Below are 65420 nucleotides of genomic sequence, written 5' to 3' on the forward strand. Positions count from 1 at the left end.
GTCCTTCCACGATCTCTGTCTAGGTCCGTGGTAAATTCCTCTTAGGACAATCTTTCAGACGATGGTCCATAGCCCCACATCTATAACAGGCTCTAGTAAATCCCCTGCATTCACCTTTATGCCACTTGTTATGATGGCCACATTTTCTTGCTAGTCTTGGTGCACTCACTACTAATATCTCTAGTTGACCTCTTCTGGGTATAGGCCTGGGTCTAGGTCTCCTACTTTGATCAGATGTCTGACTTAACTATTCTCTCAGCCTCTTATTACTAGACTATCCAAATTTCCTCTTTTGCTGATCACCACTCCTCTTCTATTCCTCTTCATGAACACAGCTAATATATTTCTTTCTCTACTCTATCAGAAAGATTTTTCAAGTTACGTCGGCTAGTGGCACTACCTTGGTTACGACATCCCACCATTGATATGTAGCTTCTTGTAGCAATGAAACTGCACACTCCAAACTCTGTTCTGGTGTGTAATGGAGCTGTTGCAGGACTCTTTCAGTCCTTTCTAACTAATACTCAGCCACTGAAGAATTGTCATCCTTTCTACCAATGAAATCTACAGCTCCATACTTCCTAATTTTTCCTAAAGGTGATTTTCACTGAGGCGGTGGTGGAATAACCCCAGTCATCTGTCGAAAGAATTCAGTCATCTGCTCAAACAAGGCCTGTTGGGGTTGTACAGGCACCTCTTGCACTGGTGGAGCAGGATCTTCTCGATTTTCAACTTCACTCCCAGTCGGGATACGGCTTATTACTTCTTTCTCTACTGCCCTCTGCGATTCTGAGTCCATACCATAACCTAAAATAACCAAAGAAAATAGATCTGCATTAGTATCACCTCGACTCATATAAATGTAATGCATGTTATGCACACTATCTCATTCTATCTTTCGATGCCTAGGAACGCCTAAACCGTGCTCTGATACCATTAAATGTGACACCCCTTACCTGTCTACAGTGTAGCCGAGTAAGGCGAGCTACATTCGGTGCCGGAGCACCCTAACTTATCATACTTTATTTCTTTAATAATTTTGAACTAGTTATATTTTAATATTAATTATTTTTCTATGGAGAAACCAGCGGAGATTCCCCTATTTTATTACCAGCTGACATATTTTACTATTCACCTGCTTGAAATTTTCAATAATAATTTACTATGAATATATCATTCATACTCATCATAGTCATCTCACATTCAATTCTTGCAATTCACATACTCATTTGTACAAATCCATTTATTTCCATACATATTCATTAATGCACGATTTATATATATAAATTCTCATATTTTTCATTAATTTACATAATATACAATTTAATTTCAGATGAAAGAGCTAATCATTAATTTATATCCCATACATATTAAATACAATTTCTTCGATTGTATTACAACATATGAAATAATTGTAATACACAAAATACATAATATGACTAATGTGAGCCCTATCTACATGTATTGCTGAGCAGGTGACAACCATATAGACTTCTAACACTTCTGCAGATCCGGACTCCAAAATCCCAGTCTAATATCCACTAGGCTTTGTCTTCAGTACCTGCGCGAAGGAAACAAATCCATCGCGCTAAGCATTTCTGCTTAGTGCTGCAATAATATAATAAAGAAAATAATATACAAATGAAGAAAGCAATAGATTATACTTTGGATACTCTGGAATTTAATCTAATTTAATATAATACTTCTAGTATCAACTATCTTTCGTTCTAATTTATTCCTCTTAAGAAGTAATTTATTCCTAATTTCACAGTAGTAATATGCAATCCTTGAAAGTTCTAAGAATATTATTATTCTTAACTTTATATTATTATAAAAAAAAATACATTTGTAATGCTTATTTAAGTTATATCTCTATTGCAAATCTTTTTATCATTTCATTCAATGCTTTCTAGGTTATCGCAAATTATTTCAAAATAATTAAAATTCTCAACTTATTTCATAATAAGTGAATCTTAATATCAGTTCAGTTTATTTTAATTCTTTCTACTAAATAACTATTCTAATTTATTTTAGGTCATCTTACTCATTTATTTAATTTCTAGTATTTTTAATTACTAATATTCTTAACTTATTTCAATAAATTTCACTGCTCAAGTAACCTATGACAGACTGACTAAACTGGATAACGGGTCGTTGGCACTGGACACCAAGGTGCCTCGGGCTGTCAAACCATGGGACGCGGAACGTTAACCACATATGCAGTCCGTATGGCTAAAAAGCCATGATAACATATAATCGGGCATAAAGCCATGAGTGCGGGCATAAAGCCTTACGCAGTACTGCTAAAATAATATCCTATTGGCATGTCAATCTATCCAATCTGACACACGTATCTAGGCAATACATGAGCACATAGTACCATTAAGTGTTACTATATTTTGTTTTATTATTTCATTATTTCATTACAAGTTCCAATTATAACTTATAATATTTTAATTTTTATTTCTAACAGAAATATAAATTTCTAAAATATAATTCTACATAATTCATGCATTCATCATAATTTATACATTCATTTTGATCATTCATATGATCGCAATTCACATCAATTTTTCTTATGTCCCATTGTACTCAAAGTATATTTCATTTCTCCAATAATGAGAATTACTATCTCATTCGTACATTAATATAATTCATTTATATAGTTCACTATTTATCAATCTCACTATCTATTTATCACTTACAATTTCTTATCTAATTTATTACACCAATTTACATACACCTAGATTCAAGCAAATTTCATTTATATGTACCTAGATTCAAACATATTCATTTGTATTCATAAAAGGAACCTAAGTCTTAAATATTATTTGTACATCATTTACACTTTAATATTTCATTTATAGTAATTTATAAATCACATTTCAAATTATATTAATAATGTCTCATAAGTTCTATTTGTGATGAGAATAGAAATCCCATCTACCTATTCTCATAATTTAGGTATACATTAAATCCTTTAAGTGGGGTACCATTAACTCCATTAGCAACTTATGTAACACCCCTAAGTTCGGTAGTGCGTTCTACTGCTCCGGTGACCAGTGCTGTCCGGACAGCTAGGATGCCTAGAACTACACTTCAATATGAGTGAAGAGACATAAAATAATGAAATACAAAAAAAGAAAATACAAGAAAAACAAAGAAAAAATAATAGTAAAGAAATGTGATCAAGTTAAGCGAGCCGGGAAACCTAACGATGGGTGACCGCACTGGGAAGTCACGGCGTTGACCGTTGACTAGCCCTGGATCATGGAACCACGGAAAACATTTTAGGACTTAAATAGAACCTTATTGAAGAATAAATATCATTAGAAAGATCAAAGAAAAATTAAATAATTAGTACAAAGAAAAGTGAGAAATCGAAAAGCAGACAAAACCAGTATCTGAAAAATCGGAATGCCACCCGAGCAGGGCATTATGGTCATTTGACATCCCGAATTGTCTTTTGACCTAAATGTCCATTAAAAATAATTAATATTACACTTGGAAAATAAAATGAAAAATTAGTTTAGTGGTACCTAATACAAATAACTAAAATCAAGGGCTTAATGTGGGATTAAGTGAAAGTTTACCTTAAAATATGATTTAATTTGTTTAGTGGTCCACTAAGAACATTAAAATGGTTAAATATATTCATTAGTGGGCAGATTCTTCCCACTCAAAAGGGTCATCTTCTTCATTCCATAACCCATGCCGTGAATGAAGATGAAAAAAAATCCACCATTGATGTTTTGCATGAGCTTGATTTCCTCTCTCCATTTCAACTCCAACCTCTTAGGTTTCTTCATTAAACTTTGTCTACACATCACAAGGAAGATATTGATACCAATTTTGAGAAGTTTGGTGAAGGTTTAGCAAGTTACAATTAAAGGTAAGTTTGCATTTTTGAGAATTTCCTTGTTAAACTTTATGTTTATGTTATGGGTGTTAGTTTTGTGAAGGAAATTTTGAAGTTTAAATAGTTATTGAGATAGCCATTTTTGGACAGCCATGGGGTCACACATTTGATGATTTATTATGCATATAATTGATGAGAAATAATGTTGATCATGGTAAATTAATATCCTAATGAATTGTTTCACATATACATGGTGATTTTGGCACTTGGATGAGAATTGATGGATTGTAGGGCAATGTGATGTTGAAGGACAAATTTTGGCAGCCTTTGGGACACTTGAATAAATGTGTATATTCATGGGAGTGTTGGCAGAATTGTGGCATTAAGGAATGAAGGATATGTGTATGAAATTATTGTGTAAAGTGTATGTGAGAATTAATGGTGTTTAGGTGTGTATGTAATGGTATTGAGATATTGTAAATGTGAATTATATTTGGTGTGTTGAGGGTAATGGTAATCTGCCCAAAATAATGTTAATGTAAAGTAGATTATACTGTGGTTAATGTACCAAAACAGATTGGTAGGGAAGTGAACCAAATTGCAAGGTATATGTGTGTTTGAAGTGGGGTGTGAAATGCATATTGAGGGCAGTGTACATTTTAGCCTATAACCTTAAATGTGTAACCTCAATTGGTATGAGACCAATTTGAGGTGAAACTAGGCACAAAATGTGCCAACTTTCATTGAGAAACCATGCCAAAATTCTGCTTGCAAGGTGACCTAAAAAAATGACCAATTCGGATTAGGTGCAATTAGGACCTGAAAAATGACCAATTGGGCAGCAGTGAGTGTTTAGGCCATAACTCACTCAAAACAGGTCCAATTGACCTGAAATTTTAACCATGGATAGTTAAGACCCATACCTACAAGTCTTATGAAGACACCAAAACCCAGAAATGACCAGAAGCAAGTCAAAAAGCTTGCACAAGTTCGGGTCCAAAAACTGGCCGAACCAGAATTGACCAATTTTACATAAAAATGACCTAATTTGATACCAATTGACCAGCAATAGTGTAATGACCATAACTTGGTCTACTTAACTCGGATTGACCTGAAATTTTGCACCGCGTGCAATAAGACCTAGATCTACAAGTTTGTAGTTTCGACCGAGACCGAAAACCGAGGAACTAGATCGTCCGGTTAGGTCAAACCAGTGTTCGAATCCGAGAATTTGCATTAAAATGCACTAAGCGAGAAATGACTTTGGTAAAACATACCAAACCTAAAACCCTATCGAGTGTGACATATTAACGACACTAAAACCTAATTTACCTAAAAGCGCATCGAGGGTCGGTATATTAGGTGATTAAGCGAATAATTGAGTTCGATGCATTATTTACCAAACCCCATCGATAGAGACGGTTTAATTTGATGCTGAAACACTTCAAATTGTGTTTCTCGATTAACAAGGACTCGGAAAAGGAAAGAAATACGAGTCAAGACCGGAGACAAATATCGAGGTGCATGCACAACAACTGTTTCTTTTGAATTATTTTCAATGGAAATAAATATTGATTATTTGTATATCATTATTTTAAATTGTGGAAATGTGTTTGAGGAATATTTATTGATTGAAAAATATTGTGAATAGTTTGAAACTGTGAAAAATGGTTTGAATGACATTGATGGATACTTATTGATTTAAAAAGCATTAGAAATGGTTTGAAACCACAGCTATCATGTATATTGATTGTATTCCTCTCTAGCTTGTCTAGTGGGATGAATTGAATTCCCTCTCTGGCTGAAGTGTTGAGGTGTGTGCCTGTTGAGGACGAATAGAATGAGTACTCATATTTTTGCTAGCTAGCCATGTTATTCCTCATTAGTCATCGACTTTTGGGATGAATTGAATACCTCATTAGCCATCGGCTTTTGGGATGAATTGAATTATGGATCATGATTAAGCTGTGTGTGATTTATTGATATGTATTGTGAGATTGTGAAATGGATTTAAACTCTCATTGACATATACTGTCTTTTGAATTCAAACCTGATCTGACTTATGGAAAATTATTGTGATATTGAGAAATGGAGTTTAAATTCTTGTTGACAATTATTGTCTTGAATTTAATTATGATTTTAAGTATCCACTATTTACATGATTTATGAATTGTGATTTAAATTGGATTTGGTTAATGTTGTGCACCACTGAGACATTGTCTCGTGATAGCTTTATTCTTTATCGCGGTAGAGAGATAGACAGGCGGCAGACTAGGCTGCATATACATCCAAATGAGGATTACAGTATATTGAGTATACCGCTTTTGCTTTTATCTTGTAATGTATGACCTTTGTATGTACATATTGTTTTGGTTTTGAGCAGTTGTAAATTAAATTGTACCTTGAAGTTGTAAATTAATTATGAGTGTTTTGGATTGTAAAAGTTGTATTATATTTCCTTATCTCAGACTTTGAAAAATTTCTATGGAATTGTGTTGATAAATGGTTGTGTTGAGAAATGTATTGGAGTTGAGATTTGGAAAAAATTATTGAAGTGCTTTTTCTGAGGTTTTACAAGAAGCTGTTTTGTCCAAAATACGGATGGCACTTTGCCAAAATTTTCTGAAATTCCAAATAAACCAAATGAGTTAGTTATTTCACTTGATTCACCAAGTCTTTAACACTGTAAATAGTGCTCACCACTGTAAAAGAAGTAAGAAAAGTTTTTAAAATCCCTTGTAGTGTATTTAATGGGTTATCGATGAAGCGGAGTTGGTAATTCTTTAGGTATACTACGGGATCATGTTATGCCTTACAGAGGGGTAGGGTGTGACATGTTTTAGTGGTATCAGAGCAAAGTTTTTAAATTCTGTTTTCACCTGTTATTTGAATGTTCTTTCTGCATAGTACAACTGCTCAATATCATTGTTTGATACATACAGTACATTACAGTATAAATATGCACTAACGAGAGTGAATATTCTTGTGTTATTGTTCAGGAAAGCTAAGATCCTCGCATTGAATATGGAAGGGTAATCGTTGATCGATCGATCTATTGAGGTGAGGTGCAGGATGCCCAGTGTACAAAATGTCGGTGGTTCAAGACACCGACCCCTGCGATCTGTGATTTCTGCTCGATTCGCTCGTGAGATGGCTGCAATATTCCAACAAATGGCTAGTAATGCACCTACTCAAGTCCCAATTCAGACACCCGTGGTACAACCACAGTCTCCTACGAGACAGTATGATAAATTGATGAAGTATGGGGCTACAGAGTTTAAGGGACGATAGATCCTCTAGAAGGTGAGCAGTGGTTAGAGAGGATGGATAGGGTGTTCAAGAAACTTCATAGTATAGAGGAGCTCAGACTTGAATAATCAGTATCATTTATACAAGGTGATGCTTATGGTGGTGGAAAACCATTCCCCACGATGCAGTAGAACCTGCAGATCTTGACTGGAATGACTTCCTCGGGAATTGAGACAAATACATCCACGATGCTTATGTAGACCGAAGCTACAAGAATTCTTAAGTTTGAAAGCAGAGGCGGATCGGTGGTGAGTATGAAAGAGAATTTTCCGCCTTAGCCATTATGCGGTGAGCCTACTCTCGACCAGCCGGGAGAGATGCAATAGGTTTGAAACTGGCGTGAAGCCCAGTATCAGAGTACAAGTGCTCGGCTTCAAACATACTAACTTCTCTGAACTTGTTTCTCAAGAGCTAGAGTTGGAAAGAGTTGAGTTTGAGGCGCTCTCACGAGAAGAAGAGGTCGGAGAAGGCAGAGAAAGAGGAAAATCGGTAGATCGAGTTCCGGTGGTCATCTTGGAAGAGGAAGAACTATGGGGACATGGCGGAGGTGGCAAGAAATCTGGTAGGGAAGACATTCGGGCAGAGACCTCCCTATCAGTCGTGAGTACAGAAGTTCCTATCCTCCCGCCAATGTGAAACTTGTGGAAAGAATCATGGTGGAATCTGTTACAAGGCTATTGGAGCTGTTATAAGCGTGGAGGCACGGACACTTGCCAAGGCGCACCGATGGTCGCGAGTTGGACCACCTCCTACTACTGCGGAAGGGTCGATTCGAGCCACACACGAAGCTCACAACCACCTAGCGAGGTAGAGGCGGGGGTAGAGGTAACCCAAACAGCCAAGGCACGATAAAACAATCGAGCAAGGCGATTGCTCCACTCGAGTCTATGCCATGAGACAGAGAGAAGAGGCGAGACATCGATGTTGTGGTAGTACCTTCTCAACTTTTAACGAATGTATTTGTGCTATTTGATCCGGTTCTACCCATTCTTATGTGAGTGCTAGCATCATTGATTGCATTCTTTGTTCCATGTACAAAAATGGACTTTGAGGTGCTAGTAACAAGTCCGCTAGGACAGAGGTCGAGTTAATAGAATGTATAGAGATTGTCCTTTGGTGATCCAAGGACACACTTTCTGTCGATCTCATTGAAATGCCCTTCAGAGATTATGATATCATATTGGGCATGGATTGGTTAGCTAGGCATCATGCCATGATTGACTGTATACTGAAGACAGTCACTTTTGGTCTCCTCGATGCAGTGATGTGGTGATACATGGGAGAGCGATTATTGCCATCCAACATCATTTCGGTGCACTAGCGGAAAAATGATCAGAAAAGGGTGTGAAGCATACTTGGCACATGTGGTAGACACCCAAGTGGGGAGTCCAGCATTGAAGGACATCCCTACAGTACATGACTTTCCAGACGTGTTTCCTGATGAATTGCCGTGATTACCTCGGAAGAGAAGTGCGATTTGAAATTAATGTTACTGGTGTGGATCCAATCTCCATAACGACATATAGTATGGCACCAACAGAGTTGATGGAGATGAAGATACAGTTACAAGAATTACTTGAAAAGGGCTTCATACGCCCTAGTGTTACACCTTGGGTAGCAGCAGTGTTGTTTGTTAAGAAGAAGGATGGTACTCTCGCTTATGTATAGACTACGAGCGGTTGAATAGGGTGACAATAAAGCAGATATCCATTGCCTCGCATTGATGATCTGTTCGATCAGTTGAAGGGTGCAGCAGTATTCTCCAAAATTGATTTGCGATCTGGTTATCATCAGTTGAAGGTGCAAGAGCAGAGTATTCCAAAAACTGCTTTCAGAACTCGATATGGCCACTATGAGTTTCTAGTAATGCCATTCGGGTTGACAAATGCTCCACCGCTTTTATGGATCGATGAACACTATCTTGGACCATATCTTGATCAATTTGTGGTGGTGTTTATTGATGACATTTTGATATACTCGAGGAGTGCAGAGGAGCATGATAGACATCTGCGGGTATGCTGAGACTTTAAAGGAGAAACAATCATGCGCCAAATTGTCGAACTGTGAATTTTGGCTGAAGGAAATCTTCTTTTTGGGACATGTTGTGTCAGCTGAAGGGATCAAGGTAGATTCCAGTAAGGTAGAAGCTATCCTTAATTGGAAACGGCCCAGGAACATCACAGAAATTCGCAGTTTTCTAGGCTTAGCTGGATATTACCGTCGGTTTGAGAAGGGATTTTCTATTTTATCTTCTACAATGAACAAGATTCTTAGGAAAGATTTAAAATTTCGGTGGGTGATAAATGTCAGTGAGTTTTGATGAGTTGAAGAGGTGCTTAAGCGAAGCTCAGTTCTCACTTTACCTACTCGGGTAAAGAATACACGATTTATAGTGATGCTTCTCACAATGGGTTAGGCTGTCTTGATGCAAGATCGAATGTCATTGCTTATGCATCACGCCCGGTGAAACCGCATGAGAGGAACTACCCAACACATGATGCAGGTTAGCAGCTATTGTTTTTGCTCTGAAGATCTGGAGACACTATCTGTATGGAGAGAAATGCTACATCTTCACAGATCACAAGAGCTTGAAGTACTTAGGTACCCAGAAGGAATTGAATTTGAGGCAGAGGAGATGGTTGGAACTCATTAAAGATTATGATTGCTTAATAGACTATCAGCCAGGGAAAGCAAATGTGGTGGCTGACGCCTTAAGTCGCAAGACTATGGCAAGTCTCGAGTTTCTCCTTTGTCCATGGTATATGAATTGAAAGCCTGACATGCGGTTTAGAGGTTGATGATGAGGATGACGGTAGTTGCATGGCATGTACGGCCGGTGTTGATTGATCGGATCGAGAATGGTGCACGCAGTGATGAAAAATATCGAAGCTCTTGAAAGAAGTCGGCGGGGCAAGAAACCTGAATTCTCTGTGAGAGATGATGGTTTATTGCTACATCAGGGTAGAATGTGCGTTCCTAGTGATGTGGAATTGAGACAGGTCATTTTGAAGGAAGCACATGAGTCTCCATTTGCTATGCACCTTGGTGGAACTAAAATGTCTGAGAGTGAAAGAGCATTCTTGGTGGATGGGCATGAAAAGAGATATAGCTGAATTCGTTTCCAAATGCCTAACTTGTCGCAAGTAAAGCGAGAACATCAAGTTCAGTGGTTTGTTACATCCTTTGTCGATGCAGTGGAAATGGGAGCGGATAACTATGGATTTTGTTACAGGACTTCCAAGGACACGAGTAGTCATGATGCGGTATGGGTTATAGTTGATGATTGACTAAGTCTGCTCACTTTTTGCGATTCGGATGGACTATAGCACGGAAAGATTGGCGGATTGTACATATATGAGATTGTAAAAGCGCATGGAGTGCGGTAGCAATTGTGTCGACAGAGATCCTAGGTTCACTTCTAGATTAGGGTAGTCTTGAGAGAGCCCTAGGAACTAGGCGAACTTCAAGACCTGACATTCCACCCAGACATGATGGCGATCCGAGAGGGTTATTCGGATATTGGAGGATATGCTACGGGCTTGTGTGATTGAATTTGAAGGTAGTTGGGATACACACTTGCCTTTGATTGAGTTTGCTTATAACAACGGCTACCAATCAAGCATTGGGATGCCTCCATATGAAGCTTTGTATGGCGGAAAATGCAGAACTCCCTATGTTGGGATGAAGTTGGTGAAAGAAAGATGATTGGGTGAGAAATTGTTCGTGAGACATAGGAAAAGATCAAATTGATCGAGAGATAGACTCAAGGCTGCATCGGACCGTCGGAAGTCCTATGTTGATCTCAAGAGAAGAGATATTGAGTATGCGATGGTGATAAGGTATTCCTCAAAGTTTCTCCTTGGAAGAGGATTATGAGATTTGGCGAGAAAGAGAAGCGAGTCCTCATTTCATCGGACCATATGAAGTTACGGAAAGAGTGGGTCCTTTGGCATATCGGTTAGCATTACCTCTAGAGCTAGCAAGGATACACAGCGTCTTCCATGTGTCCATGTTAAGGAGGTGCAGATCCAGACCCATCTCATGTACTATCGGTTGAAGAGATTGAAGTAAATCAGACCTCTCATATGAGGAAGAACAGTAAAAATTAAACTTATGAGGTGAAGCGGTGAGAAACAAGCAGATACACACAGTTAAAGTCTTTGTGGAACCATCATTCAGTCGAGGAAGCTACTTGGGAACGTGAAGAGGATATGAGAGACAGCAACCAAAGCTGTTCAGAGACTAATGTCGAGTAAAATTTGAGGACGAAATTTATTTAAGGGGAGAATTGTAACACCCTAAGTTCGGTGAGTGCGTTCTCTTTGCTCGGTGACCGATCTTTGTCAGGACAGCTAGGATGCCTAGAACTACACTTCAATATGAGTGAAGAGACATAAAATAATGAAATACAAAAAAGAAAATACAAGAAAAACAAAGAAAAATAATAGTAAAGAAATGTGATCAAGTTAAGCGTAGGAAACCTAACGATGGGTGATCGCCTTTGGGAAGTCACGGCGTTGACCGTTGACTAGCTCGATTTGCGGGGAACCACGGAAAACATTTTTAGGACTTAAATAGAACCTTATTGAAGAATAAATATCATTAGAAAGATCAAAGAAAAATTAAATAATTAGTACAAAGAAAAGTGAGAAATCGAAAAAGCAGACAAAACCGTGTATCTGAAAAATCGGAATGCCACCCGAGCAGGGCATTATGGTCATTTGACATCCCGAATTGTCTTTTGACCTAAATGTCCATTAAAAATAATTAATATTACACTTGGAAAATAAAATGAAAAATTAGTTTAGTGGTACCTAATACAAATAACTAAAATCAAGGGCTTAATGTGGGATTAAGTGAAAGTTTACCTTAAAATATGATTTAATTTGTTTAGTGGTCCACTAAGAACATTAAAATGGTTAAATATATTCATTAGTGGGCAGATTCTTCCCACTCAAAAGGGTCATCTTCTTCATTCCATAACCCATGCCGTGAATGAAGATGAAAAAAAATCCACCATTGATGTTTTACATGAGCTTGATTTCCTCTCTCCATTTCAACTCCAACCTCTTAGGTTTCTTCATTAAACTTTGTCTACACATCACAAGGAAGATATTGATACCAATTTTGAGAAGTTTGGTGAAGGTTTAGCAAGTTACAATTAAAGGTAAGTTTGCATTTTTGAGAATTTCCTTGTTAAACTTTATGTTTATGTTATGGGTGTTAGTTTTGTGAAGGAAATTTTGAAGTTTAAATAGTTATTGAGATAGCCATTTTTGGACAGCCATGGGGTCACACATTTGATGATTTATTATGCATATAATTGATGAGAAATAATGTTGATCATGGTAAATTAATATCCTAATGAATTGTTTCACATATACATGGTGATTTTGGCACTTGGATGAGAATTGATGGATTGTAGGGCAATGTGATGTTGAAGGACAAATTTTGGCAGCCTTTGGGACACTTGAATAAATGTGTATATTCATGGGAGTGTTGGCAGAATTGTGGCATTAAGGAATGAAGGATATGTGTATGAAATTATTGTGTAAAGTGTATGTGAGAATTAATGGTGTTTAGGTGTGTATGTAATGGTATTGAGATATTGTAAATGTGAATTATATTTGGTGTGTTGAGGGTAATGGTAATCTGCCCAAAATAATGTTAATGTAAAGTAGATTATACTGTGGTTAATGTACCAAAACAGATTGGTAGGGAAGTGAACCAAATTGCAAGGTATATGTGTGTTTGAAGTGGGGTGTGAAATGCATATTGAGGGCAGTGTACATTTTAGCCTATAACCTTAAATGTGTAACCTCAATTGGTATGAGACCAATTTGAGGTGAAACTAGGCACAAAATGTGCCAACTTTCATTGAGAAACCATGCCAAAATTCTGCTTGCAAGGTGACCTAAAAAAATGACCAATTCGGATTAGGTGCAATTAGGACCTGAAAAATGACCAATTGGGCAGCAGTGAGTGTTTAGGCCATAACTCACTCAAAACAGGTCCAATTGACCTGAAATTTTAACCATGGATAGTTAAGACCCATACCTACAAGTCTTATGAAGACACCAAAACCCAGAAATGACCAAAAGCAAGTCAAAAAGCTTGCACAAGTTCGGGTCCAAAAACTGGCCGAACCAGAATTGACCAATTTTACATAAAAATGACCTAATTTGATACCAATTGACCAGCAATAGTGTAATGACCATAACTTGGTCTACTTAACTCGGATTGACCTGAAATTTTGCACCGCGTGCAATAAGACCTAGATCTACAAGTTTGTAGTTTCGACCGAGACCCGAAAACCGAGGGAACTAGATCGTCCGGTTAGGTCAAACCAGTGTTCGAATCGACAATTTGCATTAAAATGCACTAAGCGAGGAAATGACTTTGGTAAAACATACCAAACCTAAAACCCTATCGAGTGTGACATATTAACGACACTAAAACCTAATTTACCTAAAACGCATCGAGGGTCGGTATATTAGGTGATTAAGCGAATAATTGAGTTCAGTGCATTATTTACCAAACCCCATCGATAGAGACAGTTTAATTTGGTACTGAAACACTTCAAATTGTGTTTCTCGATTAACAAGGACTCGGAAAAGGGAAAGAAATACTGAGTCAAGACCAGAGACAAATATCGAGGTGCATGCACAACAAGCTGTTTCTTTTGAATTTTTTTAAATGGAAATAATTATTGATTATTTGTATATCATTATTTTAAATTGTGGATATGTGTTTGAGGATTATTTATTGATTGATAAATATTGTGAATAGTTTGAAAGCTGTGAAAAATGGTTTGAATGACATTGATGGATACTTATTGATTAAAAGCATTAGAAATGGTTTGAAACCACGGCTATCATGTATATTGATTGTATTCCTCTCTTGCTTGTCTAGTGGGATGAATTGAATTCCCTCTCTGGCTGTAGTGTTGAGGTGTGTGCCTGTTGAGGTCGAATAGAATGAGTACTCATATTTTTGCTAGCTAGCCATGTTATTCCTCATTAGTCATGGACTTTTGGGATGAATTGAATACCTCAATAGCCATCGGCTTATGGGATGAATTGAATTATGGATCATGATTAAGTCGTGTGTGATTTATTGATATGTATTGTGAGATTGTGAAATGGATTTAAACTCTCATTGACATATCATCTTTTGAATTCAAACTGATCGACTTATGGAAAATTATTGTGATATTGAGAAATGGAGTTTAAATTCTTGTTGACAATTATTGTCTTGAATTTAATTATGATTTTAAGTATCCACTATTTACATGATTTATGAATTGTGATTTAAATTGGATTTGGTTAATGTTGTGCACCACTGAGACATTGTCTCAGCGATAGCTTTATTCTTTGTCGCGGTAGAGAGATAAACAGGCGAGACTAGGCTGCATATACATCCAATGAGGATTACAGTATATTGAGTTTACCGATTTTGCTTTTTGTACTGTAATGTATGACTCTGTATGTACATATTGTTTTGGTTTTGAGCAGTTGTAAATTAAATTGTACCTTGAAGTTGTAAATTAATTATGAGTGTTTTGGATTGTAAAAGTTGTATTATATTTCCTTATCTCAGACTTTGAAAAATTTCTATGGAATTGTGTTGATAAATGGTTGTGTTGAGAAATGTATTGGAGTTGAGATTTGGAAAAAATTATTGAAGTGCTTTTTCTGAGTTTTACAGAAGCTGCTTTGTCCAAAATACGGATGGCACTTTGCCAAAATTTTCTGAAATTCCAAATAAACCAAATGAGTTAGTTATTTCACTTGATTCACCAAGTCTTTAACACTGTAAATAGTGCTCACCACTGTAAAAGAAGTAAGAAAAGTTTTTTAAAATCCCTTGTAGTGTATTTAATGGGTTATCAGTAGACGGAGTTGGTAATTCATTAGGTATACTACGGGATCATGTTATGCCTTACAGAGGGGTAGGGTGTGACAACTTAAGTTTTTGATAGTTACTATTCACTTGACCATTTCCCTTCAAATGTTGACTTTTTAATTCATAATACGTACACAAATGTTTGATACATATTTATATCATATTTTGGGTTCTAAGTTTGTTGGCATTGATTGCCAATTGCAATCCAAAGCCTCCTAAAAGTATTTTCAAAAATTCAGTTTTTGTGTCCTATGTTTATTGTTCTATTGGTCTAAGCTACAGTGAGAATTTGGCAAACTTTTCTTTATCAAAGTTGTTCTTTTATGTGTCTTTTTTAATTTTCTTTTTGAATCACTCTATTTGGAGTTTTTTAGCTCAAGTTATGATCAATTTACCATAACTGGCCGGATTGGTCCTTACCCAGATTTTCTGGGCAAGTTTGGTTCTGCCAGATTTGGTGTCCTAAATTGGACTAGCAATTTCAATTAGTTAGATTCTGAATTTGAGTTTGTATTCCTCATGAAAGTTGTTCTAAATTGTCCAATCTTTCCATTGATATAAAATTCAGGTCATTTGGATATTTCTACACTGAGTTATGGACAAATGAACAAATACTATTCATTTGGTCAATTTTCCAGAGCAGTATGTATGTTACCTAGATTAGGTCAATTTTTAGGGTAACTTAGATTGGTTTTCTGGGCATGGTTTTTGCACCAAAATGTGGCTTAAGGTCTTAAATTTCATCTCCAATTCGCCTCACACCAATTAGAGCTATCTAGCTCTACTTATGTTCATTTAAACACACTGAACTCATAGGTCCAGAATTCCCTACACAAAAACAACACTTCCAATACCACCTTCCCACACTGCTACAATCCACAAATCACATTCCATGCACTTCAATTAGTCCATAATTGGTCTCAACATCAACAATTTATCCACATATCATTAAATTCCCAATTTTTATATCAAACCCTAGCTCCAATTCAAGATTTACACAACACATATCATATTAGGCATACTAATCAATTTCTAATTAAAGTCTACAAATCAAACACCATTTTTAAACCATTCAAATCCATCAAAACCCTCAAACTCTCACTCCCATAATGCTATCCAAAATTTCATGAAACCTAAGCATGCATATTTACTTCATTTCTCATCAATTTCTAACCTAACTTAACTTGAATTCATGCTTAAAAGGGAAATAAAGGCAAGAAATGTGGCACTAACCTCTTTGTGAGCAATTCTTAACTTCCAAAACTTCTTGATTTCCAATTCTTTTTACTGTCCAAGTCTTACTCTAGTGGTAAGGGTCAATTTTTGTGAAGACAAGATGAGGTTTTATGGTGGTTTAGTGGGTAAATTGAAGTGGGAAATGAAGCTTGGTTAAAAGATCAATGGAGGGAGAGGGAAGAGAGAGTCATGGCTGGATGAGGAAGAAGAAACCAGAATTGGTTTCTTAATTTGACTCATTTTTTCCCTTTTTAAAGAATTTTAATTGTGTTGTTGAATGGTGATTAGTGGAGGCATGTTAAATGACATCATCTTATGTCATAATTCTAATTTTTATTCATTTTCTTTTCTTTTCTTTCCTACTCATTTTTAATTTAATTTTTAATAATATTTATTCATATTTTATATCATATAATTCACTTACATAAATGGACAAGTCGGTCAAAAATCGTCTCTGAAGGCGAAATTACCAAAATGCCCTCCATTTTGCTTGACAGACTAAAATTGTCTGTACCGATTTAAAAAAAATTTTATGCATTTTCTTGGCATTCTAGTGCCATCAAAAGCTCAATGACTCTTCTTTGGAGTCCCAAAAATTATTTCACTGGGTTTCCCTTGGGTTTAGAGCCACTTGCTGTGAGGATAGCAACTTCCTGTTAGGGTCACCCATCACCGGGGCACCAGCTCATTTAACTTTGTTGTATTTCATTTTTAAATTTTTTCCTAAATTTTTCTTATACTTATTTGAATTATTTATGACTCTTAACTCTAGTGTAATTATAGTTCCAGACATTCTAGCTATCCAGTCAGAAATTGGTCACCGAAACAGTAAAATGTATGGACTATCTAAAGTGAGGGCGTTACACTGATGCAGATCGAAAATCTCCAACTCCAAGTCTGATGTCTACTGGGCTTTATCTCTAATACCTACGCATGGAAAAATCCAACACGCTAAGTATTTCTGCTTAGTGATGCAATAATATAATGAAATATAATATACAAATAAAAGTAGTAATTTTCAAGGTTGTAGTACTTATAAGGAAAATGCGTATTTAATGAATTATAAACTAGTTGAAGGCTAATTAAGATTTATGATATTAACTCTTTCTAGTATCTTATTGGTCAATTCTATCATGATCTTAAACATTATTTTTCATTATACTGATCTTTCGGAACATTTATTTTATTGGGATCTTTCTTTTTCTCTATCTTGTTATTCAATTTCTTTACCTTATTTCAATACATATTTAATCTCATTAATACTTTTTCATGCCCAAGTAACCTATAACAGACTAACTGGACTGGATAAGTGGGTAAACTAGCACTGGACACACTTGTGCCACGGGCCGTCATACCATGGAACACATAATGTCAACCATGTATGTAGAACGACCAAAAAGCCATAGTATCAATCGGGCATAAAGCCATAAACATCATCATGTAACATAATGGCTAAAAGCCATAATAACCGAATGGCATGAAAGCCATGATAACAGAATGGCATAAAGCCATAAGCAGTATTGCAAATCAGAACCCTACTGACATGCCAATTTATCCAACCCATACACACATGTTTAAGCATACATGGGCAATTAGTATTCTTAGACATTCATAGGTCACATAATTTTTACTATATGTTGTGTTCATATCTCATAGAATTTTTGTTTCAATCATGTTGGGAACATGAGTCCCAAATACATATTCATATCACATTTATGTTCATTACTCTATTGGTATTAATTATTTCACTTCATTTTTAGAGTATATCACAATTTCCAGAATTTCAATCTTGAATTTACTCTTATCGTAGGCCAAGCTAAAGCAGTAATTTGATCACACTTTCACCATGAAAGTTGTTCCTTATTGTCTTAACTTTAATTTCCTTTTTGAATCAGTCAATTTGGAGTTATGTAGCTCCAGTTATAGTCAATTTACTTAGTACTGGTCTAGTGACCAATACTGTTCTAGAACAGAGCAGATTCTTGAACTCAACTTTGTCAAGCTATTTGGACAAGTTATAGGCATAATTTGGCTTGGTATTCTTCTTATGAGTTGTTCCCCTGTGTCTTATGTTTACATAGGTTCAAGAATTTCTAAATTTGAAGCTGCGTAGGATGAGTTACAGCCAATTGACTAACCCTGACTCTTGGATCTTATAACTCCAGGATTTCATGTTCCAGGTCTATCTTGCAATTAATATCTAAGGGTTTTACACTCACAATTTGAGTAAGGTTTCTAACCAAGGTTGTAGCTCTATTCATTAAGTTTTCATATCAGTTTGGCTCATTCCAATTGAAGTTTTTTAGTGGAAGTTATGGTCTATTTACCATTCGGGTGTCAAATGGCACATCTGTCCGAGTGCAGGAGTTCTAGGTTAAAAATTCTTGAATTCTCCTAGCAATTTCCCTAAGTTGCATTTGGTTCTGGGTTCTGGTCAAAACATTAAAATTGTAGCTCTAGGTCTTATGAAGATTTTGGCTTTTGAATCACTACATTTACAATTTTGTAGACTGAGTTATGATATTTTTACCACAACTGGTTAGGTACCCAAGTTCAGGATTTTCCAGGTTCAAGTTTTGTCTAGGCAGATTCGATGGACTAATTTGGTCTAGCAAATTGCTTGGGTTTGGTTCATAACTGGGCTCTGAGTTCTTCATAATAAATGTTCTCCTATGTTTCAAGAGTTCATCGGTTTAAGAATCGGGTCATTTGGAGTTTCCTAGGGTGAGTTATGCTCAAATTACTGAGCACTGTTCAAATGGTCATTCTGTCTAGGTCCAGAATGCCACATCCGGATTCAAGCCAATTTTAGGGCAAACTATGGTAGTTTTTGGGCAAGCTTTCTTCATACCATTTCTAGCATTATGTCCATGGTTTAATCTATAATTGGCCTCACAGCAATTGGAGCTATGTAGCTTTACTTATGGCCATATAAACACACTGAACTCAAGGTCCAGAATTCCTGCACAAAAATTCCACGTCCAATTTCACAATTAAACTTCACAACCAACTTCAAATTTTAACTAATTCTCATCAAATGGTCAATATTTGACCTCAACAATCTCAATTGAGCATCAAGGCACAAAACCCCCAATTTCTCCCAAAACCCTAACTTCCATAATCACAATTCATGCATAACACATGCAAATCAACATACTACTCATGTATACTTGTTAAGCAACACTAGCAAACACATTTATTTTCATCAATTCATCAAAACCTCCACCTCCCCTATGGTAGCCGAAATTCATGTTCAACCAACCATGCATATTTTTCATCATTTTCTTTATAATTTCTATGCATCTCAACTTAAATTCAAGTAATATTCAAGAATTTAAAACTAATTTGCACATACCTCAATTGATAAATTTCCTAGTTTCTCCAACCTTCAATTTCTTGTCTTCTTTTTGCTTCTAATGTCTCTACTAAGGTAATTTATTAAGGTTTAATGTTGGGAACTTTAAGAAATATGAAGAGAATTTAAGGTTTTATGAGCTTGAGGAGCTCAACAATGGAGGATGGTTACAAGAGGATGGTTCCGCCAAGGGATAAGCAAGAGGAAGATGAAGACTTTTCTTTGGCATTTAATCATTTTATCTCTCATATATATGTGTGTGTGTGTGTGTGTGCGTGTGTGTGTGTGTGTCTAGATTTAATTAGTTTAAATTTTTAATTATGTCATCCATAGATCATGCTTATGTCATAATTGTTATTAAATTTTCATTTCTTTTATTTTCTTCCTTTCCATTACATATTTCATTTAAATTTTCATTAAAAATTCCTTCATAATTTATTACATAAATTTCATTTAATTTAATTGATATTTTGATCAAAAATCAACTCTTCAAGTGAAATGACTAAAATGCCCTTTATCGGGTTATAGTTTTTTCTTTACCGATTAGCATTGCTTTCCTTGCATTTTCTTAACATTTTCATTTCCATTAATCCCTTAATTAAGTCCTAAATAAATGTCCCATAGGGTTTCCCATGAGTGTGGGGTTGGCAACTGAACTTTCGGTTACATCCTCGTAAGGTTACCCATCACCGGGACCTCCTGTTCATTTAACCAATTTGCACTTCGCTTCTTTCATTTTCCCTTAACTTTACTTAATCTTTATTCAATCAATTTATGACTCCTCACTCTAGTTTAAGTGTGATCCTGACATCCTGGCTGTCCGAACAGACGTTAGTCATCGGAACAGCAGAATATACAGAACTACCTAAAATGAGGGCGTTACACCAGCTCCAGTTTTTACGCTTAAGAATAGACTCTTAATGCCTTAAGGACTCTAAAACCTAACCTAGGACATTCAATATAAACAGAAGCAGCAGAAAACAAAGAAAGCATTCCCGAGTCCCTAGATTCGAGATCCAATAGCCGACAATCATCAAATACACATCTTCATTCACATACATCTTTATCATTCTCTCCAAGCCATCTCGAAGAATAGCGCATCTATAACATTCTCAATTCTACCCTAAAATTTTATTTATTTATGTTGCAAGAGTTATCATATTGACATTGGAACTTTAACATGAAAGTTATTTATAAAGAGTAATATGTACATTTTTTTGTGTAAGGAAGAAAGGACTTGAAGATGACATTAAAAAGTTGAAGGGTAAATTAAAAGAAATAAGGACTAAATTGAAGTAAATAAAATAGTTTTGAGGTAGAATGTTTAAGGGGGATTAGGACCACTAGACAAAAACTTATTTTAACCATTGGATAAAAGAAAATTTGGCCTTATCTGCCGCACCGTTCTGCTGCCCCAATTGAAACTCTCTTCTCCCATTTTTCTTTAATCCTTCCATAGCCAAACTCTTCCAATTTGAAGAAGAAGACAACCAAGAAGATTAACCAAGTTTATTTCTACCTTAAACATCATCAATTCAAGCCTTAGGAAGAAGAAGAAAACCAGCTTTTGAAAAAGTTGAAAGTAGGCATCTCCTTCTACAGTTTTGAGAAGAAGAGTTGAAGAGAAGTGGAATTAAGTGATTCTACTAGAGGTTAATGCTTAAACTCATCCTTATTGCCATGATTATATGTGTGATTTCTTGTTATTTGCTAATTAGATGAAATAAGGGTTTGAGGGATTAAAATCTAAAATCTGTGTTGGGTGAGGTTGCTAGACAATCACTTTCAAAAATTCATAACTTGAGCTAGGAAAGTGAAAACGAGGTGATTGTTATGGAAAATGAAACTTTTAAAAGTGCCCTAAAACTTGGTAGTTCAGTGTTAGCCTTAATTTTGATGATAGAATAGAGTTTGAAGCCAAAACATTTAATTGCTCAATTCTGGAACTGGTCTGGTAGAATCCAGCAACAGAGGACCTGAATTTAAAAATTTATAACTTGAGCTAGAAAACTCCAAATAGGGTGATTCTTGTGGCTTTGGAAACCTTAAAGAGAGCTTTAAAACTTTGTAGTTATGTCTAGGAATTAATTTTGCTGTTTTCCTTTAGAATTCATATTTTTCTGTTGTTATGCACACTGAAATAGATTTCTGGATAGATTGTATACTTTTCCTAATATCTTGAGCTGAAAAATATATTTTGCCATGATTCCAATTGGAAATCAAAATAGAAATATGAAATTTTATTTCTGCAAAATTTGGCATTAAAATTCTGTCTGTATGAATTTTGGAAGAATTTTGAATGTTACTGTTCACATGGCCAGTTTTCTGCAGAAAGTGATTTTTAAGCTACACACTTCTCATGTAGGTTTATTTGAGTATTTCTCATCAAATTGTAAAATAAACTTTGTTTGAAATGAATTAAGTGAAATTTTGGCTATTTATGGCAAATATGAGCATATGAAATAAGTACATCAACTTGATAATCATAAAAGAATGTAATATGTATTCTTAGCCCAAGTAAACTTCGGTAGAGGTCGTAAGTTAGTATAAGGTGTTGTATGCCATATGACTTAGCAGTACTGCAACCACAGAATACATGATATTGGCACTTGGTGCCCTACAGTTCTTAGCTTGTGAGCCCTACAGTTCTGGCACTTCATGCCCTATAGTTATAGTTTTTCCTTATCTAGCTAAGCGATCCTGCTAAGAGTTTATAGGGGCTTAAACATTAGTAATATGATGTAAATTTATTAATATTTGTCATATGATATGTTTTCTTTATCTCTTTACATCTTATTCATGAATATGTATGGCTGTTAACATTATAGAAATTATTATTTCAATCTGCCTATTAGTTTCATGCTTGCATATTTTTCTTTTATGGATGAGTTTAGCCCCACTAAGCATAAGCTTAGCGCATTGAATTTTCCTACCCGCAGCTAGCAGAGAGCAGCCACCAGTGGAGGGGCCACAGTAGTTTGCATCAGCTGTGAAGTACAACAGACATTTTATAATTTTTTTTTCCATTGAACCTTGGAAAAGTTGTAAAATGTTGGCATGTACATTAGAAATAGTTGATGTAATCAAGTAAATCATTTTGTATCAAACTTCTTATCTTTTATGTAATTTATAATGGTTATTGCAAACTTTATCTTTTCAATGATTTATTTTTATTATGGATGGATTTAAAATGATGCTAAACATGGTTTGTTCTATTATTTAAAAATGTTTTAAATAAAATATTATGCATTTCAACATAATATGTGGCATTCTCAACTCAGCTTATTATTGACTGGGTAGGGCGTGTTACATTTAGTGGTATCAGAGCAAGGTTTTGGCAATTCTAGGCTATTATAAGAAAAGATATGTGTTTAGGTAAATGAACATGCTAATTAAGTTAAGGTTATGATGTGACTCTGATGTAGATTTATTTGTGGCTTTTAATAGGTTATAGATGTCGACAGACTCTCAGCATGCTGCAGTGGAGGAGGTTGAGAGCCATGTCCCTCCTATAGCAGCAGAACCTCCAGGTGCTCATGCTCCTCCTAGTGTTGGTCGACCTAGTCATGATGCATTTTTCCAGCAGTTAGCTGAGATGTTTCAGCGGGTTACAGGAGCCATTCCTCGAGCTCTAGTTCCACCAGCAACTCCAATCCAGGTCCCTCATAAGCCAAAGATAGAGAAGCTTCAAAAGTATGGGGCTATAGAGTTTAGAGGAAGGAAGGATGATGATCCTGTAGCTACAAAGTACTAGTCGGAGGCTACGGAGAGGATCTTACAGCAGCTTCAATGCACACCAGAGGACAGTTTAGTGTGTGCAGTCTCTTTATTGAAAAAAGAGGCATATTTATGGTGGGACACTATAGCCCAAACAGTACAGGTATATCAGCAGACAGGGGAGTTCTTTCTGACTGAGTTCAGGAAGAAATATGTGGGAGATTTGTATATAGAAGAGAAGAAGAGAGAGTTCCTCCACCTCAGACAGGGCAGAATGACAGTTAATGAGTATGAGAGGGACTTTATCCGACTTAGCAAATATGCGTAGGAGATGATCCCTACTGAGGAGGATAAGTGTAAGAGGTTTGAGCAGGGTCTTCATAATGAGATCAGGATACATCTGGCAGCTTAACCCATCCGAGAGTTCTCTGCTTTGGTGGGTGCAGCTTTGAGTATAGAGCAAATCAGAGAGGATGAACAGAGCAAGAGGTAGAAAGGTCAGCAGAAGAAGAGTCAGGGTCAAAGTTTGATTTCTTTGTCGGCTAGTAGAAAGCCAAAGGGACCACAGTCAGCAGAACAGGGCTAGAGACAGAGCCAGAGACCGAGCCAGAGGCAGGGTCAAGACTCCACAATTTGGTCTAGACAGTAAGCCACTTTAATTGCTAATACTAGAGGTTCAGGTAGGGGTATGCACCCACTTTGTGAGCATTATGATAGGAGGCACAGTGGGACATGTAAAAAGCTGACAGGTGCCTATTTTAGATGTGGTTCCACTGATCACCTTATGAGAGATTACCCCAAAGGGCAAGCTGCAGCAGCCCCACAGACTGAGAGATCCGCTCCCACTGTTCATAGAGGTAGAGGCCAGGGCAGAGGTGACACAGTTGGTGCTGCTAGTCAGAGGACTGCATCCGAGACAGTTGATAGGCTAGATACCCATACACCTGCCAGAGCATATGCCATCAAGGCGAGGGAGGACCAAGACTCACCAAATGTTATAGTTGGTACTTTCTCTATCTTTGGTACTATAATGCATGCATTGATAGATCCTGGTTCCACACATTCATATATCTGTATACCCATTACTAGTCAGGAAGATATTCAGGTAGATACACTAGATCAAGATATATTAGTGACCAACCCTTTAGGCCATAGTGCAGTCGTGAGCAGGGTATATAGAGAATGCCCTTTGATGATACATGGCCATGTTTTTCCTGGTGATTTCATAGAGCTACCTTTTCAGGAGTTTGATATGATCTTAGGTATGGACTGGTTGTTCAAACACCGAGTCATAGTAGATTACCGATTGAAGAGGATTACGCTTAGGACACCTAATGATGTTGAGATGGTGTTTGTGGGTGAGAGGTCAGATTATCCCTCTAATATCATTTCATCTACTACAGCTAGAAGGTCAATAAGAAAGGGGTGTGAAGCCTACCTAGCCTATGTAATTGAGACTAGGAAAGAAAGTCCTAGTATTCATGACATACCCACTGTGTGTGATTTTCCTGATGTATTTCTAGAGGAGTTACCAGGTTTGCCACCAGAGAGAGAGGTGAATTTTGCAATAGTTATTGTACCAGGAACTGCACTGATATCTATTGCACAGTATAGAATGGCTCCCACAGAGTTGAAGATACAGCTACAGGAGTTACTTGACAAGGGTTTTATACGCCCTAGTGTTTTACCATGGGGCGCACTTGTACCTTTTGTAAAGAAAAAGGATGGATCCTTGAGATTATGTGTTGACTACAGGCAGCTGAATAAAGTAACAATAAAGAATAAATACCAGTTACTAAGGATTGATGACTTATTTTATCAGTTGAAGGGAGCAGGTGTCTTTTCTAAGATTGACTTGAGATCGAGTTATCATCAGTTGAGGGTAAAGGAAGCAGATGTTTCTAAGACTGCTTTTAGGACCTGATATGGACATTAAGAGTTCTTGGTTATGCCTTTTGGGTTAACCAATGCTCTAGCTACATTTATGGATTTGATGAATCGTATCTTACACCCATACTTGGATCAGTTTATAGTGGTATTTGTTGATGATATTTTGGTGTATTCAAAGATTAAGGAAGATCATGATCACTACTTGAAATCGTGTTGTAGATTTTAAGAGAGAAGTAGTTGTATGCCAATCTTAATAAGTGTGAGTTTTGGCTAAATGAGATATCTTTTCTGGGGCATGTAGTTTCTTCAGAGGGGATTAGAGTTGATCCTAAAAAGATTGAGGCAATCTTAGAATGGAAGCCACCTAAGAATGTTGCAGAAGCTTAGAGTTTCTACGGGTTAGCTGGATATTATAGACAGTTTATGAAAAGATTCTCATTCATTGCTGCTCCATTGACTAAGTTGCTGTACAAAAATGTTAAATTCGAGTGGAGTGACAAATGTCAAGCAAGCTTTGAGAAGCTTAAGGCGATGCTTACTGAGGTGCCAATCCTTACACAACCAATATCAGGCAAGGACTTTGTGGTCTATAGTGATGCCTTACATAATGGACTTAGCTGTGAGCTTATGCAAGAGGGAAAGGTAGTTGCTTATGCATCCAGGCAACTTAAACCACGTGAGAAAAACTATCCTACCCATGACTTGGAGTTGGCAGCTATAGTTTTTGCTTTGAAGATTTGGAGGCATTACTTGTATGGTGAGAAGTGATATATTTACACGGATCACAAGAGTCTTAAATACTTGCCCACACAGCGGGAGCTTAATTTGAGGCAAAGAAGATGGTTGGAATTGCTTAAGGACTATGATTGCATCATAGACTACCGTCCAAGCAAGGCTAATGTGGTAGTAGATGCACTTAGTAGAAAATTTTTTGCGGCTTTGAGGGCTTTGAATGTTTGTCTGATTTTGGCAAAAGATGGAGCCATTCTAGTAGAGTTTATTATTAGACCCAATTTGCTCCAACAAGTTCAAGAAGCTCAGAAAGAAGATAAAGAAATAGAAGCATGGATAGGACAAGTCCAAGAGCGGAAGAAAAAGGAGTATGTGGTTAAGGATGATGGTTGTTTGTATTACAAAGATAAAATATGTGTGCCTGATGGTGGTGAATTAAGAAAGAGTATTCTTGAAGAAGCACATTATAGTTCTTATGCCATGCATCCTGGTAGTACCAAAATGTATCAAGATTTGAAGACACGTTACTGGTGGCCGGGTATGAAGAGAAGTATAGTTGATTTTGTTGCTAAATGTTTCACATGTCAACAATTCAAGGCAGAGCATCAAGTTCCATCTGACTTCTACATCCTATTTCTATACTCGAATGGAAATGGGATTGGATCACTATGGACTTTGTCATTGGTTTGCCTCCCACACCAAAAAAGAAGGATGTCATTTGGGTAATTGTGGATCAATTGACTAAGTCAGCTCATTTCCTACCAGTGAGGATGGACTACACACTTGAGAAACATGCAGAGTTATATATCAATGAGATAGTGCGGTTGCATGGAGTACCTAGTTCCATCATATTAGATAGAGACCCGAGATTCACTTCTAGATTTTAGAAGAAATTGCATGAGGCCTTGGGCACTAAACTGAGTTTCAGTACCACTTTCCATCCTCAGACAGATGGTCTGTCAGAGAGGGTGATACAGGTACTAGAAGATATGCTTGGGAGCTGTGTGATTGATTTTGAAGGAAGTTGGGAAAAGTATCTTCCTCTAATAGAATTTGCATACAACAACAGCTATCAAGGAAGTATTAAGATGGCCACCTATAAAGCCCTATATGGGAGGAGATGTAGGACTCCTTTGTGTTGGATGGAGCTTAGTGAAAGCAAGATAATGGGTTCTGACTTGGTGACACAAACGGAGGAAAAAGTCAAAATTATAAAGGAAAGATTGAAGGCAGCTACAGATAGACAAAAATCATATACAGACTTAAAGAGAAAAGACATAGAGTATGCAATCGGGGATAAGGTATTCCTTAAGGTTTCTCCATGGAAGAAAGTGCTGAGATTTGGTAAGAAGGGCAAGCTAAGTCCCAGGTTTATTAGCCCATATGAGATCACTGAACGTGTGGGTCTAGTAGCCTATAGATTAGCTTTGCCACCAGAGCTGGATAAGATACATAATGTCTTCCACGTATCTATGTTGAGGAGATATAGATCTGACCCTTCACATGTCATTCCAGCTGAGACCATTGACATTGAGCCTGATTTATCTTATGAAGAGGAACCACTGAAGATATTGGCATGAAAGACCAAAAGGTTAAGGACCAAGAAGATTCCCCTAGTGAAGGTCCTTTAGAGGAATCACAAGGTTGAGGAGGCAACATGGGAGAGCGAAGAGGTGATGAGGTAATAGCATCTACAACTATTTGAGACAGGTAAATTTTGAAGACGAAATTTTATAAGAGGGGAATAGTTGTAATATTCTCAATTCTACCATAAAATTTTATCTATTTATGTTACAAGAGTTATCATATTGACATTAGAACTTTAACATGAAAGTTATTTATAAAGAGTAATATGTACATTTTTTTTTTTTTGTAAGGAAGAAAGGACTTGAAGATGACATTAAAAAGTTAAGGGGTAAATTAATAGAAATAAGCACTAAATTAAAGTAAATAAAAAAGTTTTGGAGTAGAATGTATAAGGGGGATTTGGACCATTGGACAAAAACTTGTTTTAACCATTGGATAAAAGAAAATTTGGCCTTATCTACCTCACCTCTGCTGCCCCAATTGAAACCTTCTTCTCTCATTTTTCTTTCATCCCTCCATTGCCAAACTCTCCCAAATTAAAGAAGAAGAAGACCAAGAAGATTAACCTAGCTGATTTCTACCTTCAACATCATCAATTCAAGCCTTAGGAAGAAGAAGAAAACCTGCTTTTGAAGAAGTTGAAGGTAAGCATCTCCTTCTAGGATTTTGAGTGGAAGAGTTGAAGAGAAGTAGAATTAAGTGATTCTACTAAAGGTTAGTGCTTAAACTCATCCTTATTTCCATGTTTATATGTGTGATTTCTTGTTATTTGCTAATTAGATGAAATTAGGGTTTGAGGGATTGAAATCTAAAATCTGTGTTGAGTGTGGCTACTGGACAGCCACTTTCAAAAATTCATAACTTGAGCTAGAGAAGTTGAAATAAGGTGATTCTTATTGCAAATGAAACTATGAAGAGTTCCCTAAAACTTTTTAGTTCAGTGTTAGCCTTAATTTTGATGATAGAATAGAGTTTGAAGCCAAAACATTTAATTGCTCAATTCTAGAACTAGTCTGGCAAATTCCTACAATAAAGGACTCGATTTTAAAAATTCATAACTTGAGCTAGAAAACTCTAAATAGGGTGATTCTTATGGCTTTGGAAAGCTTAAAGATAGCTTTAAAACTTTGTAGTTATGGCTAGGAATTAATTTTGTTGTTTTCCTATTAGAATTCATACTTTTCTGTTGCTATGCACACTGAAATAGATTTTTGGACAGCTTGTATACTTTTGCTTATATCTTGAGTTGTAAAATATGTTTTGCCATGATTCCAATTGGAAATCAAAATAGACATATGAAAGTTTATTTCTGAAAAATTTGGCATTAAAATTCTGTCTCTATGAATTTTAGTAGAATTTTGAATGTTACTGTTCACGTAGCCAGTTTTTCTGCAGAAAGTGATTTTTAAGCTACACACTTCTTATGTTGGTTTGTTTGAGTATTTCTCATCAAATTGTAAAATAAACTTTGTTTGAAATGAATTAAGTGAAATTTTGGATATGTATGGCAAATATGAGTATATGAAATAAGTACATCAACTTGATAATCATAAATGAATGTAATATGTATTCTTAGCCCTAGTAAACTTCAGTAAAGGTCGTAGGTTAGTATAAGGTGTGGCATGCCCTATGACTTAGCAGTACTCCAACCACAGAATACATGATATTAGCACATGGTGCCCTACAATTCTTGGCTTTTGAGCTCTACAGTTTTGGCACTCCGTGCCCTACAGTTATAGTTTTTCTTTATCTAGCTAAGCGATCCTGCTAAGAGTTTATAGGGGCTGAAACATTAGTAATATAATGTAAATTTATTAATATTTGTCATATGATATATTTTCTTTATATCTTTACATCTTGTTCATGAATATTTATGGTTGTTAACATTATAGAAATTGTTGTTTCAATCTGCATATTAGTTTCATGCTTGCATATTTTTCTTTTATGGATGAGTTTAGCACCACTAAGCATAAGCTTAGCGTGTTGGATTTTCCTACGCGTAGGTAGCAGAGAGCAGCCACTAGTAGAGGGGCTATAGTAGTTTGCAACATCTGCGAAGCACATCAGACATTTTGTAATTTTCTTTTCCATTGAACCTTGGAAAAGTTGTAAAATGTTGGCATGTACATCAGAAATAGTTGATGTAATCAAGTTAATTATTTTGTATCAAACTTTTATTTTTTATGTAATTTATAATGGTTATTGCAAACTTTATCTTTTCAATGATTTATTTTTATTATGATGGATTTAAAATGATGTTAAACATGGTTTGTTCTATTGTTTAAAAATGTTTTAAATAAAATATTATGCATTTCAACACAGTATGTGGCATTCCTGACTCAGCTTATTATTGACTGGGTAAAGGGTGTTACAGCATCAGCATCAAGGAGGAGTCCTCAGCCGAAGTTTCACAAGTTCAAAGCTGCAAATTCTCATCGGTTCTTTTGTTCTATTTCTTTAGGCTACTTTCATGTTCTTTTATTTTACTTTTATTATGTCTGCTGAACTCACCATGAGTGAGTAGTTTCTTTATTCTGGAATCAGGAGAGTAACGCTTGTAATCATTATTATGGACAAATATTAAGTTTCCTTTATTGGATTTGAGTTTTGTTCTTTGATTTAATATTCTGTGTTCTCAATGCATGCTATATATCGGTACCCACTTAGACATGATATAAGATAATAATTAAAGAACTGAAAGGTGAAGATTGGTATTGGAAAATCAGAGTATTAAACTTAGAAAATCTAACCTAGAGATAGGCTGATGACCTTCGCAGAATTCCATAATTGATCATAAATCTTAAAGAGTTTTTATTATGACTAATCACCAATGAAAGTAGGGTTTAGCTCTAATTGAAACACACCTTAGGTGCCTTGAGAAAGGACCTGGGATATTTTAGGATTAATTTCCATCAAAGCAACGATCCTCAATCCAATGAATAGACAAGATTAAATCCATAATAAGGTTAAAGTGTCAAATCTTAATTCTGGAATTGTTTTAATAGATTGTTTCATTTTAAGTTCATTATTCTCCTAAAACTTTAGTGCTTAAGATAAATTAGATTCACTCTCCCATTTTATTCAGTAGCCTAGACAGTTATAATTGCCGTGTAACTTGGTACTTACTAATTAAATTCCTCGTGGGACGATACTCTACTCACTACTTTATTACTTGTTAGCGATCCGTGCACTTGAGGGGTTGTAAAACCAGCAAACAGTCACCATTTAGAAAAGCTATCTTAACATCCATTTGAGGTACATATAAATTATATATTGATGCAAAAGATAAATGTACTCTAATAGATGTTATTCTAGCCATTGATGTATATGTATCAAAGTAGTCAATTCCCTCTTTTTGTTTAAAACCCTTTGCAACCAATCTAGCTTTAAAAGGTTGAATCGATCCATCTGTGTTATATTTTCTTCTGAAAACCCATTTACATCCTATTGGCTTAGAACCGGTAGCAAATTAACTAGAACCCTTGTATTATTAAATAATAATGAATCCATTTCATCATTGATTGCCTCCTTCCAAAAAGCCACATTCCTTGAAATCATTTCCTCTTGGAACATTTTAGGATCATCTTCTACATTTAACAAAATTGATATTTTGTTAAGTACAACTAACCTATTGCCTTCTATTAGAAAGACAATAGCTTGAAAAGATATAAAATCTTTTCATTTCTGAAAATTCCTGCTAAAAATCTATATTTGTAACAAATCGCATAATAATCTTGCTTGTGAGCAATATGCCCTAATGCGTTATTTACTGGTCATTTTTATGTGCAATTTTCCTTCTATTTTTCTCAATCACAATCACCAACTATGATGTCCCTGTAACACCCTTCACCCGTCTACAGTGTAGCTAAGCAAAGTGTGTTACACGGAGTGCCAGAGCACCTAATCTTAACTGATTTCATTACAATTCTTGATTTATTTATTCAAAAACTTTATTTAAGGTTTAGGCTATTTTTACTTTTATCAAAATCTAACTAATTTAGAAATTTCAAAAATTTTAACGATAATCCGACAAAGTGTCAGCTATAATTTGGACTAACAGTTCTTCTGAACCTGCCAAAGACAATTCACAACATATTCAAATTCATAGCTCAATTTATCTCAATAATATCTCATCAGTTTCTCAAAATTTCTTAAACTCAATCTCATTCAGAATCATTATGATTAGACAATCAATTCAGACATCAGAATTCTTACATTTCATTAACTTATATAATTTTTTAATTAAGTACATAAATTTGTTAAGTACAGGATATACAAATGAAATTACAATATACTTAGAATGAACAAAATACATAACATGTATAATTATGAACCCTATCTATATGCATTGCTGAGGAGGTGACAATCTTGAACTCTTCTGACACTTCTGCAGATCTGGACTCAAAAAATCTCAGTCGACAGTCTACTGGTTTTACCTTCAGTACCTGCACGAGGAAGCAATTCCATCGCGCTAAGCATTTCTGCTTAGTGGTGCAATAGTATAACAAGAAATAATATATACAAATAAAGAAAGAAATAACTCATAATTCGGATATCCAGGAATCAATTATTCTAACTGTATTGTATTTTAAGTCTCTAAGGTTCTGCAAATTGTATCTTTGTTATGTTTCTGTTGCTAATCTCTTTTACTCATTTCATTCAATGCTTAATTTAATTATACTGAAATTTTCGTATACTTAACTTAACTTAACTGCCTGAATTGAATAATGTTTTAATTGACTGCCCATGTAGCCTATACACTGACCAGACTGGATAAACGGATATACTAGTGCTGGGTACCTAGTACCTCGAGCTGTCACACCATCGGTCACAAAGTATCTCACGGTGTACAAACAGTGTGGCTAAAAAGCTATATAATCAATCAGGCATTAAGCCGAGTATAATAACACAATCTGTATAGCCATAGGCTATTAAAATTATAGTATGGCATAATGAGCCATAAAACACAATAGGACATAAAGTCATTTACAGAACAGCTGTCAGAATCCTATTGGCATGCCAACCTATCCAAACTAGTCAACTAGGCAAATTAGGGCATATTACAATGTTACATATTTAATTCTTTATTCATAGGGTTTATACATCTTTATGTCTTTCACTGGTCAATAAAATTATTGACCTTTTTATGCATCATAGATAGGTTGATTCTAGCATCAACATGTCACAATTTACAATTCAATATGTTGTCAATATAATGCAATTTACCATTTTCACAAGTTGGCATTCATTGCCAAATCACTTCAAGCATCATTTTATGTAATTACCAATTTGCAATTTTAGTGTGCTAGATTGGTCTAGCTTAAAGTCCTATTTTCCTTGGTTTTTAGCTTCTGGTCAAAGAAGCAAAATTGTAGCTCTATGTCTTATTGCACTCGGGGCAAAATTTCAGGTCATTATGAGTTGTATAGACCAAGATATGGTCAATTTACTAAAGCTGGACAGATTGCACCTTTGGTGCAAATTTTGGTCAATTTTTCAATTTTTGTGTGCTAGATTTGTCTAGTTTAAAGTCCTATTTCTCTTGGTACTATTCCCTTCAATTCATTTCATTAGTCAACCTATAATGTTGACCCTTGATGCACTCTACGTGAGTCAATTCTAATGTTACCAATATGTCACATTTTATAGCCCTTTAGTGTTGGTATATGTTACCAATTTCATTTCCAAGTGTATTGCATTTTATTGCAATTTACCGGATTTCGGTGTACTATTTTGACCTAGCCGGACGACCTAGTTTCCTCGGTTTTTGGGTTTCGGTCCAAACTACAAACTTGTAGGTCTATGTTTTATTGCAAGCGGGGCAAAATTTCAGGTCATTCTGAGTTTTGTAGACCAAGATATGGTCAATTTACCAATGCTGGACAGAATGCAATAAAATAGTAGGCTTAGGTCATTTTTAGGTCACTTTTGGTTCGGCCAGTTTTAGTACCTGAACTTGTGCAAGCTATTTGGCTTGGTTCTGGCCATTTCTGGGCTTTGGTGTCTTCATAAGAATTGTAAATCTATGTTTAAACTAACCATCGTAAAAATTTCAGGTCAATTGGACCTGTTTTGAGTGAGTTATGGTCAACCCAAGGACTATTGTTCATATAGTCAAAAATCTGGGTTGCAAGGTTGCTATTCCGGATTTGGTCATTTTTAAGGTCAGTTTCTAGGCAGAATTTTGGCAACATTTCTGCATGAAAGTTGGCCTATTTTTCATCTAGTTTCACCTCCCGTTGGCCTCATACCAATTGGGTTTACAGTTTGGCACTTCTGACCTAATTTTGGTACTGCCATCAATACACAACCTGTACAAAACACATACACTTCCAATTTGATATTCCTTCTCCTCCTCATTACTTCAATATTCAATCAATGACACTTCCATATATATATTGTACACAATTCCAGCAACAATTTTGGGTAGAATATTCAAGTGCTCAAAGCACACAATTCACCATTAAGTTCAACATTCACTTCCACCAAAATTCAACATATCTCAATGTCAATATTACACATACACTTCAACATAATCATACTTCAATATCACTTACACATACTGTCCACAATTTAATACTCGCATATTTCATTAATAAACTACATATTCACACACAAATTCATGATTTAATAGGCTGCCAAACATGGCAGTTTGCCAAAGCATCAAGACCCATATTCAAACCCTAATTCAAGCACTAACATGCACATCATTGGATATTAACTTACTACCACTTCCATTTAAGTTAATCAACCTTAATTTCCATCCATTAGAGATAAGAAAAACTCAACTACAATAATCTTTCATGGCTGTCCAAAATTGAATATATCAATAACTCATCAAATCCTTCAAATTTCTTCACCATCCAACTCATCTCAACCTTAATACAAACTTTAATGAAGCAAGGGATGAAAAACTAGCACTAACCATTTTTGAGCTTCACGAAAACTTCATCAAATCCTCTTCTTTTGGCTTCCAACATACTGCCCAAGGTGTGTGTGCAAGCTTTAATGAATGAGATAAGTAGAAATGGTGGCTTGATCATGCACTTATGGAGGTTAAATGTGGGGCATCCATGGTGATTTCCATGGTGAACTTCATTTCTCTTGGCTGGTTATTTCTCAAGGTGGAAGATGATGGTTCTATTGTCCCAAAGAAATATTTAAGTGTCCCAAATTAAGAGTTAGTGGAGCACTAACTTGGATTCTAATGTTAATTATTCAAAGTTTCATAAATTAGATTTTATCCCTCATTTCTTTCACTATTCTTATAATGTATCACAATTTAATTTTTCATGACATTCTCTAAGTGTAATATCATTTATTTTTAATGCACATTGAGGTCAAAAGGCAACTCTAGGTGTTAAATGACCAAAATACCCCACTTCAGGCTATATTCTCGATTTTTCGATAACACCGATTTTTGTCTGTTTCTCGATTTTTCATTTTTCTTTGTACTAATTTTTTTTGTTTTTTTTTTGATATTTCTAGTTTCAATTATATTTCAATAGACCTTTACTTACGTCCCGAAATTAAATTTTGAGGGTTCCCCACGGTCTGAGAATTCGACGGCCTTCGGTCACGGTTACCCATTCTTTGCGATCTTGCTCGTTTAACTTAGCTTCATTTTCTCTCTTTCATTTGTCTTTGATTTTTCTTGCATTTTCTTCTTATTTATTTCATCATTATATTTCTGTTCATTATCACCGAAGTGTAGTTCCAGACATTCTGACTTTTCGGGGCAAACATTAGCTGTCGGAACAATAGAATGTACGAACTACGAAAATGAGAATGTTACAGTCCCAGTTTAAAGACATTTTAGATTTAAACCAAAAAATCTAATTTAAATTTGAATCCTTTTAACTTCAAACACTTCAAGAATTTAATGTTTTAGTAAAGGTTTTTTCTATTGCTGAACCAATAAAATTTTGGTAATTTATTTTACTAATGGATCAGTAACGGATAATGTCAATTTTAATGAATCTCATTAGTAATTTATCCATTACTAATTACCAATAGAATCACCAATGGACTATCCATTAATATTAACAATGGATTCAATAATCTATTACTAAATCAAGCGAAAATAAAAAAATACAAAAAAAAATTATATTTACTAGCGGAATTTATAATAAATTGATAATAGCAACAGATAGTTTGTTGCTAAATCTGTTAGTATATATTGTCATTATGCCAAGGCCACTTGAAATAAAATGGAGTCTAAACACTATTGTTAATATCCCACATTTGGGATAAGGGTAATTGTGTTCCTTATAAGGTTTTGGGCACTTTTCACCCCTTAACAAGCTTTTAGGATTGAGTTAGGTCCACCTATTCTCTTAAAATGGTATCAGAGCCTCTCCAATTAATATTGGGCCTCCCATGTATTTTATGCTTTAAGTGTTTGATCCTAAGTCTGAAAGGATGTGTTATGTCCCACATTAATTTAGAACAGGGGCAATGTACCTTTTATAAGACCTTGGATATTCCTCCCCTTAATCTAGCTTTTAAATTAAATGAGGCCCATCTATTTTCTTAATAACTATGCTAGTTATTTTGTTATAGATCATATGCACAATATAGAAACAAAATTATCTTGAACCAAGCAAGGGTTTATTTGAAAGATAGTCAAATAGAATACCAATGCAAGGTCTAGTTACATCTTAAGAAATTTTATTAGATAATTACACAGCAATTAGAATTATCAACAAGCACCTAATAATGTGCATAAACCTCATAACCTAAAGCTTTCAACAATAGTTTTATAATAATTTACAATGCTATTATATATATGATGTTATATACATTATTCACTACTTTACATATTATTTTGATATCTAAATATCTAATTTTGAAGTTATTTATTATTTTAACATCACTTACAAAATTATGTTAAAAAGTTGTTTTTAAAAGTTAAATTTGTTGTAGTGAATGAAATGATTTCAAATCTATATGTGGATTCCACTAAAAAAAATGTTGCAAGTTGATATTATTTGTCATTGATCATTTTGTTAGTTATAAGTGAAATCTTCTTTGGTTTAATTTTAAATTCCCTACCTTGGGACATTTTGAATTATGAAGCATTTGAAAATTAGAAAATTCTTGTCTAGATCCGATTAATAGTAAATTTAAGACACAATTTATATGGTCAGACTCATAAATAAAATATAAAATTTCGTTTGAAACTTATTTATGCTTTCCATCTGCTGCCATTTCCAAATTATGATCTCATTCTGTCTGTGTAGGATTGACACTATGCAAGAAGTGTGGAGGTTCTTAATATTCCATCGGCCTATGAGATTGAGTTCAACTCAAATTTTTTACCCATAAGATCCCCAGGCCTCCACATTCTGTAAATAATTTCCCTTCTTTTGCATCCAATTTACTGTGAAACTATACAGAATTAACAGACAAATTCATCCAAAAATAAGAGAGCCTGCCAAAAACAACTACAATAATGCTTTTACCTATATTGCTTCTTTATGTGAACTGGAGTGGGTTGTGCAAGTGTGCAATACACTTTTGCTTTACGGAATCATCCAACTAAGTACGTCAAATGTTTATATCCAACCTATCTGATAATGCTACACTCCAAAACTAGAAATTTAAAAGAGATTTTCATAAATATAAAATTCCAGCATTTCATCTATATTGCAATTTTATATTGATGGGATGCATGTCTATCAGATGGAAGCATACATCTTGGTGAGCATTGTTATTAAACCTGAATCAAACAGGTTGATTGGACTTAATGTGATCCGTGTTTGTTATATGAATTGATGACTGAACAAGTGAACTAGTTTTGACTATTGGCAAGGGGAATTGATGAACCTAATATAAGTTGTAATCAATTAAATTAGGGAAATTTATAATTTAGTCCCTAGATTTTGTATTATATTATATTTTAGTATTTAAATGTTAAAAAATTAATTATTTAGTCTCCTGAGTTTCGTATTATATTATATTTTAATTCCTATATTTTTAAAAAATTAATTATTTAGTTCATGAATTTTATACTATATCACACTTTAGTTTTTATAATTTTAATATATAAAAAATTTAGTTCTTTTGTAAATTGATGAAATTATTGTAAATATTAAAATTATAGGAAATAAATTGTTTTATATATTAAAATTAAAATAATTAAATAATTTATTTTATAAAATTTAGAAACTAAAGTGTAATCTAGTGTAAAATTTAAGGATTAAATAATTAATTTTTTAAAATTTAAAAACTAAATGCAATGTAATGTAAAATTTATTGGGACTAAATTATAAATTTTCCATTTAACTAAGGGATAGTGTCCACACGAAACTTTGACATGTCAAGTGCATCTTCTATATGACATGAAAGCAAGAATTCTCATCTCACCTAATCCTTGAAAAAAATTAGTGGAATTAATGCTAATTAAGCTATGCAATTGCAAGTTGCAACCAAAAACTTTTATCGTATAAAAAAAATTACATAGAAAGATACACAAACAAAATTCCATCCCCTCATTAAGGATGACGCAGCCCCTAACAGAAAGCCGCCTCTTTTTAACTCTTTCTTTGTTTTCCTTCCCTTTTCCCTCCTCTTCTTAACCCAAAACTTCTCCATTTCTTCACTTACTCCCACAAGTATGTCACACTCCGCCACCCCTTATGAAGTCGACGAATGCCGAGGTGTCCTCCGCGTTTACAGCGATGGCTCTATCTGGCGTTCCACTGAGCCTAGCTTCAAGGTTCCTGTCCACGATGATGGCTCTGTTCTGTGGAAAGATATTATCTTTGATCCTGTGAATAATCTTCACCTTCGCCTCTACAAGCCAGCTTTTTCTTCTTCTTCGACCAAGCTTCCGATCTTCTACTATATCCACGGTGGTGGGTTTTGTATTGGGTCTCGAACTTGGCCTAATTGTCAAAACTATTGTTTCAAGCTTTGTTTGGATCTTCAAGCTGTGATTGTTTCGCCAGACTACCGTTTGGCTCCGGAAAACAGGCTTCCGGCGGCCATTGAAGATGGGTTCTTGGCTGTGAAATGGCTTCAAGGTCAGGCGGTTTCTGAGGAGGCGGATACATGGCTGACTGAGGTGGCTGATTTTGGGAAGGTGTTCATTTCTGGTGATTCTGCCGGTGGGAATATTGCTCATCATTTGGCTGTCCGGCTGGAGGTTGGTTCACCAGAGTTGGGTCCTGTTCATGTCAGGGGTTATGTGCTTTTGGCACCATTTTTCGGTGGAACTGTGTGGTCTAAGTCGGAAGCTGAGGGACCAAAGGATGCATTCCTTAATTTGGAGCTCATTGACAGGTTTCTTTACTGTATTGTCGTTTGATTTGCTTACAGCTCTTGGCCTTTTCATTTAGGTTTAATTGAAAAAAGTCCACCAAATATTTAATTTATTTGTACTTTTTTCTTTAAACTTTATCAATTCATCTAAAATAATTATAAAAAAAAATAAAAGACTGAACATGATAATTTAGCTTGTAAGGATGGCAAATTTGATAACAAAATTCTCATATTATGTGAGTAGGTTTTGGAGATTATCAATCCCCATTGGAGATACAACTGATCACCACTTAGTGAACCCATTTGGACCTCAGAGCAAGTGTCTTGAATCAATCAAACTTGACCCAATCTTAGTAGTGGTGGGAGGAAGTGATCTGCTGAAAGATCGTGCCAAGGATTATTCAGAGAGATTGAAAACTTGGGGAAAGAAGATCCAGTACGTTGAGTTCGAAGAACAGCAACATGGGTTCTTCACCATTTATCCCAACTCTGAACCAGCATCCAAGTTGATGCTTCTCATCAAAAGTTTCATTTCTGAAAATTTTTGCTAAAAATCTACATTTGTAGCAAATCACATAACCTAGCAATCTTACTTGTGTGCCATATGCCCTAATGTTTATTGTCGTCGTTTTTATGTGCAATTTTCCGTCAATTTTTCTCGATCACAACCACCAACTATGATGTCCCAGTTTAAAGGCTTTTTGGATTTAAACCAAGAAATCTATTTTAAATTTGAATCCTTTTAACTCCAAACGCTACAAGAATTTAACGTTTTAACTAAGGATTTTTTGCTAAACCAATAAAATTCATCAGTAAATAATTTTTCTAATGGATGTGCAACGAACATTGTCAATTTTAATGAACCTCATTGGTAATTTTTAAGCAATGGATTTTTTATCTGTCACTAATTACCAATAAAATTACTGACAGATTATCCTTAACATTAGCAACGAATTAATAATCCATTACTAAATCGAGAGAAAATAAAAGATATAAAAAAAATTATATTTATCCGCGGATTTTGTAATAAATTAATAATAGCAATGGATAGTTTGTTGCTAAATCTGTTGGTATATTTGTCATCATGCCAAGACCACTTGAAATAAAGATGAAGCCTAAACACTATTGTTAATATTCCATATTCGTTTGGAATAATCTCCCCCTTGAGCTAGCTTTTATAATTGAGTTCGGTCTGACTTATTTTCTTAAGATAGTATCAGAATCTTCGCAATCAATGTTTGGGTCTCTCACGTGTTTCACTCTCCAATTATTTGATCCTAAAACTAAGAGAGAACCTCGGACTCTCCTTCCCTTAGCTAGCTTTTAAGATTAAATTAGATCTAACCTATTTTGTTAACTAGGCTAGTTATTTTGTTATAGCTTGTATGCACAAAATGGAAATAAAAGTCATCTTGTACCAAACAGAGGTTTCTTCAAAAGATAATCAAGTAGAATGCCAATACAAATTGCATTCTAAGAAATTTTATCAGATAATTACCCAGCAATAAATTCAAATCATATACAAAAATAGGAAACTTATTCAAAAATAAATGCCCTAACAATATATTGACAGATTGATATCTAAGGGGAACACCTAATAATAATGCGTAGCTCGGATTCCACTACCGATTGAGCATACCGAATCTCGAGTGAAAAGCACACGAGTCCTAATAGAACAAGCAACTTTGTTTAGCTATCCTACAAAAAGACATGATTTCAGATCCTAATATAATTGAAATTCACAAGATTAACATGAACAAAGAAACCTATTGCAAGTAGTCTTCAAGCTCATTATGAACTCCAAGAATCGTGATTCTTTGGCACTTCTTATATGCTCAAAACTATATTGATGCTTCAGTCCACCCACCTTCCCTAAATCAAATCCAGGCAATGAGATCATGTTTCTTTGAATTGCTTGTTTTGCTAAATTATCCGCAATATTATTAGCACTTTTTCTTACATGTTTGAAGATCGTGTGTTGGAAGGATTTCAACAAATTACAAATTTTATAAACCCCTATGAAAAGTTATGGGGGTTTATATATGCAGGAAAGGGACAGATTACGAAGAATGCTTTCCTCCAGTGGACAGAACAGAGTTGAATCTAGAAGAGAAGTTGATTTCCCAGAAAAGCTTGTTGAAGTTAATGAAGGAAATATTTTGAATCATGTTTTCTTCCTAATTGCCTGAAGGAAATATATTACAGGAAAGCGTTGAGATACCTGCTGATGGAGCAATTGTGGATACTGAAGAATATTCTGAGTCGTGTTTGCCTCCTAATTACATGAAGGAAATATATTGCAGGAAAGTGTTAAGATGTCTGCTGATGAAGCAAGCGAAATGTGGTGGCTCTGATGATGTGCCAAATAGAAAATGGCCTCTTTAGCAGGGATTGTCAAGCAGACAGAGTTTGGAACCTTTTCTGATGTGGAGACAGCCATGAAATCTTATAGTCAAGATGTTAAAAGACCTAAATTTCGTCAGGCTGAAGCTGGAAAAAGCAGAGCAAAAGCTTACTGAAGTTCTTGCTGCACGAGGTTCAGTTGAGAACTCTTTTGCCAAGTTTGATAAGCTCTGGAGGAAAACCAAGCAGCAGAATAGGGGATTCAGATCAAGCAGCAAGTAGGTCCATAGAACTCCTTTATTCAGAAATGCAAGAACAAAAATTCTCATATATGCGAAGTTACTAGCATCCACAAATTTTCAATCAAGCTTTTCTCATCACTTGGTTACTTTGAGCACAGAGTAGAAAAATTGGCCCATCTTCAAGCCTGCAATGGTGAACCTGAAGCTGCCTTGGGGAGGATTGAACGAGAAGAATTTAACTTGACAAACGACCTTTTGATTTTGAGATCCAAACTTGCAAAAGAGAACTGCAGGAGGGAAGGAGAAGTAACATAGAGAAAGCAGATACCTCACGGAAATTGGCAGTCGGTGATAAAGAGGAGACCACGAAACGAGATAAAGAGAGAAGCTTGAACGCTTAAAAAGGGAATTTGATTATTTGAATATGAAATAAGAGAATATAAACGCTGAGATGCAAGCCGTTCAAATGGACACACAGAAAGGCTCAAGAGCACTATAATGAAAAGAAACTCTCTTAAAGAATGAAATGTCTGAATTAACAATTGCAGCATGTGTTAGACCTAGAATTAACAATTGCAGCATGTGTTAGACCTAGATTTGAAGGGCATGGAGATCAAGATATTGAATGAAGAATTAACAGCAGAGTTGAGCTGTTTAGAAAACATAAGCTACCATTCATGCTTCTGATCAGAAACAATGGAAGAAGAGCTGCAAAAAGTGTTGGGTTTTACTTCTACAGGCAAACATATTACTAGAGAAGCAAATCACAATTAATTCTATTCCAATTTTTCATTTTTGCAGCATCTATCCTACAAATGGATTCTCATCTTGCAATGTTGGGAAGGAATTTAGTGGTAATTTAGAAACTCACATGTACACTCCTAAAACACTGAAAATCAACATTCAATTTAGCAATTTTATGAATTCAAATACATTTTCAAATTACCCAAAACAAAAAGACACACAATTACCCACTAAATCCATCCCTTCAAATCCCCATTCTTGTTTCAAACAATGTTAACCTTCGCTCCAGCCTCTTCCAGTTGCTTCTTAGCGTCCTCCGCCTCTTCCTTCGAAACACTCTCTTTAAACTTCTTAGGCAAACCCTCAATCAGTTCCTTAGCTTCTTTCAAAGCCAAGCTCGTCAATGCCCTAACCGCTTTAATCACCGCTATTCTGGAATTAGCCGGCACTTCCTGAATCACAACATCGAACTCCGTTTTCTCCTCCACTGCTGCTGGTCCAGCATCTCCACCAGCTCCGGGGGTAGCAACGACGGCTGCTGCGGGGGCAAAGGCAGCAGCAGACACTCCTAGCTTATCCTGGAGGTAGTCAACGAGGCTGCGGGCTTCCTCAAGAGTCAAGGAGGAGATTTCAGTACCCAATTTTTCAATTTTCTCAGGAGTAGAAACGGCAGAGATGGGACGGAGGTGTGTAGAGCGATGGGTGAGGGCGGAGAAGTTGGTCCGGGGAGGGAATTCGACGAGGAATTGCTTGGTGGCTGAATGTGTAAAGCAAGTGGAAGGAGAAGAGAGAGTGAGTGTTCTTGTAGAGGAGAGAGATGTCGCCATTTTTTCTCTGTAAAGAGAAGTGACTGAAGAGCGAGCTGAAGGAGTAGTTGAAGAATCGATAGGAAGATAAGGAAGGTGCAGGTGTTTATGACATGGAATGAAGAATAATTTGATGGACCATATTGTCCTCACGTTTTTGTGAAAAATTACTCTTGGCATTTGTTTGGTTTTGGGCTCTGGAGATTGGGTTGGTTTTGGGCTCTGGAGATTGGGATCAAGAGGGATAGGATGGGAATGAATTACAGTGACGTGAGTGGGCATTTTGGCCCAAGAGAAACAAAGGGATAATGCTTTTTAAAATTTGATAATGTGGTGTCTAAAACTTTTTTATTGTTATTAGAATAGTGTACGAAGTGTACAATTTCTTTTAATCAAATGCATTTTGCTGTTTTACCCTATTAAAGTGTTGATAAAATTTCACTTGATTACATGTGATGTGATTATAGAAAAGTGAAAATTCCTGTTTCTCTTCAATACCTTCTCCGATTACAATTAACTCAGCAATATTAAAATTATTTTTAAAATTACAAAATCTCCAATTAAAATTTTAATTAAAAACAATTTAGTTACAAATCCTTTATAACCAGAGTTTCAAAATATGCACAACTTTCTGTCACCTCTTTTTACAAACCTACACCAACCTCTTACCTTTGTCCTTTCTTAATTTACTTTTCAGTATCCGTGGCTTTAACGTTGTCTATCAACATCCAAATTAATTATCATTCCCAATTTCATAATTAAGCCAATTACATAATAGTTCAAAGTTCAAGAAATTTTATGGTAAAATTTCATTTGAAATGAGTTTTTATTATTTTCTTTTTCTTATGTCAATCATCAATGTAACTGTTAATGTAAAATCTTAACTCAAATATGTATAGTGGTCATTGATTCTTTAATTTAGCCATAAACTTAGCCTTTAGTTTAGCTATAACCTTTCTTTTTTCTTTTCTCATATATGTATATATATTCTTCTATATTGTTTGTACAACATACAAGAATAATATAATATTCTTTCTTTTCTTTGACTCTTGCAAGTTGGTATCAAAGCCATCCCTTTAAGGATTTTTTTTTTTATAAATATTTTCTATCAAAGCATTCTAAAGTTTCTGGCTCTCCTAATTTTTTTTTTTTTTTACTTAGTTTTGACAAATTCAACCTCTAATGGCCACTTTTGATTATTCTCAATCTTCTCAGCCTCTCAGACATCCTATTATTGTTATTTTTTATGGTTCCGGTTTTGATTTGTGGGCTTAAGAAATATGTAGTTTCTTAAAGGTCATCTTCTTTGGTGTTATGTTAGTGAAATCTCTAAACCCACAAAAAGAAGCAAAAAAAAATCGATGCTAAATTCATTGAAACACTGGATCAATGGGATAGCAAAAATCATCAAAATTTGACTTGGTTTTGTAATGCTTGTCTTTCAAGAATTAAATTGGAATTTTATTGATTTGATACTATTAAGGAGGTTTGGTAATTTTTAAATAACTGTTATATCGTGCCTGACGTTGTTCATCAATTTCAGCTTTATCGTCATCTTCATCAAATGCAACAACAAATTAATCAGACTATTCATAGTTATGTTTATGAGTTGCAAGCTATTTAGGATTAGTTAGCCAATTATGAACCTGTTTGGCCTAATACAGCCTTTGCTTGTCTCTATGCTGATATTCGTGATCGCCAACGAGTTTGGCATTTGCTTATAACTTTTAAATTGAGTTTGTACTTGTTTGTGCTACTCTTCTCCATCTAGTCCACTATTAAACTTGATACAATCATATGAGAAAAGATTGTTGGGAAACGCACCTTTTGCACTATTCATGTTGAGCAATCTTTGCCATCTATAGATGTTGTGTTTGTTACTCCTTCTGATCATGAGACCGTTTGAAAAATATTGTAAGAAACCCATACCTATTATTTCAAAATGTGGCTATCTACAAGCCAAAAATTATGGATAAGGTACTTCAGCTAAATCTCATACTATAACCTCATTTGAGCTTGTGAGTTCATCTACTACTGCTAACAATATCAAGGAGGATTTTATTCCGAATTTCTGATATTCAAACTCTTCTTCAACAATTACAACCTAAATCTAATATCTCTACTTTCTTTATTTTATCTGTCACTCCAAGTACTTTTTCTTCTTGTTTTTTTTTTTTTTATTATGCCTTCTGCAATTATATGACTTGTGATCCCACTATTTTTACTTCTAAGTTTACTTCTACTGTTTTGGTAACACCCACCATTTTCTAATATAAAAATTCCTATTGTCAATGGGAAATCCTGATAAGGAAATTCCTATCATCGATGGGAAATCCTTGTGAAATCAAGGTTTTCACGGACAAGGAAGTGGTGGTGGTGAACCATGTATGTATATGTGTGTGTGTGCGTGCGTGTGTGTGTGTGTGTGTGTGTGTGTGTGTGTAAATGTGTATAAATATGCATGAAATTGATGTATTAAGAGCCTAAGTTACAAGTGCGTTTTGTTAGGAAAAGAAATCATGGTATACTGATGGGCAGAAGGAACTTCAATTGGACTTTTGGGAGCCAAAGGTTGGACTTTTGATAGCCGAAGTTCTCTTTTATTATTCAACTTTCCTTTTGGATAGAATGGACTTAACTAGTTAAAAGCTAATCTCATTAATAGCAGGGGTATAAATAGCCCACTTAGTTTCATTTTTCAAAGAAAATTAGTCTTTTTCTTTCTCCCTTAGCTGTTGTTGCATGCAAGGGTTTAAGTTGAAATCCTTTGAGCAATTTCATGCTTTGGATACCTTGATGCTTCGATTTTCCTTGGGAAAGCCGAAGGAAAGTGGATTGAATCTTGGATCATGACTCCTTTCTTTTCTCAAGCTCAAAGGAAAAAGAGGTAATTTTTTTTTCTTTTAATCTTTTAGAAGAATCCAAGCATGTTTATGAATGTTAGGTTATTTGGCTCTAATTACATGTTTGGGTTGAAGGTTTTAAGTTGATTTTCATTGTATGAAGGTTAAAAGAGTTCTTGCATGTTAGGGTTTTGATGAATTGCATGTTTTGTTTTGAAAATTGTCAAGTTTTGAGGTTTTGGTTCTTAATTTTGTTATGTCTAGGTGTTATGGGCCTTAAATGGCTAGTTTCCCTTAATGGATTTGAGGGAATCCTTATTTATGTTATGCTAGCTTTGGGGAAAACCCAGGTTTTGTGTTCTTAGATGATGTATGTTGGAATTGAGTGTCTATTCAAGTTGTTTTAGGCCTTATTTATGTGTTGGGATGTATGGATCGTGTTTTGGGAGCTTGATGTGAGTTTGGGTATTGATGGGAGAAGGGTTTTGCAGGTTTTTGACTTGAGAATTCTAGAAATTTCTAGGTTCAGCTGTAGAAAACTATTAGTTCGGTAGCCAAAGCATGAAGTTTATCGAGAAAATCTAGAAAATCTCTAACTTTGGTAGCCAAAGTCCAAGACTTCGATAGCCGCAGTCATTTTGGACAAAAGCAAAAATAAGGCTTAAGACTATGATAGCTGAAGTCCAAGACTTAAGCAGCTGCAATAGCTACTACCTAAAAAGGGCGGCTGATGTTTAAGGTTTTGATAGTCGAAGTCCAAGACTTCGACAGTCCAACCTGGTTCTGCCAGCCTTATTTCTCCTTTAATTCTAAAGCTCCAAAGCATGATTTTTGCTACCCAAAAGGACCTAGATGATGCACATTAAAGGTCCATTATATGCTTTAAGGAAGTCTAGGATATAGAGTAATATATTTATTGTTTTACCACTTGATCAAAGTGGGTGATCAAGGTTCAAGGAAGTCAGGCCCTGAGTCGACTTAATGTCAAAACATTCTAGGAAGCACACACGAAATCAAGTCCACCTGCTAGATCTAAAGGGCAAGAGTAAATGAATAACTACTACAAGAGGTAAGTATAAAATGCTTAAATTAATTTCAAATACTTTTTAATTACTTTAATTTCTGCTTTAAGCATATTCATGCATCACGAAATGCATTGATATTAGGGTGTAATACATTAAAACCATACTTGATGTAATTGCATATATATTTATAATGTGAGATAGATTATAGATGACCCACTAACTCCATTATGAATATGATTATGTTATGTTATGTATGTTATGGATCTATAAAATCCAAGGGGAAATCTTTACGATGCCCCTGGTACATGACCCATGTCAAGGTTTAAGCAAAAGTCCTAATAAGCCTTTACATGAGCTGAGCACATTGGATAACATTGGATTATAGGGAAGTCACTGGTGACACGACTATCATATTTGCATATGTTTGATGATTGATGCATTCATGTGTTTGACAAACCATGTGTATGTAATTAAAAGTTTATGTAAATGTTTTAAAAAGTTTATGCTTATTGAGCCTCCCACTTCACCCCCACCCCCCTCTCAACCAAACAGTCTTTGCAAGCAGGAGTACAGGAATATAGGAGTGGTTATGGCATGTTAGAAGAACAGAGGTTGTAATAGTGTTAGCAATTAGCATGTTATCTACGAATGTACTAATATTATAGAAATATGTAATTATGTCATGTCATGTAAGTGAATGTATTTTATGTATTATAATTGTATGTTTTATGTCTGTGATGTGGGCATGTATGCCTAATGTATGATGACAATATAAAAATGTGTTTGCCAGTAGGTTGTTTAGATATATGTGTAGTGAGTTATTCCAATGGAAGAGCATGATAGAATTTGAATGCATAATAATGAAGATAGAGTAAAATACTATCCTATTAGTCACACTCATTTGAGAAAGTTAGAAAAAGTCTACTGGGGTAATCAATGACCCTCTTGAGTGTCTCAATACCAAGCGTAGACCAAATGTTCATAAAAAAGTAAAGATAGTATCATTAATAGGACGTAGTTAAAGTTAAAAAAAAAAAAATTCTTTATGTAAGTAAAAGAGGTCCCTTTAAGGGGACATTTCCATATTTTATGTATGAAAATGATGAATAACCATAACAGAGATAAGAAAGTAAAGGTTTATATCTTGCTATTCCTAGGAAATAATTCAAAAGAAGTTATGTGGTCTAAGTAGTCATGCAAAGATTATAGAAAGAGTTTAGTTTTGTACAAATAAAGTTTAGTACAATAATAATGATAATTAAAGATAGAAACAGAAAAACAATTTTTCACATAATACACTTAAAGTTTTAAGCTCTTTCTAATGAGTTTAAGTCTTAGGGAGGAAAGAACTTCCCTTAGACTTCAAGAAAAAGTTTCAAAGTAGTGTGGGCCTTTAGAAGGTCAAAGCCTACAATCTTGGGCTTGCTACGAGTTCTAGCAACCTTAAGCTAACCCGTTCCGTAGCGCTAGTTACAACCCCCTAGCCAGGTCGTGACAGTTCCTATTGTTCACCAATAATATAGTCAATATTTCTACTTCACAATTGTCTTTATCAAATACATTTTATGTATCTAAATTATCTCTCAATCTTATTTTTGTTGGTCAATTATGTGACCTTACAGTTCATTTACATTTCTCAAGTCATGGTTGTCTTGTGCAAGATCCTCAAACAAAAAATATCCTTAGAACTGGATTTAAGGTTAGTCAACTATTTAAACTTACTCCTATCAATATCCAAAATTTTTGTTACCATTGTTTCCTCCAGTCTTTGGCATTCTCATCTTGGCCAAATTTCCTTTTCTAAATTAAAACCTTTAATTTCTAGTGGTTGTTTAAGGTCAGTTAATTCATTTATTTTTAAAATCAAATTAGTAATCCTTTATCTTAATTCCATTAACTAAATTGTCCCTTGTCTATTTTTTTTTTTTAGTATATTCAAGCATATTCTGTTAGTCAAACAAGTCAAATGAGAAATAATATTTTGTACCTAAAATACTCATGTCTCTTTTTTCCTCCCCCATTTTTATACCTCTCTGTCTCCCTATTCTCTCTCTCTCTCTCTCTCTCTCTCTCTCTCTCTCTCCCTCCCTATATATATATCTTCTCCCCTTATTCTCCCTCTAATATTTTTCATCTCTCTTCCTCCCTCCTTTTTCATCCAGCTTGAATTCCTTCTTCAATCTCACATATTAACAACCAGAAAATAAAAAAAAATCCAATAGACACTTCTCAATTAAACTATAATGTCATAGACTAGTCAACAAAAGAGAGAACCTAAAACTCAATCAATTGTAATAGATTTACTCCAATTTTCTTTAATTTTCACACTTTCTCACTACATAGAAACCAAAAAAAAAAAAGGAAGTAAAAGAGAAAAAAAGAACTAGGTTTTCATAATGCTTGTTAGAAGCTCTAGTGCCTCTCGCATCGCTGCCTTAATCCCATTATTTAAAGCTTTAGTGAACGTTGTTGTAATGACCCAAATTCATGATCGTTACTAACATGAGAGCTTGGGTAAATATAAGGCTCCCGAAACCTATAGTAAGCCCAACTTACATCTTAAACCTTTCTTAAGTCCCATTTAGATTATAAAGTTCTTTCAAATGAATAAATTATATTTACATTTCAAAATATTAAATAGCAACACAATAACCAAAATCACATGTTATAATAAATGGAGTTCCACAAAAGACATATATATGCTGTAAACATAACAAGACATAAGCCTCTAAAACTCTAATAAGCTAAATTTGCTAACTATATCTTCACAGGCTTCTATGCTTATCCCAAAAAGGGAAGACATGAGAAGGACTGAGAAGTGATACGCATCATACAATTGAGTTCCTACAATCCCATACAAATGGCGTACAAGTATATTTATGTCACTACTGATTAATCGAGAGCATCGAATGGTTTATAACCAAACTTCTCTTACTTAAGTTAACTTTAATGGACGCCGGAGACATCAAATTACCTTACCTAGACATCCCATTACATCACTATTTCAGGAACATTGATAGGCTACTACTAGCTATCTCATATATATCATATGGAAATTAATGGGTTATCCATAAACTCTCTTACACACACAGAGCAAATCATAATACAATATATGTATGCTACTTGAAATAAACTAATATAATATTAATATGCAACATATATTCAAAATAAATTCGCATGATGCATGAATATAAATGCAATAAAATCAACTTTAATTAAAAAGAGATTTTAGTTGTAGTTTTTACTCACAGACTTATCGACTCATTAATGTTACGCTTGACTAATGCAAGATCACTATTAGTTTGGTTGACCTAAACAAACACACTAACTTAATCAAACTTTGACTGTAATCACATAATCAACTTAATTATATTAGAATCCTATTGAAAATCTGGCAAAGTCTCCTTTATATCTAGACTAATCCCCCTTGTAAAGCAAACTCAACACAATTGCCTTAGGCCTATAACAATATTATAATGCCCATCAAGGGTCTACAAGTATCCTAATCTAAGTCCAGTTCTCCAATTCTCAATTTAGGTTCCTAACTCCTTTACGATCTAATTAATTATGTTAAGTGTTTTGAAATTACAGAAATATTCCTATAATGTCTTTTAGTAATTACAGTTCATTTTACTCATGCCTATTAGGCTAGGAATATTTTATGAATTAATTATATGTAAAAATCATTGAAGTTGTGATCGAGCTTATTGATGCCAAATCTACTACTTGGAACTCATTCAGAGTGTTTGAAAATGCTAGAATCAAGTATAATATTGATAACTTTCTAAGATGGCTAGCCAGGTGCTTCAGACTGGCTAGAAAGGCTACCATCAAATTGAATACAGCCGTATAAAGCCCCAAAAAATGTTAATAATTGTCATTTAATTATCTCTAGAAAGGCGATTGAAAGAGTTTGAAAATATCATGATTGATCTAGGCTATACGGTGATTGCCTTTTTCAAACGATATTCGATTGGAGCATGGTTGATCCTATTTCAAAGGTCTAATGTAGTAGAGTTCATTGGTGGTCTCAAATCATCCATCCGACTGTCAAATTGGCCAAATGCTATGGATAGGCCATTTTCTTTCTCCTAATTTCTCTCTCCTTCAGTCACTATTTTAGCTCTCACTAGTAGGAAAAAAAAGTTCGGAGTGAGGAGAGTTTAGTGCTATTGAAAGTCAGCCGATTAGCCACTAAAAAGGCTAAAATTAGCTTGTGAAGTTGACATGTCATGCATCTCTCCTTCACACATGTATCATTGCCCAACTGCTGTCACTGCTTTCCTTTGTTGTCTAAAGTTGCGATGAATGTTGCTAAACCAAATGGAAGTCTTACTGACCTTTATTGGTTCCTCTCTGGTAAGTACAAAAGTGGAGAATGAGAATAAGGATATTGAGAAAAAGGAAGATAAAATGGCAGTATTTTTGGGAATGAAAAGAATTGAGGGAAAGGGAAGTTTTCTAGATGGGTCAATTTCAGTTAAGTAATCCATTTCTCAAGGTTTATGCAAGGTGGTCTAAATTTGTGGTCCAAATTCAAAAAATTTAGACCAAATTCATTTTAATGTAATTCAATTTAGTAAAAACTTACATTTTATTTTAAAAAGGTATAAAAAGTATAATTATTATATTTATACTTTTGTTTAATATTGAAATTATTAAATTAGTAAAATAATATAATATAACCTAACCTTAATTTAAATTAAACTAAACATAATCTTTCTCAATTTAAAATTGTTTAACCAAAAATAAAAAAGTAAAATTATAAAAGAATTTTTTTATTTTTTTATTTATAGTGAAAATTTTCATTAGTTGAAAATCTGACGATTATTCCACCTCTGAACAAATATTTCAACTAGTCTCAGTGAGGGGTATTATAGTCATCATCATGGTTGGCAACAAATCCTCAAAACTCTATTCAAACACTATGTCATAATTGATTCATAATTATGCTATTATATCTTAGAAGCCATAGTACGTACCAATTAATGTAATTGAGCATATCATATAATGCAATATTCATTTCTAGGAAAAGTCACTTTCCTTCCAAATTATATGATTTAGATATTTTACACAAATTATGATAGAATTTTCGCTAATTTTTAATATTTTAAATTTAAAAAGACACCTATGGTAATATAGTTTGTTCAAACACTATATTAACATATATATTCATATGTAAAGGTTTCCAACTTCAAATTTAAACATTCTATATAATCTATTTATAATACATCACATATGTCCATAAAGAACTTTACTTACATGCCTAAGTTTGCATTACAAGACTTGAAATCAGTACACAAGCAAAGAAAATAAGTGCAACAAGTTTTCAAAATAATATTTACTTTCTATGAACATATCTCAAGTATCAAAAATATTAAGATACACATATATAGATGTATTCCTAAGCAACTATTTCTTCCTTAACTAGCTTCTTTAATTTCTATCTAATTTATGTTCACTTCTTTGCCTTTAGTATACCTACTAATAGTTAGAAATCATTCTTAATAGGATGATGATGATGATAATGATAATAATAATCATCATCATCATCCTCATCAGAATAAAAGGCATAAAATTCATCATATTATGACTCTACTAAACAATGTGAATAAATTTTGTTATATTAGAGATTCGTTAGTCAATAAAGTCTTAATAGGAGCAATTAAATTAACTTTTCTACTTTTTGGAGATTAAATTGATTGATTATAAACTTTCATCTTGTTTAGTTCTTGAAACCAATAACTAAGATAACTAGATTAATTAAGCTTTAAGTAGATGTAATTGAGTCAAATATCTATGATTAGGTGTGACTATGTCATAATGAAATTTCTGCCAATGTGATCAAGTCACTGAATTAAATGACAAAAGTTACTATGTCACAAATGAAATTTTCCTTTTTTAAATAGATAGTGCCACAACAATTCCAAACAAATATGAAACATTCACAAAATAAGATAGCAGAAGGGGTTGTGCCATTAAGCCATTGTACATATGTGACTTAGCCATAATTTGTCGAGAAACAAATATGGATAAATTAATAAGGAACCTTTCATATTTTAAGCAGAAGTGATTGTGCCACTAAGCCATTGTACAAATATGACCTAGCCATAATTTTTCAAGTAACAAATATGAATAAATTTAACAAGAAACTTTCCATATTGTAGAAAAATTATGATTTTAAGATTTAATTATAGTTATTTTAAAAGTCCTATATTATAAATGATATGAGAGTCACTTAAAGAAGCAATTACAAAAATTTTTTACCACCATGCTATATTTTGGCCAAGCACTATATAGTATGGCCGTGTAGTTGTAATCCCCTACTTCAATGGCTAATTCATACAATTTTTACAAAAAAATTTCCCATTCATACCATTTTGTCATGTACTATATTAAAATGTATGTTCTCAAGAAAAAAACTTCCTCTAATACATAAAAAATGCACAATACTCAACTTTATCAAATTCCTTCAATATTCATAATTTAAAACATAAATAATACCATAATTTAAAATTTAAATTCTATTCCTCTAAAATTAAAAGACCTCTTGTGGAGAGCATGTAGGGATATCTTCCCTTCTAAAGTGAGGCTTTAGTCAAAAGGGGTTGAAATTGACACCTCTTCCCTAGTCTATGGTAATTAGCTGGACATTATTCATGTTTGTTTTACTTGCCTTAAAGTTGTCACAGGCTGGCAATTAAATGGATATTTCTTTTAACACAGATGCAACAAATTTTTGTGATATTTTCTTTAATTTCATGAAGGGTAATGATGGCTCCTATAATGCCAGAGTAAGTGCTATCCTCTGGATGCTATGGTTTTCTAGGAATAAGCTTATGTGGGAAGGAACAATCCAGTCTCCTCAGAATGTCATTGCTCATGTTAGTCGTATCATTTCTAAATGGTCAGTTGCACAAGAGAAGGTGATGCAAGGTCGAGTGTTGCAAACTCCACTTCATCCTCCTCTTCAAGTTTAATAGATGAAGCATGTTGCTAGTTGAACCAGGTGCAATCTCGACGTCATTGTTTTTTATAATGAGAATAGGAAGGCTATAGTGTTGTTATCATAGGTAATAAGAGTGAGTTTATTTTAACTATATCTAAGTTCTTCCCTACAGTTTAGACCTTTATATAGCAGAAGCTATGGGTCTTCGAATGGTGTTCAACTAATTGGTTTTTTAATTCACTATAAATGTGGACACTAAAATGGACTGCTTAGAGTTAGTGCAAGCTATTTCAGCTAAGGATGAGGACTTGATAGAATTTGGTAGAATTATTTAAGATTGTTAGCTCTTTTTTCTAGGGGGCTTGGTTATTCCCATTTAATGGAAATATCCTTTTCATATAAATTAAATTGTTTGAGTTTATTTGAATAAGTCCTTTAATAGCTTGTTAGATGTTCCATTCTTAAGGTATTGAGAAAATGAGTAGCAAAATAATTTGGCACGAGTACTATAAATATTGGTTCACAATCGAGAATATCTAATTGGACATTATTTATCCGGCCAGACTTTCATCCCCGTTTGTTTCCATAGATTAGTATGAGATGCTAATGAAAGTGGAATGGTGAGTCTCATGCCATCTGACATTATGATGTTGGGACAAATATAGTAGGCACTTATAAGATAAGTAGGTTGAACTAGTGGTCCATAGATAACATATAAATTGAGTTTATTCTTGCCAATATGTTGTCATCTAAATCATAAAAGTGTATATAGTCCCTTGACCTGAGATGACACGATTATCTCATTCATAAGTGGTTTAAGTTTGATATTGCTTACATACTTGTTCAATGTATGGGTATATCAGCTTGTGTTGACTCCAACTAGTTGTATATGGAGATAGGTGTTCAGTGAAGATGAGATCCATTACCCTAAGTAAATAAGGATAAAGTCTTATGCTATCTAAATTGTTCTTAATAAACAGTTTCTAGCCAGGATGAATAAACTTAGTCAGAAAAGAGTTTTTGATGAAAAGTCTTATTAATTAAAAATTGGAAGTAAGATGAGAACATATGATTCGAAGCAATTAGGGTTTGACATAAACCCTCCCCCTAGCTAGAATTGGTACTTTGTAATGGAGAGACCCTAGTGCATGGCATGTATGATCAAAGTTTTAAGTAAGGGATGATTTATTCATCACTAGTTGATTAGTCATCATACACTATGCTAGGTATCAATCACGATTTATGAGAACTGAGAGTGTAATTGGAATTTCACTCTAGGTATGGAAGGAGTTCCAATGCTATTAAAGAGTTGATATCATTCACATTACCAATTAGTTATGAACATGAGAAGTCACACACAAATAAGAACTATAATGATCAAGATTTGATTAATTTAATTGATTAATCAAAAGATATAATTGATTAATTAAATTAATGAATTTAGTTTGCAATAAGATTGCAAAGTCCCTAGCATGATTTGAAATTAGATTCAAAGATTTGGGCAAAATAAAAGAGAAGTTCAAACTTGCCAACAATTGCATATCCTGTTAGGCATGCTATAACCTAATGCAAGTATTGCATGGGGCATGCAATAGTTGCATGAGGCCTGCAGTGGTATCATGGGGCATGCCATATCTTTTGACTTGAAAGGAAGAAGATGCTTAGTGGGTTTTAAAGTCTTTTGACATGAAACTGCAAGAGACATTATAAGTGGGAGATAATATTAGAGCTTGCATGACAAATGGCACTATTATCTCTAAAGTAGAGAATATTCTCCATCCACTCATCATTTTTAGGGATTACAAATCCCTAAAAGTTAGAGATTCTACCTACTTTAAGGATATGGAAATCTCTAAAGAATAAATACTTTAATCCACATGTAAAAGGAGATAACTTTAGTGTTTTCTCAATTTTATCTTTTACCTTTTCTCTCAAACATCAATTCATTAACCTTAAGCTTCTCTTCCAAGTTTAATTTAACAAACATTAGAAGTTGTCTCTATTGAATAAACAATTAGAGAAATTGTATCTCTAGCTACCATTGCAAAACAAAGAGTACCAAAACCCCTTTATGTGTAACTCGATCGACATAAGAGATAACACGCATAAAGAAATTACAGTTCAATAGTTGGATCGTTTTGATTGTTGAGCTTGTATGGATGGACTAGAGGGTCTATTGTTTAGAGGCCTTGCTAATCAGATTAAGGTGGAGTAGTGATTCTGCACCCAAGTTGATAAATCTTAGTTTAAGTTCTTGCTTTCAAGCTTCCTAATTTGTAAAACGAGTTACAATATTAGTTGTGGTTATAAGAGTTGTAACCTTGTTGTTTTGAACAAAATAGTATAAAATGGATTTGGCATGAAATGCATGTAAGCTAGGCAAATCTAAAATTTTAAAATTGTCATACTCCTTTCGCTATGCCCATTATAAGAAAGGGCTTTTTAGCAAAGGGAAATCTCATCACTAAAAAATTGCTTACTGTTGCAAAAATAAAATAGCAATAAAAAAATCCCTTCGCAACAAGCATTGCCATTAAAAGTTTTATGGGATGAGAAAAAGCGATCCATCGTAAATGAGTTTTAGAGACAGTATATAATGTTAGTTGCTAAAACTTTAATTACAACCATATCTTAAAAGCAATTGAGATGGTACTACCTTCACAATTGAAAATCATGAATTTGTATTCTTATGAAATTGCAACGCTTTCTTACAATTAATTACGATGGTAATACCTTCATAATTGAAAATAAGAAATTTGTATTCCTGTACAATTGTGACAAAAAAATCTAGTCACTATAAGCTATTACCCACACTTTTATAGTGACATTTTTTATGAATAATAAAGAACTTGCTACCTAATTTTATACAATTCAAAATATTTAATATATATATATATATATATATATATATATATATATATATATATATATATATATATATATATATATGTGTGTGTGTGTGTGTGTGTGTGTGTATATTTTATTGTTGCATATAATTTAAAAAAATAAAGAAGAAATTACTAAGCATAAAAAAACAATTTTCATAGTACTTAAAAACTAGTTATACAATGTTTGATCCAAAAATATTGTCTGTTCAATTAATGTAAATTAGCTCCAAATAAAATTACAAAATACTAACTCCTAATTAAAGTAATAAAATACCTAGTGACAAATGTCTTCTCAACGCCACCTCTTGAAATTTGCATAGTCCAATCCTTTTTGACAAACAAAAGAGAAGGATATCAGAAATCAAATTATCATCACCAAATTCTATAAAACAAATTGAGTTGCTAAACGACAGAACTATAGACATCCCTATAGAAGAAGACTTGTCAAATTGCCAATGTGTAGGTTAATAGAGTGCAACATTTTATGAATAAATGGCAAACTAGAAAGTTTATAAGAGGTTCTCGTGTGGGAAAAAGTAGGCATAAAACAGGACTGTGTAAAATTGATTTCTTTCCTTAGTTTATTAAAATTTTTGTCTTTTCCTTATTTATTTTTTCTAATTCAAGTAGTATTTATCAAAGTCTGGTTTTATTCAAGGTTGAGTTTCTTAAATACTCAGAGATTGGAAGCTTCTCTCTAAGAAGCCTTTGTTTCACATTCACAATAGCTAACAAAGGGAAAGGCTGTAAAACTAACAAGCCATAATCCACCAATTTCCTATTAGATTTCCTTATGAATCACCTGTGTACTCAATCCTAGACTTGAGACCATAACAAATAAGCAAAAGGAAGAATTTACATCTTAAAAGATATCTTGTAGAATGTAGAATCACTAATGGTTCAACCACCTTTCATGCTCTGTACAATAATGTTTTTTTTTTCCTCATATGGTATTCAATAGGAACATTAAACTGCCTAAATGCATACAAGGCGAGATAATGGCATTTATATGTTCTCTTAGTTATTAACTTGTCATCTAATAAATTGTAATCCCTTGATAAGAAAAGGCATAAAATCATATTAAGTCTCAATGGGCACAAAATTGATGTATACCATTCAATACACAAGCAAAAAAATTATTAATATCCTACAATTTCCTCTATCTCCTATTATTACTATATATGTATCATTAAACAAGTTTCTATCTTGTCAAAGTTATGTTTTACATATCAAATGTGGCTTTCACAGATAACAGAAAGAAGATACCGGGAGTCATTACTTCAATCATTGATTCCATTATCTTTGAACTCTTCTTTGCTTCTCAAATTTGTGCAGGAGTAATTTGTTTTCATAGTTCATACACATAGGAAAGTTATTTGAAGCTTTTTCCAATAGTCTATAGAGCTTAAAAGGAATGGATAAACAAGCTAATTCTTAGCAATTTGATCATTTGGGTTCATAGCTTGAACCAGAAAAATGGACACAAAAATGCTAATGTTATAATTACTTCTATGAGAAATACCAAAATATGACATGATGCATCTTATTCCTACTAGTAAACATAATTACAATGAAAATTTAGATATTAAGCTTTTATACCTACCCCATTCGTAGGATCATCCCTATGACATGAGTCATGGAACCCATACGTGCAACTATGCAAGTTTGCTTTAGGAAATCATTGAAGTTAAACTTCCTTTATGAGCATATATCTACAATAAGCGAGTTTATTTTGAGCTATAGCACATAAATTGCTATCTCTCTCTCTCTCTCTCTCTCTAAAGTTTAATGAGTTCTTTTAAAATAGTTTTCATTATTTAGTTTGAGAGATTCATTGGAAATATTACTGAGCATATTAGAATGAAATTGCCAACACTTATTATGGTTTTAAGAATAAATTATCTCTTTATGAAGAAACTATTATGAAATAACACCATACAATGAAAATCCAGCCAAGGAAGAGATTATTAAAATCTTTAGTTATAAAATTTTTGTGCACTAGCGAGGAGAGATGACCCAAGCCGAGGAATTGATTGTCAAAATACTGCAAATATCTTAGAATGACAACTGCTGTGTTAACATTATTGATTACAAATAAGAGACTAGGCATGCAAGGTTCATTTGCATAAGGTATTAGCTTATTTAAGAGATGTCATTTTCTATTTTAATCCAAAGTACTGTGAAGATTGAAGACTTTTGTAAAAATCCTTCAATTCTTCATTACAAGCAAGTATAGATCACTAAAAATGTAATAAGCACATGAAATAAATTGCATGGTCCTACCATAATCAATTTTAAAATTCAAATTACTAGAGTACAATAATTTTTAGCTTATTGACTTACCATCTCTAAGTGAGAGAACAATTGCTACAATGATGTATATCAGATTGAGGACTATTAAAACTCCTAACCAAATTCTTAAAGCTAACAAATAGGGAATTGAAATGGCAAAAAAAAAAAGCAATATGTCTATTAGTGTAACACCCCTCACCCGTCTATAGTGTAGCCAAGCAAAGTGTGTTACACGGAGTGTCGGAGCACCTAATCTTATCTGATTTCATTACAGTTCTTGATTTATTTATTCAAAAACTTTATTTAAGGTTTAGGCTATTTTTACTTTTATCAAAATCTAACTAATTTGGAAATTTCAAAAATTTTAACGATAATCCGACAAAGTGTCGGCTGTAATTTGGACTAACAGTCCTTCTGAACCTGCCAAAGACAATTCACAACATATTCAAATTCATAGCTCAATTTATCTCAATAATATATCATCAGTTTCTCAAAATTTCTTAAACTCAATCTCAATCAGAATCATCATGATCAGATACGTAACTCATATATCAAAATTCTTGAATTTTATTATTTTGCATAATTTGCCAACTAATTACATAAATTTGTCAAGTACAGGATGTACAAATAATTTACATTATACTTAAAATGAACAAAATACATAACATGTGTAAATATGAGCCCTATCTACATGCATTGCTGAGGAGGTAACAACCTTGAACTCTTCTAACACTTCTGCAGATCTGGACTCCAAAAATCTCAATCGACAGTCTACTGGTTTTACCTTCAGTACCTGCGCGAGGAAGCAATTCCATCGCGCTAAGCATTTCTGCTTAGTGGTGCAATAGCATAACAAGAAATAATATATATAAATAAAGAAAGAAATAAATCATAATTCGGATATCCAGGAATCAATTATTCTAACTGTATGGTATTTCTTGTATCAACAATCTTATATACTAGTTTGTTCCTCTTTGGAAGTGCTTAGTTTATAACTTTTCAGTAATACTACCCAGTATACAAATTATTCTAACTATATTATATTTCAAGTCTCTACGGTTCTGTAATTTATATTTTTGTTATGTTTCTTTTGCTAATTTCTTTTACTCATTCATTCAATACTTAATTTAATTGTACTGAAATTTCATCATGCTTAACTTAACTGTCTGAATTGAATAATGTTTTAATTGACTGCCCATGTAGCCTATACACTGACCAGACTGGATAAATGGATATACTAGCACTGGGTACCTAGTACCTCGGGCCGTTACACCATCGGTCACAAAGTGTCTCCCGGTGTGTAAATAGTGTGGCTAAAAAGCCATATAATCAATAAGGCATTAAGCCGAGTATAATAACACAATCTGTATAGCCATAGGCTATTGTCGACACCATATTTTGGCCGATCCCCAAGATCAACAAGACTTTGAAGCCGATCCCCAGCTCTAGGTCTCCCTAGGCCAGCCAATGACATTTCCGATTCCTCTTTATTTTTCTTTACCAGATGACCATATTTCCGAACTCTCCTTAAAAGGAATTGAATCAATGCTAAGTCCTAACATTCGTTAAAGCCCTGCCGATCTCTCAAATCATTTACCGATCTCTCAAACCCGCTGTCGAATTTCCGGACCCGTCGGGTATATCCCTGATCTCTGTTGATAAATAAAGTGAACTAGCATTAGATCTTTTCTTACCAGTTTTATTGCCGATCTCCTTTTCGGAGGATTAAGAGCTAAAGTTTTGGTTCGGTTTAACGAGGGTTCCGATCTTAAGTTTTCAAGTTAAATTTTCAATTTTAATCAAATCCCGTTCAGCATTTCTTCCCCACCGATCTCATGCTTATTGTGCTTTTCGATCTCTTATACTTAGATTAATAATTGCATTTAGATACTTAGGCAATTCAGAGATTTTCCGATCACATCCATTCATTGAATAAAAGAGACATTCCATTTCATTTCATTTTTTTTGTACAAGCTATTCAGCTGGGGGATCACCCCCAGCCTGATTTACATTTTGCTCACTCTCTCTCTCACCCTCGGCTTCCTCCTCATTGTCCTCATCGTCGCCCTCAGGAGCCAGGTCGGCCATCCAGGAGAAGTCCTCTTCAGGGTAGCGCTTCTGGAGTTCAGCCAAGAGGTCCTTGTGAGCATTCACATAGGCTCGCTATTCCGCCACCATCTCTTCGTCTCTCTCCTTGACTCCTCGTCTTTCTCCTTAAGCTCCTCATCCTTCGCCTTGAGTTCCTCTCTAAGTTGAGAGACCTGAGCGGCTTCGTTGGCGTGAAGCGCCTGGACTTCCCCAAGAGCACGGTCCCTCTCAGCCAAAATATGATTCTGTTCGGCCCACTGTCTTCATGGAACTTTGCCGTCCCTCGACTTGAGATATATAATCCCGAGCGGATGAGAGTTGGGATCGGAGGGAAGCCACTTCCTGATTCTTCTTCCTGATCTCCTTACCCAGACGCTGAATCTTTTCCCGAACCATGGTCTGGTTCACCAGACACTCCACGTTCAGGCTCATGGATCGAGTCAAGATATCATCGAGACCAGTCCGGATAACTGTCCGATCCTCTGAAAGAAGATGGTAGACCCGTGACTTTGGCAAAATCGGGGTTCTCTCCGACGATCGGTTATTCTTCAAGGAGTCAATCAAGATTTGAGCGCCACGAGAAGAGGTCCTCCCGAAGCTTGAGTAGGCCCCTTTACGTGCTTGGAACAATTGGGAGAGGTGGAGGTGCTCTTCCGTTCTAGGAGGAGATCGGACAGACTTCGAGTCGGCGGACCCGAAGGTTGAGGCGGGTCTCTTTGTATCTCCCCAGGCTCATGACCGGGTGTTCGAAGCATTTCTGAACGCTTCATCTCCTTTACTTTCCGGGAGATCTCTCTTTCCTTCTTCCGCTTCCTAGAACCCTCACCACCCGCCATACCTGCACAAAGAAAAGGTTAGTGAGATCGCTAAGGTCGTGAGAACTGAGATATAGAAAATACCAATGCCGAGGTCAGAGAGCGGAAGTTCGCGGTCTTGGCCGGTGAGCAATTGAATAGTCCAATGGTGCAGCTCGGCAGTCACCGCATCCAAACAAGAATACTTTTGAGTGGCGGCCTGACTCTTCAGATCCATCACTATTAAGCTTTCCTCCTGGTTTAGGGTAATGTGCCTCGGAAGCAAGGGCCCCTGGTACCACCAGCTACGGGGGAAGTCCTCAAAGCAGCTCGGATCTTTGCTCCTCAGAATGAAGAAACGGTTCTTCCAATTCTTAAGGGATGAGTGCAGATCGGAAAAGAGCCCGCAATGAGGCTTCGCCTGAAAGAACCAGTGTTCGTCATCCTTTCGGCGAGTTAGTCTGTGCAGCTCGGCGAACACTTTAGCCGTAGGTCTGATTCCCTTAGATCGGCATAGACCTCGGAAGGCTACCAAGATCCGCCACGAGTTGGGGTGAATTTGAACAATGCATGCTCGGTGAAGTTTTAGGACCTCCTTATAGAAATCGTCTAGAGGGAACCTCAGACCGGCCTTTAACTGTTCCTCGTACACCATAACCATGTCGTTCTCTTCAAAGGAGTGATCGACACGAAGATCGCCGTGGCACTTGATTAGCTCGTACGAATCAGGCCGAATGTTATATTCTTGGCTAAACGATTGCAGTGCGGATGCGCGAAGAATCGACGGTAGCTCGTCTATAGGGAGAGTCTCTCTCCCTGAAGAAGGTGCAAGCCTAGATGGTATGACCCGCCCCCGAGTTGGAGCGGAGACCCTGGGAGGTTCTTGTTGAACGCTTGGCCCGACTGCCTCTTCTTCATCAGACGATGACCACGAGAACTGAATGGAAGGAGGGCTCGCCGCTCTCTGACCTTCGGCAACGCTCATTTTCAAAAGAAACAAAGAATTTAAACTAAAAGAGGATCAAAGCCCTTACCAGTCGATCGTCGGAAGAAGCGGAGAAAATGAGAGAACTTGAGTTGTGAGCAAGAGACGAAAATGGAATGAGAGAACAAGCGGCTAGTCCTCACCCCTATTTATACTAGTCAGAGCATTTAATGCTCACGAGATTCGAGCGATTGCATCGGTTAACGTGAGTGCCACTGCTCGACACGTCTCTCGAACATCCCAAAGAGAACGGTTAAGTAAGTCGGCATAATAAGTTGAATATTTTGAATAAAGGATCAGTTAAGAGTCATTTTGTTAGAATCCAGATCGGACAAATATATCAGAGATCAGAAAATAATCAAATAAGATAATAATTGGAGAAACAAGATTTTTATTTCCAAAAGTTCGGATTACATCATTTGGGCGATCTCTAGGGATCGGATTATGATAAAGGTCTAATTACATCATTTGGGCGATCCCTAGAGATCTGATTACATTGAAGGATTACATCATTTGGGCGATCTCTAGAGACCGGTGGAACATCCTATCTAAAGGACCTATGTCAAAGCCTAGTCTCGTGGCTGAATCAAAAGAGGTGTTTGATCAGGAGACCGGCTATTGACATCGGATAGATGTACAACTCAGATGGGGTGACTATGACTCCCATGAAGATGAGAGACATCGTCACCGATGTTACCACTCGAAACCGACCCGCTGTCGGAACACCCAATGTGGAGGAAAGACGCTGTCGGAACACCCAATGTGGTAAGAAGCCGAATAAACTCAGATGAGCGACTCGAGACCGGCATGATCAAGGTCCGCAATCCAGATCGGTCAATTAATCCAGTTCTCTCACCGTCATCAGACAAGGTTATTCGATCACCGGATCGTAATTTTCGATCGGTGAGTAAAAAGGTCCATCGGAAAGGGATCAAAAGCCACGCTTAGCGGAATTATCACGAATAGCTTAAAACAAGTAAGAAGGAAGAGAGGAGAATCAGATGAAGGAAATGTCTCTGTTGTCAGGGGTATATATAGGGGGAAAACGAGCATTTATTGCTAGCGTAAAACGGCTTGACGCCGGAATCGAGGGACAATTAATGCTTTGACCAGACCGGACCTGAAGAAGGGTAAAGATCGGAATAGTAGATCGGAAGGTGGGAGACCAGCATGAAAGGTCGGAAAGAACATGTGAAAGAGATCAGAAAGAGGAGGGATCGGTAGGCAAAAAGAATAAGACAAATCCCAATAACCGTCGTCAGAATCAGAGCCGAGGTAGTTAAGGCGTTGCAAACGAGATCTCCACCGCACGCCTAAGAATCGCCCGCAATGCTGACAGGTGCCAGGGTATGTCATGACAGTCGTGTACATTCCAATCTCCACCGTTGATCCCACTTGTAAGGACAAACCCGGAACCCTTAGATCAAGAGAGAAGACGACAATACCGGCGTCTTTCGCTCTTAGCCCTAAGATCGTTCCGGAAAAGGAAATTTGGACCGTCAGATGGAAAGAAGAAAAGGACAAATATTATGAAGAGTGATCTCAACCATTCATTTTGATTCTCTTTAATTCCTGAACCTCCGATCATGTCCTTCGAAATCTTGACCCTCCATCTCCCTCAAAATAAATCCTGACCCTTCATGAAGAGCACCCGATTCCTATAAATACCTGCATAAAAACTGTTCAAGAGACGGACGGAAAAATAGACAAGAGGCTGTTATTATAGCAGAGGAACTCTGAAAGTTCATTTAGTTTGTTACTCTGCTACTTAGAAGTGTCGATTAAAAAGACTTTTGAAACTAGTTTTCTGAAGTGTTTTCTTGAAGAGATTACGAATCCGAACTCTACATTTCCAGTTTGTTCATTATCTGGTCATACTCTCACTTTCTGCCTTTTATCATCTCTGTTTTCACTGTCCAAGCTCAACTTCATATCACTCGGTTCTTTCTATCTTGATCTGATCGCATTTTAGCTAAGTACCCTCCAGTTCACGAAGAACACCACCCTCAGGCCAATCAATCCGTTGCCTTATCACCATTCGACACCCCATAGTTATTTCAATAAAATTGGCTCCTTACAGGTAAGACTCAGTTTTATTAAGTGCCTATATTTATTTTCCGCATTTTCTTTGTTCTTCTTACATCTGTGACTTTCTTCAAGATTACTTTTGCACAAACGATCCCTAAAGAATGACACTCCCAAATCATCTCTTTAGTGATCAGTTCATTTTTATTAATCTTTATCATTTCTGAAAGCAAGTTTTCAAACTCCTAGTAGTATGTAAATGGTTGGGTAAACGTAGGTAACTGCAACTTAGAGGTCTCTTTTAAAAGAGAAAACATGAATAACACGTCAGGAAGATAGCCAAACTATTAGGCTAACGTAAACAGCAATTCGGCAAGATGTCATAAAGCGAAATAAAACCAAAGTAAACAAAACAGAATAGATCGGATGTTAATAGATTTGGTAAAATGACTACATGAAAAGGTCAGTGAATCAAGTCTAGTGTTCCCCGTTCAGTCACAGGGTATCCAGAAACCTTATCCCCAGCATTTTTGAATGCCAG

At 35.1% G+C, this 65420-nt stretch overlaps 2 protein-coding genes across 2 annotated transcripts; one reads left to right on the forward strand and one right to left on the reverse strand.

Annotated features, from left to right (window-relative positions):
• Positions 1–38054: 38054 nt before the first annotated feature.
• On the forward strand, positions 38055–39496 carry LOC110672108 (probable carboxylesterase 15). Its single transcript, XM_021834789.2, has 2 exons — positions 38055–38876; positions 39100–39496. The coding sequence occupies exons 1-2, from the start codon at positions 38209–38211 to the stop codon at positions 39404–39406; spliced, it is 975 nt and encodes a 324-aa protein (XP_021690481.1). The 5' UTR covers positions 38055–38208; the 3' UTR covers positions 39407–39496.
• Positions 39497–42314: 2818 nt separating this feature from the next.
• Positions 42315–43288, reverse strand: LOC110672111 (50S ribosomal protein L12-3, chloroplastic). The gene has a single exon (XM_021834792.2). It carries the CDS (start codon positions 43270–43272, stop codon positions 42448–42450), a length of 825 nt encoding a protein of 274 aa, XP_021690484.2. The 5' UTR covers positions 43273–43288; the 3' UTR covers positions 42315–42447.
• Positions 43289–65420: the final 22132 nt, after the last annotated feature.

The sequence above is a fragment of the Hevea brasiliensis genome, chromosome 6 (genome assembly GCF_030052815.1).
Source record: "Hevea brasiliensis isolate MT/VB/25A 57/8 chromosome 6, ASM3005281v1, whole genome shotgun sequence".
NCBI classification, from domain to species: domain Eukaryota; kingdom Viridiplantae; phylum Streptophyta; class Magnoliopsida; order Malpighiales; family Euphorbiaceae; genus Hevea; species Hevea brasiliensis.

What these genes read in the sequence shown, in the direction of transcription:
- LOC110672108 (XM_021834789.2), top strand. Translation starts at nt 38,209, where the DNA reads ATGTCACACTCCGCCACCCCTTATGAAGTCGACGAATGCCGAGGTGTC. An exon ending in AATTTGGAGCTCATTGACAG is followed by an intron (nt 38,877 to 39,099) that starts GTTTCTTTACTG and finishes TTATGTGAGTAG; the next exon opens with GTTTTGGAGATTATCAATCC.
- LOC110672111 (XM_021834792.2), bottom strand. Translation starts at nt 43,272, where the DNA reads ATGCCCACTCACGTCACTGTAATTCATTCCCATCCTATCCCTCTTGAT.